This window comes from Aulonocara stuartgranti (genome assembly GCF_965226115.1).
Source record: "Aulonocara stuartgranti genome assembly, chromosome: 1".
NCBI classification, from domain to species: domain Eukaryota; kingdom Metazoa; phylum Chordata; class Actinopteri; order Cichliformes; family Cichlidae; genus Aulonocara; species Aulonocara stuartgranti.
The window spans coordinates 9,286,736-9,358,824 of NC_138939.1; the positions used below are offsets into that span (position 1 = coordinate 9,286,736).

Consider the following 72,089-nt stretch of genomic DNA (forward strand, 5'->3'; position numbering starts at 1 on the left):
TGACAGCTTGGGGCCCAAAAGAGAGCACCGCTGACAGTGGGAAAAGGGGAACGGGACAGGCCGAGTAATCTTCTCCTAAGCCTTGACTATTTATCAAGGAGGTAATGATAAGAATCAGATTTAAAGGTGAACCCTGAGATGGGTCAGAGCCTCACACAGGCAGTAACGCGATCTGCAGGAGAGCGCTGATAACCCAGGACAATACGGGGGGACGCCTGTCAGATAAATAAAACAAACGGTGCAGAGCTATAAAAGGGGGCCCACGTGGCATCTGCTTCACCAAGTAAATTCAATCTCGCTAAGAAAAGGAAGAGAGTGATGGCCAGGGGAGGGAAGGATAAGATACAGGAAGCAAAGGAGATGACTTATTTTAAAGGAGACCAAAGACATATTGCCAGAGGTGGGGGGAAAAGAAACAGTCAGTCAGGCATGATAGGGTGAGCATCATTGATGTGCAATGTCAACAGGAGTTTGGAATCCACTGTCTTCTTCTATAATCATTAAACAATAATCCCGAAAAAAAAAATAGTTACAAAGTTCACTGCCTTGGTGAACCAGCTGTGCAAATTACCACTAGACCTAGGATTGGGGATTCACTTGGTTATGAAACATTATGGATGTAACTGCTGATGGTATAAATTATGTGCCTACATGAATATTGTTGTTGAATTCCTTAGGTCGGTGATAACTTTGTGTCTCAAACTGACAAAAAAAAGAAGAGGAAAAGAAGAGGAAGAAAAATCGACAATAAAAAATGTAGTGCATGTAGCACAGCTGTGTTGTACTTGTCTAGACAACAAAAAGCCATGATGTGCGCTGGTTTTCATTACAATTAAAGACCAGTTTGATTTCACTGTGCAGCTTCAACATGAGACAAGGATCTAATCAGCGCAGAATAAAAACCTGCAGACCTCTTCGCTGCTCTGGATTGAATAATTCTGCTGCATCCAATTCCCAGCTTTAGCGTCAGCGATGGGCTGCTGGTGGGCGTCTTGAGCAGATTGCCCTCTGCTCGATCCATCGCCTGGTGAGGTCACTCAATGGCCTCGGGGACCCTGGCGTACTTCTCCTCTGAGGAACAACAGTGCTTTGACCTCTTGGAATCTTCCCTTTCTACAGCGCGTGTGAGGTCATGTTTTCCACACCCTGTGCGTGGTCTGGTGTTTTCTGTCCTCAGTGTGCACTGTATCAACACAGGTCTGCAGTTATGAAAATATAGTCAAGCAGACACAAGCATATCCTGTGCCATCTAGCGAACAATAGTGGAAAACATGTCACTGATACTGTACAGGTTAGTCACTTGTGAGATAAAATGTCTGCATGGGCAGACTCTTTGTCTCTCATGAAAACTCAATAGGATTTGGAGGTGGACAGCTGCCTCCTACACAGTAAATTAATGGGCAGAGCTGCTGAGCATACATGGCTGATGACTTTTATAGAGCACTCTGGAACCCTGTTGCCACTGTCACCTTGGTGTCTCTTGTGGGTCTGAGACACTGGATCATGTCATCCAACACCAAGGAACCACCTCTGCGTTACAAGAGATAAGGTAGATACCACAATGCTTCACACACTCCAGTTTTCTGATTACAAGCCTTATTTCAAACAAAGCACCTGTAAGCAATGCAAAATTTCCACTGTACTGCAGTATTTACCCTTATACATATACGGGAGAAAAAGTATCAAAGGATGAGGATTTGTGGAGCAAGTTATTCTGCAGCATGTGCCCCCCCCCCCCCCCCCCCCTCTTTTTTTCTGCTTCTTCCTTAATCTAAAGGGAATGAAGCTGTTGTGGAAACTTTTGTACAGGAAGTGCATGGTGAACTTACTATTTCCTGTTTTTAACAATGCCCCAAAACATATTCCTGAAGTGGGCAAAAAACCTCCATCTAGTCCATTGGGTAGCTTAAATAATTCCGTATTAGTCCACTTACAGTACGTGCAAAAGCCAGGAAGTCAAATCTAAACACAGTGTGTGACTGTGATGACTCACTAGATCACACAACTATGAGGCTATGCTGTTTATATCTCCCATGAGGTAATGTCTTACTCATATCATCTAAACACACAATTATGATGCCAGCCATGCACAATCAGGATGTTAAAAGTTGTGCATTCATATGATTTGTAAATGAATCACACACACCATTAAAACAGATGGATAAAAAGCAGATTTTTCAGTTGTTTCTATTCTTAGTCTAAATGATTTTATGTCAGTTTAATACTTTTTACTAAATAATGTTCTTTTTTCAAAGTCTATTTTACTGTTTGATAAAGCCTCAAAATGAATAAAGAAAAACATTACGTGCAAAAAATAGAATTAATGAGTTTTACATGTGAAATAGACACTCTTTAAACCTTGTTTTAATGGTTATTTTCACACATTTTTACACTAGATGATGAGCAGTAACTCACTGCATGCAGCAGGCTGACAACTTGCTGTTTAGTAACAACAACAGTAAACAGATTCACACCAGCCCCCACCTCACATTCCACAACTTTTGATTTCCATGTGTGCTGGAAACTCGGTTCGGTCTTTGCCATATAATTGCACGTGCAAACTTTTAAACATGTACACATATGCACCTACCACGCCATTGTTCTTCTTGTCTGTCAGTTGAAAGAAGTTACTTTTCTGATTCAGCAAGAGTTCCCTTTCTTATAACATCAGGGCTTCTCCCCTTTGCTCTCTGTCTCATTTCTGCTTTCTTCTCATTCCTCTTTCTTTGACTCTCTCAGACTCTTGTATGCTAGTGTCTGCAGCTGTATTTTTAATCAAGTGAAGGATCCATAGAGAAATGGGCATTTCTTTCAGAGCATTACATTCTTCCCCCTCCTGTCTGCGCTCATGGATCACTGGTTAGCTTAGAAATACAGCCAGCACAAAAGCAGCAGCTGACATGTGGAGCTTAATGGCAATAATGGCCATTTTTAAGCCCAATCAATCACATTTAGTGGACATCTCCATTTTTTGCCTGTGAAAAGGTATAAATAATAATAATAATAATAATAAAAAGGAAGAAAGAGGAGAGCAAAGTGTGGTTGGTGGGGGGAAAACACCTCGGTAAATATTTTAACTGCTTATTAGGATTTGGAGCACACCACAAAAGGAGCATCTGTGCTCCACAGAGCAGACTGAAAGGAGAGACCCAGATGGTTCTTAGAACTAAACAGTGAAAACTGATCCATGAACTGGGCAAAGTAAAGACCATTTATTTAACTATTTATTTATTGTATGTGTGTGTCTGGTTCTGTATGGGAGTTTAGTTTACTTGGTCATGTGCAGATGCAGTTGCTTTTGTATTTGGGTGCACTGCACGCGTGTCTTTGATTGTGCAAAGGGATATGCAATGCTGAAATCTTAACATTGCAACAAAAAGTCCTAAGAGGACAGAATTCTGTGGACAGCCCATAAAAAGTGCAATGAATACCTCAGTTTGTTTATCTTTGCAAGGTTCAGATATTTCAGTGTCTTTTCAGCTCTGCTTTTATGAGTCTCCATGACTTGTGGTGTGATTCTTAGACACGCAACACAGGGGGCAGAAGGAGGGGTTAGAGCCAGGTTGTCTTTGTACAACAATGTACTAATTTATAACCAAGTCACTGGCATTTTTTTTCCCGCAATGGAGAAAAGAAACGCAAAAAGTATCAGAATTAATACTAAGTGTGCTGGGAATGACTTGCTGAAAGTTCAAATTACTCCTACTTTGGCTCCGTCCTTCAGAATAATTAAGGTAAATGTAATAAGAGAGAGCAGAGAACATAGCTTTTCACAAGATAATATGGAAAATTTTACAGCTTTCATCCCTTCCTAATCCTCCCTGCTCTTTTATCTTGTTGGCTTTTTATTGGCTGAGCAGCTCCTGGGAACTTTACTCTAATAAAAAACAATCCTGAGGAATTTTCCAGAGAATTTATGCAGTATGCAAAAAGATGGGTATGTACTTTTTTTCACTGGACAGCACACATTACTGTTTTGGTTTTTAATCAGTGTAAATAAGTGTGTGGGGGGCCTGTAGCCTGGCTGGTTTCAGTGATAATTACAGAGAATCCACTTTGCAGCAGAATGTGATGAGGATCCTGGGTGTAGTAAGCATTACTGAGGTTTGAAGAACTAAGGCATAGTAAAGATTTGATCATTTTACTGAAATGTACTATTTTGGGTAAAATTCTCAAAAATGAGTTCCTAAAAACAACATAAAAAAATGCATGTATAGAGATGCAACGAGGGGTAAAATGATTAATGCCATTTCTACTTTGTTTTATTTAGTTCTTCAGAGGTCACACTTGAATCTTTGTCCAGGTATTACATTACATTTCATTTGCAATAGCTCTGTTCATTTTCAAAATCAAACTCATAAAAGCATCATATAAGCAATAACCGAGAAGAGCCCTCGTAGAAATTTACATATTAATCCAATGTTAAAAATCCCCTTCTATTAAAACTTTTACTGCCTAAAATAAAACAGAAAATGCTTCATGACAAAATGAATCTGTCCTCTGCCAAGATTGTTCTGAGCAAGCTGAATTTCTATATGCATAAATTCCCTTCCAGCACGGTGAGGTGTTACAGGCATTGCTGTAAAGAAACATCTCCCTGACTACATGTTCCACCAGCCACTCTGAATATTCGTGCTGCTCAGGGGGCAAAAAAACTCTCAAGCTCCAGATAGTCACTTGAACTTCCTCTACATGAGCTGTGAGTTACACATCAGCAGCAGGGTGACACCGAATTTCGCCTGGAAGATTATGAAATGGCACTCAGCAGTAAGACTGAGGAGGTATTTCTAAAGGGGCTGTTTAAACAAATCAAAGTCATTTTTTAGATATTTATGTGTATTTAAAAAGAAACTAAATAAAACTGAACATATAACTTCAATGCATAGTCAGAGTATAAACTACATTATCTGTCCTTTCCTAGTCTCTTCTCCATATTTCTTTCTAAAATAAAATGCATTTTATGTCGTCACCAAAATGCTCTTATAGTTTTACACAGGAAGTTATCTTTACCACTTTCATACTCTCTTCTAAAGCGTTTTAACTAACGAAATTTACCTTGTTGTGACGTCACAATTCCTACTCACAGATGTGCTTTAATCTCAAATTTTAAGTGTACAAAGCTCCTCTTCATTTTCAGTGGATGAATTTTAAAACAAAGTCTTCAAAGTTGAGAAACAATAGTTAGCAAAGTGAAACTCAAACATTCAAGAAATATAAAAATCATTGGAGTTGTTTTGGCTTTTTTAGTTACTATTACTTTAATTACTGTAAGAGTTCAATGTCCTCAAATTGAAGAACTTTATCTTTACGCTAAAACAGATATTTCTTATTGGACTTGATAAAAATGCTGACACAATGGCCTGTGCAGATGTGCAGACTTAATTAGTATTAACTGGGAGAACTAGTTAACACTGCTAACACTGCTAACACAAAAAAATGACTGTAGGCCAGAATCTAGCCGAAGAGCAGAAGTTCAGAAACCACCTGGGGTTAGGATGGCCAGACCTCATGTGCCTCTGCTGTGTAAATAATCCAATTATAGCTGCTCAGCACTAGACTGATGTGAAACTGATTCATTCATCATGTGAACTGACAAGCCCAGCTCTGCGGCTGCATCCTCCTCCTTCCTAGTTAGGCCTTTTTCCTTTTCTCTTCTTAAGCACACCCACAATGTTTCTGACAAGTCATGAGGAGAATCCACAGAACAGCTGCTACCCCTGTTTGATAATGATTCCCCCCCACAAACCATGTTTCGGGGAACATCAATATTAGCCAGCAAACAGCCAGTCACCACTTTAGTCATAATTTATTGTCTTATATGCAAATTAAACAATGATTAAATATTTTCTCCTCTCTTGTGCAAAACTGGTTTTCTTTAATAATCAGCTGAGTTTATTTTCCAGGGTTCAAATTCAAAAATGATAAAGGTGACAAAGGTCATATATCTCCTTTCATAAGGTGACAGATGTGAACTGAAGCAGACCAGTTGAGCGGCTAGACTCTTTTACTACAAAGCCATGCAACATATGCAGCATTTGGTTTGGCATTGTCTTGATGAAAAAAAAAAGCCTGACCTTAAAATATTTGCACAGCAGCAGTTAATGCTATAAAATGTGAAAACATTGTTCAGATATATGTCATCTTCACAGATGAGCCAGCACGTGTGTCATGGATAGTGGCTTTTATGGAATTATGTTTGTGTCAAATGTGGCGCGTCAGGTAAAACATAACACCTGTTTTTCACAAAGTGACCTATTCAAGTGAACTTTGAGAGCGGAGCTATCTGCGAGAGCGTGACTCTACTGCAGCGATCTCCAAGCAGACGCTCTCACACACATGATGGTTTCTTCTTCTGTGTGTTTGGCTGCTGAGTTCTGGTGTGCTGGATTTACATGCACAGAATTTGACTCCCCAAGTGGCTCTGAATATCTCTGCCTGCGAAATGAAATTAATTGAACATGATTATTTTTTATCTTTTTATCAATAATGCCATATCATAGCTTTGAATTGTGTCCCGATAATGAGCAGAATTGCCACTTTCCTCTTTAGCCTTGGGAACTTCTTTTGTACGGTGAGTAAGCTCAGGCTTAGGGATAATCTGAGGAGTATAACCACTGGCTCCTTTGTTTAAAAAGAAAGAATGTCACGGCAGGCCAGAGATGATGCCAAATGTAGCAAAAAAAAAAAGAAAGGTTGGTGAAGACTAGTAGCAAGACAATGAAAAGGATTAGGTAAAATGCTGCAAAACAGATTTTCAGTGAAATCAAATAATATTCCTTTTGTTCAACAAATCTATCCAATGCTTACAATGACAATAAACTGGATGCTGATGTTGATTTCAAATGGTGATGATTTTTTCATGACTCACAGCTCAGTTTTTACATAAATTACTTTATATCAGTATTAAAATGGGCACACCTGCACACATTTTTTATTTTGACTTAACTATTTTGGCGTCCCAAAAAACAAAACAAAATCCAGTTTGCAAATGACAGCCTTTCGATATTTTATTATAAAATCTCTGTGTGCCTCTGTGATCTAGCTGGCTTGTGTACAACAACTGCTAAAAAAAAACCTCAACGTCTCCATCCACCTCAGTTTTATTAGTTAGTAGCCAGTCTCTTTTTTTTCTCCCACAAGCAGACGCCTGTAGCCTCTCAAGCAGCTGTGTCTCCTATTGTGGTGTATCACACTAATCTGATTATAACACCCTGCAACAATCAACAACGACAAAACAGGCTCTGATATACGTAATTGTAATCAAATTTGACAACAATAACAAATGGAAGGGCCTGCATAAATCAGGATGGTATTGTGTACCCACTGGGGCTGCAACACTATCGAGGACCTTTACTGAACCCAACAGAGGAGGCGAAAAAGCAATGTTTGGTTAGTGACACTGGCTTCCTCAGAGGGACTTCTGCATTACATTTAAGTCCCTTACACACACATACAACAATATCTTCTCTGAGATTGAAGCGTGTAATGAGAGCCAAAATAAAGAGATGCTTAAAGTGTAGCCCGGCACCCACAAAGACTTCCTCAGTGTGGCATATAATAGGGCCTGACTGTGGGACCCTTCCACATCATTCCACCCCCACATCTGTGTTATTAATGTAACACTGCCATACTGGGGCTGTGACTCTTCCTCATACTGCTAAACGTGTATTTAAAATGACCCCCTTCTTCTTAACAGATAACCTGGCTACAAAATTATTACAGAAGAAGACCACAACCATCCATCTTCACTCTGTGATGAATGACAAGTTTCTTGTATTCAGACCCTTTAGTACAAGTGAACATTTTCATTTTGCACAAAAGAACACCGAGGACATTAAAATGCATCTCTGCCATGGTTAAAGTGGCATGCTATTGACCCGTGTCTGTTCGAGCTTTATTCTTGCCTGTTTTTACTGTTTGTAATTTTTCTGGCGCTGACACCAACCTCATGGTCGTATAAATCACATCTCTTAAAGTGCTGACGGAAACACAGCCTGGTGTCACAGCTTGATTGGTGTTCAAAAGGGAGGAGAAGGGAATATCGGCAATGAGACCTGTGGATTCACAGAGATATCTCTTCCCAGTGCCTTATGGACCATTAACTGCCTATCAAAGGCCCAACAGGCTCTCCTCTCTGATGTGCTATCAGTGTAATAGAGAGGCATTCAATCACAAACAATTCTCTGAGCAATGTGGCTAACTCTTCCAACCATGATATGATCTTTCAATATAATGTTTCACTTCTGGCCATGTGTAATTAGCTTAAGCAATAACTATGTAAGCAAACCTAAATTATACACACACACACACACACACACACATATATAAAATTTGTGTCTAATTCCAGGTGCGTCTGGTGTTTTCTGTTTGACTAATACTGTTTGTGGCCATTAGCTGGCGTGCATCATACAAAAAGTCCCATAAATCGTATTTGCCATTCTTAGAACCAGAACAAGAGCTCAGTAGTAGATCCTTACACAGTGTCCAGCATTTTCTATAATTACCATGTTTATTGGATTTTTATTTTCACAGTGACAAAAGGGCCATCTGCCTGCAGCAGCTCTGCAGTCAAGCTTTAAGATCAGCTGGGAAACTTACTTGGAAATGGATCAAAGCACTCCTACTCCACCCCTTGCTCCAGTTCAAGAATATTCAGAGCTAGTTATCCCCTTCTCAAGCACAGCTCATCAGTCAATGTATTTTAGAAGATGCAGTAACAATACATGTAGCCACACATTCTTATTCGTGCTTTCATTGTATTCTGTGATCTTTGGGATGCCCCAAAAAACCAACTATCCTTTGCATGACTGAATCGCATCACAGGGAAAAAAACACAACAAAACAAAAAACAACTTTACTAACATTATGGGTGTTTTTTTCACGACACTTGGCTTCCTACCTCAATAGCATTGTATAAAAAAACCACCTCAACAACTGTGAACACATGGTTAGCACAAATATAGCTTTGAGTGTGTAAGGAATGATGGCAGAATTTTTCTGATGCATTGTTTACCCAGTATGTGATTGGACACCTTATCAATTGTTCCATTACCTCACATGCAATGATCTGGATAACAGTATTTTAACACTCATCTCAGTTGGTGTCTGTCTGGGAGACACGTTAAGACAAGAAACACAAAATCAATGATAAGAACACTTCAAAGTTTGCTTGGGAGCTGTCAGGAAACCTAGGTCAAATTGAAGTTGTTCTAAGCATTTGTTTCATCCCACTCAGAGCCCCAGATGGGTGGAGTCTATCACATTTGAGAAATTGAGTAAGAGTTTTGTAAATGCTTTCTTGAGATTTGTTTTGAGTTTTTTGTATTTTCTCACATGGAAACATTATTATTTTGATAATTATGAAAATGAATGCCACCTCCCTGTCCCAACTGGCTCATCTGTGTCACTGAGGTGCCCCCTGAATCAGAGAGGTGAGAGGCCTGTTAAAAGAAGCTCCGCTGGGAACAAGGAAAGTGGAGAGACTACCTCCTTTCCTCTCTCTCACTGGGATCGTATTTCTGAGGGTTATCAAGCGGCTCATTTAAATGAGGGCTGGTCACAGCAGGAACCAGCTGAACAAAGTTACTATTACCAGCGCCTCTCCTGTGCTGCTCTCACTCTCCTCTAATTGAGTTTGACTGCATTTGTTTAAATCCACAGTGGAAGAAAGAGAAAGGAGGGTGGAAGGGTGCAGTGAAACTGAAGTGTGTCAGTTTGTCCAGACACAGTGGCACTTTAGAAAAAAGGGCCACCACTGGGCTTATTAGACAAAGGATTTTTAGGGAGGGTGGTGGGTGGTGGGGACAAGGCTTGGTGGGTCACAGAACAGGCCTAGTCAGTCAGTGATTGGAACAAGCCAATCCTGGTCTCTGCTTGCACATGCACAATCACCTCTGGTGGTCCCAGCTCATTTCCTCAGTCAGCAGGAGCACTAACGCGCCGTGTACGGCAGTGCATGGACACCCACATAGGCATGTAACACATGAACATGTACACGAACAGCCCTAATCCATTACCAGTCCCAAAGTTACCAAGACACTAAGTTGTTCAGTGCTGAGCGTCAAGGATTGTATGATTGCCCTGCACGTCCCTTGAGAAGAAACTGGCTTTGATGTGAAGTATAACAACATTTGACACCAGTATAAAGAAAGTTAGAGGGCATTAACAGCTCAATATGTTTGAATCAGCAGCTTTTTTCCTCCCAAGGACAACTCTGACCCTTTCACATTTACTAAAACTAAGGCCATACAATTCAACACAGTCACCCTCTCTGACATACTGCAAAGTCAGATAATTCTGACCATGAACTAACATCATTCTGAGGTAACCGGGGACAAAGCCGATCAAATGCTGTTTAAATGTCAGCCATCCGTACTTCCTGATTCACATAAACAAAGACAAATGATAACTTTAATGGCCAGCTACTTTTTCAAGCATGTTTCTTCCCCTCTTGACCACACTTTGCCTCGCATCACGCTAAAAAGGGATTCCTTGTAAATTTTATTGCAGCAGTGTCAAAAAGACTCCCATCGAAGAAGCAGTAAATATTCTAACAACGTCTAGATGCAAGGCCATTCCTGCTGGCTCCAGGCACTGAATTAGACCGGCCTGTTTCTAGTTAGACAGTCATTAAAGAGATCTTACAGCCACAGCAAATGGTTTCCTGTCCTGAGTGCTTAACTCCTGTAGTAGGAAATGTCCTAGGCCGTAAAGGGTGAACCAAACTTCCTGAACATTTTTTAAAGTTACCACAGAGGGCATGCGGCGTGTTCCGTCCATTCGATGTGGCCAATCAAACAGGACCCTGCTTGACCCTAACATGACATTGACCGTTTAAACAGGTGGTGTCCATTTATTGGACCAGCATTGTGTTTAATATGGGAATGACAGGCTTATTCACTCGCCGGGGAAATACTCAATCTGGTATGAAAAAAAAATAACACCTGGAAAAAGGAAAAATAAACAATGGAAGCTTCATTGCTGTACAAATATCATTCATCAAGGTAGAGATGGATACTTTTTAAGTGTTTCCTCTTTAGGTTCAAGCAACTTTGGGTTTGATTTCTAACTGGTGTTTGTGGTGTTCTACCAGATTAACATATTTCATAGGAGAAGTGCAAAATTGCTTAGAGTAACTCCCTTCCCATCTCTCTTCCCTTCTAGCAGCCAGTTTGTAGGCAGTACACTCGCTCCCTAGAGAATAAAGGTGTTGAGACCTGAGAGCCAGGGCACCTGCTGACTCTACTCCACAGGTGACTCTGTCTTTATTTGAAAAAACAAGGTTTCTTGTTCCCAGCACCTTCAACTAGAGTAGAATCCTCGCCTGCCAGACAGAATGCATCATCTATTAGTCATGTGGAAACACGTTCGGCTTAGCTGAATGTATAATGCAGCACCAAGGCGGGGTTTAATGTGCTATGGTTTGTCGGGCCATGCATATGTCTCCATGCCTGAGGCACAAAGTTGAGACAAAGAGCAAAAATATGATATTACAGCATCAGAGGGATGGGTGACTAATATCCTAGGAGATAAGCACTTGCATGACTTTTATGAATCAATGCACTCAAGAGTCAATAAAAGTATTGTAAATGTCAAGTTAATAGCTAGCTGCAAAAGGCATATACATTTTAAAAGGAGAAGATGAACAATGCCCGTGTTGTAAAAGATGTGGGGTTGTTGGCAGGTCAGATTCTTTAAGTCCATTAATGTTCCTTACCCCATGTTGAAACTCAAGAGATATGAACATACAAGTTACTTCAGAAAGAAGAAGCATAATGTGACTGTCATTTTCGCAACAAGGTCTTTAACAAATAGCTACTTTGCTCAAAAGTACTCTAAGAGGCTAAGTCAAACACAAATAATATGAGGATAGGAATGATGTACATGAGAAACATACTATCATGAAATATAATGCTGGCTGTTAAAAACAACCACCTGACATCTGCAAATAACTTACATGCATAGGCATATAAACACATATGTTATAGTGTTGCACTGATTGTGGCAGTGTCAACAACAGCAGATATGTAACTCCAGAGCACAGCACTAGTAATGATGCTGTCCAGTCATTAATCACTGGCTCTAGAGAAAACAGAGAGTTCACTCATGGCAGAATCAGCCTGGCCCTGGGATGGAGATTAGAGGCCTAATGAAAGCAAAACAAAGCTGGACATGTGAAATTTATTGGCACATTTAGAAAAGCAGCCCCAGAAGGACACTGCCACCAATAATCATTTCAGAATCCCAGTCAAGTGCCGTTTCCTTGGCCAGACGCAATCTAGAGAGGGGATATTTGTGGAGTGGCTGAACAAACACTGATTTGCTGGTATCTCCATCTTTCCCAGCAGCTGGGAAGGCGGAGGGAAGGCAGGTCGCTGGTGTGCTGGCTGACGCCCCGCCTCACTGCAGTCGACTTCTGGGAACCACACTCTCTGTCCTCCTGGCTCCTCCTATGACCCAGTATGCTGTAGTACACTGCAGCTCACTATCTGCCGCCTCCGACCTCTTTCCTCTTTGTGCCACGCATCCCACTGGCTGCCTAGAGTTACCCACAAAGAGGTGGGATTACAGATTCCCATTTCACATAGTTTACAGCATTGCAAACATACACATGATATTTTATTTTATTTACTTTTCATTTTGATAGTCATTCATAAGATTAAAGAGGTTAAAATGTTCGACATACAATGTTGTAAACATGTAATATAACCGGCCTAAATGTGACTTTTGTTGTGATTTGGCACTGTATACATAAAACTGAATAGAAAGTCTTTAAAAACTTTGTAAAATGTTTTAATTTAGAAATATAATACATGCAATATGATGCAAAATAATACACTGTTATTTAATTGCAAAGTTTTTGTAAATCTGTCCAAAATACGGGGGCATGAATCAAGATAAAAATGAAGATATTTGCCTCAATGGCATGTTGCCTAATGTGTACCACATGCAGCAGGCTGGGAGGAAGAGGAAATGGTTCTTGAAATGACCATTGTTCTAATTCAGAGCCAATCTGGAGATAATGACACCAACATCAATAGCAGACAGTCGATTCACGGATAACATCTTTTTCCCTTTCGTAGTGCTGTTATCAGCTCGGGGATTAACCATTTTGACGCAGGGGTTATGACCTTGTTGCTGTGATTGTTTATGATTTTAGTCCTTGAAGCTGTGGCTAAAAATCCATACGTCTAATTAATTCACGAGAACCGCATTCAAACACAGCCTGTGTGAAGAGGCTAGTTAAAGTTATGTGTGCCGAGCCACAAAGCTGCGTTTTATTCAATGAATAAACATGAGGACGTATAAAAATTAGTGCTGTCAAGAGATTAAAAAAAAAAAATAGAGATTAATTAATTATGATTTTTAATTAATTGATCTAATTAATCTCTTTTTTAATCTCACCTAAAAATAGCTGAGGAAAGCCCTCAACTTATTGTGGCAGACCAAAAGACTGATATAACAAAGAAAGTGACTTTATAAAGTCATTTATTGTTTAACAAACGTTAAACAGATGCAACCATTTACATACTGTTGTATTCTTTTGTAAAATAAGTGGAAAAATAAATACAAATAAAATCAAATAAATTAAGTGCTGCAAGTTAGCACATCAGAGTTGCTCTTTTCTGAGCAATACAGCACTGAAATTCCTCTGCTTCAGATAATGAAAAATAAAACTGACATTGCAGTGCTGCAAGTTAGCACATCAAAGTATTCTTCCATCACAAAAAAAAAGTGCTGAACATCAAGCAATCTATTCTAGTAGGCTACAAATGACACAGCAGCTATGCTGACCACATGTGTCTCATTTCTTCTTCCTCAGCCAGTCGCTAAGACACACCAGCCTGGTAACATTTTCTGGAAGCAAGGCTGCCCTTTTCTTTTGCACTATGTGGCCTGCAAGGCTAAAGAGTCTCTCACAGGGTACAGAGGTAGCTGGGGAGGCCAGGTACTTTTGTGCTAGGACTGACAGCTTTTCATAGACTCCTGAGTGAGCATACCACCACTGCAGGGGACAGTCATCAATACTGATGCTGGGTTCTGCTCTGTAGCGCTGCAGCTCTCCAGACTCAATTCCATCTTCTGAGTCAGAGTCAGACCCCAGAAGGAGTTCGCTCCTCCTCTTCTTCTGAGCTGGTCCATCATCCTCTGTGGAGGGCTGGAGACTATCTGCTCTTCTGGGCTCTGCTGCCTGGAGCATATTCTCCAGAATGGTCCACACATGAATGAATGAATGAATGAATGAATGAATGAATGTGATTAAAACTAAGTGCTTTTTTTTTTTTTTTTTTAATCTTGTAAAGAACTTTGTGTTCCATATAATAAATAAAAGTTTGATTTGATAATGAATTGGACTCATTAGTCCAGCTTAACCTTATTGTCCTACCTGTTCCCTCTTTTCTCTTGGAAGACATTTCAAATCCTTAAACCGTGGATCCAATGCTGTGGCCACCTCGAACCATATCTCGTTGCCATTAGCTCGTCGTGCTGCCAGATCCTTCTGGAAGGCATTCTTGAACTTCACCACGTAGGCAGGATCATCATCAGTAATGTCCATGACACGGTACAGATGGCGAAAAGCAGGCAGCACTACAGAGCAAGAGACGTAGGCCTCACCACCCAGCAGCTCTGTCACATACCTGCAGAGGTGGAGAGGTTTGCTAAATAAACCTAGCTGGATTCATTTAAATCAAAGTGTAACTGATTTCCAATTTAATTGTCCTTAAAAGTTCCTTGTTATGTTCATTAATTTTGATTTTACACATGTAACAGTAGTTTATATAATTAAAATGGGAAGGTGTTTATTTGAACTTACTTGCATGGTTCAAGCAGGAGCTCCAGCCTCTGCAGTTTCGCCCACTCAGCTTCGGTTGGCAAGACCAACCTGTGGTTCTGTTGGTCCAACGTAGCCTGGACAGCCTCTCGGTTACATAGGAGGCGTGAGACCATTGCGAGAGTCGAGTTCCACCTGGTGGGTACATCCTGTATAAGTTGATCGCTCTTCTTTCCGAGTGCTACTTGTTGTTGGTTAAGTTCTGTGGTACTCGCAGGGCTTTGTTTAAAATGACCAACAATCTTGCGGCACTTTGCCAGTACACCGACAAAACCACTGCTATCGAGACATACCGTGATGGTCCTCTGGAGAATGTGAGCATTGCAGGCGATGTGCTCATATGGAAGTGCTCTCATAGCAGCCAGCATGTTTGCTGCGCTGTCTGTGCCAATGGTGGATATCTTGTTTTCAATACCCCAGTCATTTGCTACCTTGAGGAACTGTTCGGCGCATTTATCAGCAAAGTGCCTGGTTTCTGTTCTCATGACGGTCAGTGCAAATGAGTTGAGGTTCCACTCACTATCAATAAAGTGTCCAGTCACCCCAAAATAGCTGTGGTTGCCAGCTGAGGTCCAGTGATCTCCGGTTATAGCAACACAGTTGGGAGAATCCTCCGCCAAAATCTCAAGTTTGTTTTTCTTTTCGCCGTCGTACATTTTGCTGATTTTGGTCGTTACTGTAGTCCTGCACGGCGGCTTGTATGACGGGTCATTGGACGCAATTTGCAACACCTCTGTCAATCCTTCGTCCTCTACTATATTTATCGGCCTACAGTTCATCGCTATCCACTTGGCAATAACATTAGTCAGCCTGTCGGTCGCAGACTTGCTCATACGAGGGGTATTCTCTAGTTTTGTTTGGCGAAAAGCTTTGCTCTGGCTTGCTATATTGCTAACGTCTTCACTGCTAGCTGTTGCTGCACTCGCGGCTGGGTGCTTTGCGTTGAGGTGATAGGCCAAACTTGAGCTGCTTCGGTGGTAAGCAAACTCCTTCTTACACTCTAGGCAGACCACTTTACCTTTGTCAATGGTGCCGTCGGGGCGTTTATGAAATACAAATTTCCCGTTCATTGGGCCAACAACTCTCAGATGCGCCTCCATATCCACACTGTAAGCTAATCACCACTTCTCACCTTGACCTCACGACGTGACTCCACCCCCAACAAGTCAAGCACAAGGAGCCCAGCACATAAAAACGGATTTTATAACATAGCAACTCTCATACAAAATCAATGACGTCAAGAGATTAAAAATTAGATTAACGAGATTAAAAAACATAACGCGCTAAATAGCATTGTAATTAATTAATCGCAATTAACGCGATAATTTGACACCCCTAATAAAAATGGTATTATGCCTGACTAATATGGACAAATAATGCTGGCACACAAAGGAATCCAGTTACAATTTTGACAACATTTGGATGCAAGTTGAGTCTGTCAGGGTGAAACCAGTGAATGACTGGAATAGTATCCAGGTTTTTCAATCTGTTACATGTGCAGTAATTACAAGTCACATTTTGTAAAATCACTTCATTAGTTCCTTATTCACTGGTGTGATGTATGTGATCTATGTGTTGTCTTGACGGTCAGTTGCTAGCCTGTATTTGTTTCTCTGTGTACACTAAACTGGACTCCATGGTAACCACTAATTAAGGATGATTCCTACTTGTGCCCTTTGCCCTTGGTAATTTGACTTTTTCATCCTTATTCTCTCTGTGTGGTGTAATGCTACACTACCCCACTGAACACAGTTTAAATTATTCACCTATTCAAAATGGGCCTCTGGGTGCATGAGGCCTGACTGACCTCTAACCTTTGTGACAGGAATAGGTGTATTCCTCAATGAGGAGTGTTTGCTGGAGGTTGCTGTCTGTAGCTGTGTGAAAATGGTTGCAAAACCTCCTCGTCTTTGCTTTAGTTACAAGCAGATTGCTGTGGTTGCCCTAAATCTGCACGAAAGACAACATATTGTTTGCAAACACACCAAGCACTTTGCAAGCAGCTGTAAATCTTGAAAAGATGTTAAGATATTAAGAAGATTTGCCTCTAAAGGAAAGGTTTTGCCTTACCATCATAAACATAAAATGCACAGCTTTACTTCTCAGTTTGTGTTGTACATTTCAGTTTCACAACTGCTCAGTGTTTGCAGATAAAAGTGTAACCCAGTGAGTTTACACGACTCAGTAATGCACTACAACATGTTATTGTTAATTGGGATTTATCATTACTCTGTTAATCACTGAGTTGATCAAAAATAAATCAATAATAAAAGATAAATACTATAAATATAAGAATAAAACCCAAAGAGTATATTTAACACCCCTACTGGTTAGGAAGGAACAAGCCCCGCCTTCCCCTGCTCTGTACCGTCACGTGCTCAGACACAGAGAGAGACGGAGGTGCATGAGACCATCACTGATTTTCACCGCCAAGCTTTTCGCTGGAAAATGACTATTAACTTGATAAATTGAGCAAATATCCATACCGGAGATCTGCATGGACCTTGGAGAAACGGACCTGATTTATTGTGAACATTTCGGACCTTGAAACCATCGCGATCTGCGCGGGAGCGGATGAAGTGGACAAGATCCTCTCTGAGAGTTGAACAAGATCCTCTCTGAGAGTTGAACATTAGAAGTGTGCTGGTGAGTTAAACTGGGACTGGGCGAATCAGGCTAATTGAAAAGCTAACTAGCCTAATGCTCATAGCTGTAGCTGACCACGTTTTCACTGTGGGAGAACACACGGGGTTTCTCACTGAGTTCAGCCATTTTGAGCACTCAGCTTGTGTGCTGATGATGTTCTAGTATTACTTGTTGAATATTAAATGCACTAAAATTAGATGATGGAATAAGTTAATGTTGATCTTAAAGGTCATGAATCTACTTTATTTTGTTACATTTGATGCTCGAGCGGCACTGGATAGATGTCCGTGTGTATTCTTACTGTGCTGATACGTTACCACATACTGTAAAACTACAGCCTGTGGGTTTTTGTATATTCTTTTGGTAATTTTATTCTGTACATTGAGTGTAAATAATATATTGCTTCATTGCTATGCAGTGTAAAGCAATGCTCCTGTAATTCAGTTAAAGGGCAATACTGTAAAAAAATAATCTACCATAGTTTATGGTTTATTTCTGATTTCTGATAGAAATGTGCACCTTGACGATAGAATAAGCTGATTGTGATTTAAAGATTGCATTCATGATTAAGATGCACTGTATAGACTATAGTTAGAAATTAGAATTAATGTTTTGTGCTTGTTTTGTTATAGCACTTACATTATTTACATATGGCCATGTATATCATTAGAGTGTGAACTGAATTAGTAATAGTCCTGTTGTTTACAGGCTAGGTTTTTTTTATGGGATCGTGAGACCTGGATCTCTTCCTGACGAGGAAGATGGCGAGCCTTTCCCTTTGAACCGAACCGAACCACAGCCATTCTGAGTTGGCCCAGAAGGGCAGGTTGCTCTTCTCTCACGAACAATTGCAACAGTGCGGTAGGACGAAATCGCACCAATCACAAACTTTTGACCTGTTGGATTTGACTTGACTGAACACTGACTATTAAGCCGGCAAGACTGACATATCTGAGCTCAGATAGGATTCTGACTGTTATTATTATTGCTGTCACTGTATTTTATTTTATGTTTTCATTCCTGTTCATAAAATGCTGTTAAATTGTTGCTAAATAGTTTAATACAATTCATAGCAACTTTACCTGTGGCTCCAGTCATTCTTCTCCACGCAACTCCCTTTATCCCTCCTGCGAATCTAGCTATTGGCCCATTCTCTCCATCTTACTTTAATTTCCCCTACCCTATCCTGTACTTGGCTACAGAAAGTGGCGAGCCAGCCAGGAGGGTTTGCAGAGTTGTTAGTCCACCCAAAATTTAATAAAACGATTAAGAGTGCCTGGAGCTTCACAGTGACTTGTATTTTTTTCTACTGGTACTTTTACGTGTCCTAACCATGGAAGTTGTGAAAACAGAGAATGTTAAAGTTCAAAATGCTGTCTTGGTCAGTGGTTTAACTAACACAGACATTGATAAAGAAATAATTGAGTTCTTAGAAGCTTTCGGTCCTGTCAGTAGGCAGATTAAGCTACCAACTGGTGGTCAGATTATTGTGGAATTTCAACATGAGGCTACTGCTAAAGAACTAGAGAAAAGATATTTGCCTTATGACAGACCTTGCACTGTGAAACCTGAAGTTGTCTATCACGTTCGAGACCTAGCCAGTGCGTATAGCATTGAAACCAGCGCATCAGCTACTGTAACTTACCTGTCACAGCTTAAAGATGTGGCAGCACGAAGCAACCGATCGTTTAAAGACCTTTTGATGGATGAACTAGCTAAAATTGGGGAGTCATTGGGAGGGGATGTCCACACAGTTGAGCCTTCCACTGAACAAGAGCCAGTGCCCCACAGTGATGAGGCCCTACCTTCTTCTCCTTTAACACCCAATAGCAACCATGTAAGTGCCTTGAATACTCACCCACCGGCAGAGGCTGAGAAACAAACCCCTCAGATTCCCACCAACCTTTTAAGCACACCTGAAGTGCAGCGGGTTATTGTAGAGCACATTGTTAAAAGCAGTGAAGTCATTCCCCCACCAAACTCGCAATACAGACTGAAACCTTTTTCAGGGAGAGTTCCACATCCTCCTTTCGAAACTGACTATGACACTTGGCGCAGCAGCGTAGAGTTTTGCTTGACTGATCCCTCGCTCACCGAAACTCAAGTTGTGCGAAAGATTGTTGAAAGTCTTTCACCCCCTGCAGCGGACCTGGTGAAAGCTTTTGGTCCAAAAGCAAACCCCAAAACTTACCTTGAACATCTTGATTCTGCCTATGCAACTGTAGAGGACGGTGACGAACTCTTTGCTCGCTTCTTAAACACCAATCAGAATGGAGGCGAAAAACCCTCACATTACCTGCAAAGATTGCACACAGTGCTAAACCTAGTCATAAAAAGAGACGGAATTGCTTCTAGTGACATCAATAAACAGCTCCTGAGACAGTTTTGTAGAGGGTGTTGGGACAGCTCATTGATTGCAAACCTTCAACTTGAACAAAAGAAAGACGACCCACCTCATTTTGCAGAGCTACTCCTCCACCTACGCACCGAGGAGGACAAACAGGCAAGTAAAGCAACCCGCATGAAACAACATTTGGGGATCCAAAAGACTCGTGTTTATTCTAACGTGCAAACCACACGCTCTCAAGGTAGGAACAATTATGAGCATGAAATGGACAGCAATTCGTCTGACCTCCAGAAGCAAATTGCTGACCTCAGGTCTCAAATCGCACAGCTCAGAGCTGATAAAACAGAGAAAAGATCGCAGAAACTTCAAAAGGAAGCAAAAAGGAACCCAAGTACCAAAACTCAGAACAAGCCGGGACAGATACCACAAATTGCTGCAGTGTCAGCCAAACCCAAACCTGGATACTGTTTCAAGTGTGGAGAAGATGGTCATATCGCTTCCAGCTGTAGTAATGATCCCAACCCAGCATTAGTAGCAGCTAAAAGGAATGCCCTCAGACAGAAGCAGCGAGAATGGGAAATATCCAGACCAGTTGATGAGTCATTTAATTTAAACTAGAAGGAGCCCCTGTCGCGGGACAGATGGGTGCTAAATCTGAACCAAGTCCCACTGAGAAAAAGACAACAAAAGCCCAATGTGAAACGGCTAATGTTCACTCAGTGCCTAAACTTCCCAAAAGACTTGTGGGTAGAAAATGCACAGCCAGAGTTGTTATCAATGGTGTTGAATGTAGTTGCTTGCTCGACTCAGGCTCTCAAGTAACCACTATTGCCAAATCCTTCTATCAAGAACACTTACCTGATCATCCTATAAAACCCATCAGTGATCTCCTAGAGGTCGAAGGTGCGAATGGTCAGACAGTCCCTTACTTGGGATACATTGAGACGAGTATCATGTTCCCCAAAGATCTCGATCAGTCAGAGCTTGAACTATCTACTCTTGCCTTAGTTGTCCCTGACATTCGCTCAAACTCAGACACACCTCTACTAATTGGCACAAATACACTTGACCCCTTATATGAGCATCTTTGTGAGAACACCTTACCTGACTTTAAGGTACTCCCTTATGGATACCAACAAGTGCTAAAGACATTAGCATCCAGAAAAAGACAAAGTGACAGTGGCAAGATCGGCTTGGTAAAACTTCAAAGTAGAACCCAAGAAGTCCTTCCTGCAAATCAAAAGCTACTAGTGGAAGGTTTTATGCATGCTAGCCACGCTAAGCCTGAACAGTGTGCACTTATTGAACAGCCCACTACCGGCTCCCTACCTGGTGGTGTGTTTGTAGATTGTTGCCTTATATCTCTGCCAAAGCACGGACCTTATAAAGTTCCTGTGTTGCTGAGAAACGAGACTAACCATGACATTACATTGCCCACTAACTGTGTAATTGCTGAGCTAGCTGCCCCTGACTGTGTCATGCCATGTCCTGAGCCTGAGAAAGGCGACCAAAAGGTGTCTGCAACGTGTAACTCTCAGCAGCAGACTTCAACCTCAAGACCCCCTCTCAGTTTCGACTTTGGTGAATCACCACTATCTGAAGAGTGGAAAGAGAAGATAGCTGAAAAGCTAAACACCTTCTCTGATGTTTTCTCACACAATGATCTTGATTTTGGGCATGCCACACATGTAAAACATCACATCAACTTAAAAGATGAAACCCCCTTCAAACAGAGATCTCGCCCGATTCATCCCCATGATTACGAGGCAGTTAAAAAGCACTTACAAGCCCTCTTAGATGCAGGCATAATCAGAGAATCTGAATCTCCATTCTCATCACCGATAGTGGTGGTCCGCAAAAAGAATGGTGATGTGCGGTTATGCATTGATTTTAGGAAGCTTAACTTGCAGACCATCCGCGATGCCTATGCCTTGCCAAACTTAGAGGAGTCATTTTCTGCTCTTGCAGGATCTCAGTGGTTCTCTGTGATGGACCTTAAGTCAGGGTACTATCAAATCGAGATGTGTGAAGAAGATAAGCCAAAGACAGCCTTCGTGTGCCCCTTCGGCTTCTACGAATTTAATCGTATGCCCCAGGGAATAACAAATGCCCCAAGCACTTTCCAAAGGCTTATGGAAAAGTGTATGAAAGACATCAATCTCAGAGAAGTGTTAGTCTTTTTGGATGATTTGATAGTCTTTTCCAGTTCCCTTGAAGATCATGAGACCCGACTCATTCATGTTCTTGAGCGACTCAGAGAGTACGGGCTGAAACTCTCGCCCGACAAATGTCGTTTCTTCCAAACATCAGTCCGTTATCTAGGCCACATTGTATCTAGAGACGGCGTAAAGACTGATCCCGAAAAAACTGAAGCACTCAAGACTTGGCCGAGACCCCAAACCTTAAAAGAACTCCAATCGTTTCTTGGTTTTACCGGTTATTACCGGAGATTTGTCAAAGATTACTCAAAAATTGTCAAGCCCCTCACCTCCCTCACAGCTGGCTATCCTCCGAGACGAAAGCATAGTAAAAACCCACCCAGTGATCCAAAGTATCTGAACCCCAAAGAGCCCTTTGGTGATCGTTGGGGACCAGAGTGCCAGAAATCGTTTCAAACTATTATTGAAAAACTCACCACCTCACCAGTGCTTGGGTATGCTGATGCAAAGCTACCTTACCTGGTACACACAGATGCCAGTACAACCGGACTTGGGGCAGCTCTTTATCAAGTGCAGAATGGAACCACACAGGTTATAGCCTATGCAAGTCGTGGTCTATCCCGTAGTGAAGCTAGATACCCCGCCCACAAGTTAGAATTTCTAGCTTTAAAGTGGGCCATAACTGACAAGTTTCATGACTATTTATATGGAAACACATTCACAGTCATCACCGACAACAACCCATTGACTTACCTTCTGACCACAGCAAAGCTTGATGCCACGAGTTATCGTTGGTTGGCTGCATTGTCCACCTATAACTTTGACATTAAGTACAGAGCTGGGAGACAAAATCTTGATGCAGATGGACTATCTAGGAAACCACATGACAAACCTGAAGACGATCCAGTTTTTACCCAGGAATGTCAGCGCATTGATAAGTTCAGATCCCATCTCTTGTCCTCAGTCAAAGATGTCGAGCTCCAACTTCAATCCGATACCGTGATGGCAGCCTGTCAAAGATATATGGCTATGGATCAGACTGAACCCTCTTGTGCTCTAGTCCAGTCACTTGCCATGTCTGCAGGTGCCATTCCAGACATGTTTCAAGAAGAAGGCAATGATAACAATCTCCTAGCCTTACCCAGATACACCCATACTGATCTTGTCAACCTGCAGAGAAAAGATCCAGCCATTAGTAAAGTCATCAAGCTGCTGGCAGCTGACTCACGTCCACCAGCCGATACTAAGTCTGAGTCTCACGATGTTCTCTTATTTTTAAGGGAGTGGAAACGTCTTGACCTCCAAAATGACTTACTGTACCGGAAACGCCAGTTGGGGCCAGAGACCTTGTTGCAGTTAGTCCTTCCTGATTCCTTACGCCCTACAGTTATGCTTAATCTTCATGACAACATGGGGCATTTAGGGGTCGAACGCACACTGGAACTCATTCGGTCACGTTTCTACTGGCCAAAAATGGCAGTTGATGTCGAAGAGAAAGTGAAAGCTTGCGAGAGATGTGTCCGTAGAAAAGCCCTGCCAGACAAGGCTGCTCCTCTGGTAAATATTAAAACTTCCAGGCCCATGGAGCTAGTCTGCATGGACTTCCTCTCAATAGAACCAGACAGTAAAAACACTAAAGATGTCCTAGTGATCACGGATCATTTTACAAAGTATGCTGTGTCCATTCCAACCAAAGACCAGAAAGCCACCACCGTTGCAAAGAACTTATGGGAGAACTTCTTAGTTCATTATGGCTTTCCAGAGCGACTTCATAGCGACCAAGGGAGAGACTTTGAATCGCGTACAATCAAAGAACTGTGCTCTCTGCTCGGTATCCGCAAAGTCCGAACAAGTCCTTATCATCCTCGTGGCAACCCTGTTGAGCGATACAATCGCACATTACTCAGTATGCTTGGTACCTTGAAAGACACCGAGAAACATCACTGGCGTGACTTCGTAAAACCACTTACTCACGCTTATAACTGTACAAAAAATGATGTAACAGGCTATTCTCCTTATGAGTTAATGTTTGGTAGACAGCCTCGCTTGCCCATTGATATTGCCTTTGGCCTGCCACAGCCAAACAAGCCACAGTTGACTCACTCTCAATACGTCAAGCAGTTGAAAAGCTACCTCGAACAGAGCTACGAAATAGCCATCAAAAACTCCCAGAAAGTAGCAGACAAAAACAAGAAACGGTTTGACAAAATCATCCGTGAATCCACACTACATGTGGGAGACAGAGTCTTGGTTCGAAATCTCCGCCTGAGAGAGAAGCACAAATTAGCGGACAAATGGGAGCAAACAGTGTATATTGTTACCAAACAAATGGAAAACTTACCAGTATACACTGTAAAACCAGAAAACGGAGATGGACCCAACAGAACGCTCCACAGAGATCTGTTACTTCCCTGTGGATTTCTCTCACCAACAGAGCATGAACCCGAGCGAGTCACAAAAACTAACAGACCACGCACAAGACAAAGTTCAGCTTTGGAAGTTGACTCCGACCAAACACTTGAGGAAGAGGAAGATGAGTTTTATTACCCTGAACCTCCACAAGTGAAAGACAGACATTTCTACCAAGTATGCGCCATGCCGCCAACACAAGGATTCAAACAAAACAAAGATCCTGTAAATGATAACGAACAACCTAACACATTACCGGACATGACAGACTTACCTGAAAAGGAAACTGAGAACGAAACTGAAACATACTTACCTGAAGGCGAAATTGGAAGTTCAACTGACACCAACTTACCTCAAATGGACCGTGAAACAGACCTACCTCAGACAGAATGTGAAAGTGAAACAAACGTATCACCAAGTGAAAGTGACACAAGCCTACAAAATAACACACCAAGTGAGTCTGAAACAGACACTCGAAAAGACAAAAATGTTTTGTCGACCAGTTTGTCAGATTCACCGTTGTCAGAGAACTCAACTCATCAACTTTCACCTGAAAGACAAGTTGAAAACGATGATGAACCTGAAACCTTGCAAACAGAAACACAGATCAGAAGATCTGAAAGAATTCGCCAACCATCCCAAAGACTCACTTATCCTCAGCTAGGTAACCCACTAGTAACAGTGGTTAAATCACTCTTTCAAGGATTGAACAAAGCTTTCATCGACTCCCTTGCTCATGATGTTACCTATTCCCCCAGAGCCATGCACGGGGACGTGCATGAGATTTAAGAGGGGAGGATGTAACCCAGTGAGTTTACACGACTCAGTAATGCACTACAACATGTTATTGTTAATTGGGATTTATCATTACTCTGTTAATCACTGAGTTGATCAAAAATAAATCAATAATAAAAGATAAATACTATAAATATAAGAATAAAACCCAAAGAGTATATTTAACACCCCTACTGGTTAGGAAGGAACAAGCCCCGCCTTCCCCTGCTCTGTACCGTCACGTGCTCAGACACAGAGAGAGACGGAGGTGCATGAGACCATCACTGATTTTCACCGCCAAGCTTTTCGCTGGAAAATGACTATTAACTTGATAAATTGAGCAAATATCCATACCGGAGATCTGCATGGACCTTGGAGAAACGGACCTGATTTATTGTGAACATTTCGGACCTTGAAACCATCGCGATCTGCGCGGGAGCGGATGAAGTGGACAAGATCCTCTCTGAGAGTTGAACAAGATCCTCTCTGAGAGTTGAACATTAGAAGTGTGCTGGTGAGTTAAACTGGGACTGGGCGAATCAGGCTAATTGAAAAGCTAACTAGCCTAATGCTCATAGCTGTAGCTGACCACGTTTTCACTGTGGGAGAACACACGGGGTTTCTCACTGAGTTCAGCCATTTTGAGCACTCAGCTTGTGTGCTGATGATGTTCTAGTATTACTTGTTGAATATTAAATGCACTAAAATTAGATGATGGAATAAGTTAATGTTGATCTTAAAGGTCATGAATCTACTTTATTTTGTTACATTTGATGCTCGAGCGGCACTGGATAGATGTCCGTGTGTATTCTTACTGTGCTGATACGTTACCACATACTGTAAAACTACAGCCTGTGGGTTTTTGTATATTCTTTTGGTAATTTTATTCTGTACATTGAGTGTAAATAATATATTGCTTCATTGCTATGCAGTGTAAAGCAATGCTCCTGTAATTCAGTTAAAGGGCAATACTGTAAAAAAATAATCTACCATAGTTTATGGTTTATTTCTGATTTCTGATAGAAATGTGCACCTTGACGATAGAATAAGCTGATTGTGATTTAAAGATTGCATTCATGATTAAGATGCACTGTATAGACTATAGTTAGAAATTAGAATTAATGTTTTGTGCTTGTTTTGTTATAGCACTTACATTATTTACATATGGCCATGTATATCATTAGAGTGTGAACTGAATTAGTAATAGTCCTGTTGTTTACAGGCTAGGTTTTTTTTATGGGATCGTGAGACCTGGATCTCTTCCTGACGAGGAAGATGGCGAGCCTTTCCCTTTGAACCGAACCGAACCACAGCCATTCTGAGTTGGCCCAGAAGGGCAGGTTGCTCTTCTCTCACGAACAATTGCAACAGTGCGGTAGGACGAAATCGCACCAATCACAAACTTTTGACCTGTTGGATTTGACTTGACTGAACACTGACTATTAAGCCGGCAAGACTGACATATCTGAGCTCAGATAGGATTCTGACTGTTATTATTATTGCTGTCACTGTATTTTATTTTATGTTTTCATTCCTGTTCATAAAATGCTGTTAAATTGTTGCTAAATAGTTTAATACAATTCATAGCAACTTTACCTGTGGCTCCAGTCATTCTTCTCCACGCAACTCCCTTTATCCCTCCTGCGAATCTAGCTATTGGCCCATTCTCTCCATCTTACTTTAATTTCCCCTACCCTATCCTGTACTTGGCTACAAAAGCAAAAGACTAAAGCAAATGCAAAGATGTTATCAGTGCAGCACAGTATATTTCTTTGCGGCAAATTTTACTTAGAAACTGTCAGCAACTTCCAACGACCAGGGGAATTGGGGACCAACAACCAGTGGCTACCAGCAGTCACTGATAGGCCCCTAAGCCTGTGTTGTTTAGGTCTAAGTTTAGCAGGTTAATCCTAAAATAAACTATTCCAAAGAGGTCATGGTGAAATGATGAAACACAGATTTAAAAAAAGACAGTAAACTGGAAAAAAATTATTTTAGCCAAAAGTTTGGTTAATACAGCTATACAAAAAAGTGGCTCAAAAATTCACAAACCTGTGAAAGTGCATCAATTTTCAGTAAGACAAAGTGTTTATAAACAGAGAAAATTCAGGAGTGCAAACTACTCTTGCTCATTTAAAAAAGTCAAAAGTAAGAACTGTTTTTTGCAAACCATGCATGTTGTTTGGAGGCCAAATGGCACTGCACATGTACCCCAAAGCTTCATCCTAACTGTGAGGCATGAGCATCATGGTTAGGGACTGCAGAATGGCTGAGAAAAGCATGTTTTTGAAACAAATCCTAGTCTAGAATTTAACACAGCTGAGATTCTGGAGATGCCGGGGCAAGGCCTAAAAAGGGCTGCTCAATCAAGGCATTGTGCTACTCTTATAAGCAGCTATAGAAAACATCTTATTAAGGCATTTCTGCCAAAAGGATATTTTAATGAGTCATTACATTCCAGAGTTCATAATAAGTGGATACTCCCTGTGTTTAATAAAGACATGAAGAGTATAACTACTTGTTTGTTAAATTTTGACTGTCAATAATTATGACAATGATCAATAAGGAAGTGATGCAAAAATGTTTTCCAAAGGGTAAAAAAAAGAATTCTTTGGGATATAGAGTGGGGAGTAAAAGAAAAAAGGCCTTTATTTTTTTCTTTTTAAGCTGCTCTTTTTCTTGACCAAATTAAAAACATGGCCCAATTCCATGTCTGCTCATGATCATATGTCTGTGTGTATTTAATTGCTGCTTTGTCAAACAATTACAGCTGGACAACTACTGGTGTTGCACTGACCCAAAGGTCATTTTATTCAACACTGCAAAACAGTAAAATACTAAAAAAATGAACGTGACAGAATAGCCATTGAGGACAGTTAAAATTCTCCTGAAACAAAACGAGGGGGACTAACAGCCACTGGTGTATAAATGAATGTCGGTGTCTAAGCTCATATGTTTGTTTCTTGGCAGTGCACAGACTTGAAATACAGCAGGGTGCCACCGCTGACACACAGACACTTTGACCTGCAGGCTCTAATCCCTTTTGAAAAAGACCAAGCACCAACATCGGACCATATGTTTGGGGGAGCACAAGAACTCTCCTATGCTATTTTAAGTGGGCAAGAGAGATGAAAACATTTTGCCAGCCTCTCGTCCCCTGCAATCGGATCAGTCATCAAGTCATCCTGCGAGCAGAGATGAGAAATCTCCGAAGAAGAACAAGAACACACACACACGCATGCTGACACGTGCACACGCGCACTCACACACACACACACACACTTGCACTCATAGCACAATCAGGGACAGAAAAGTAAATTACATAAAGAAGACATATGTCATTCTGATTCCTCTCAAATTGTGGATTACTGCCCCTGATTAATCACTCTTTAATCTGAGTGCTGAATTTATGTCCCCCATCACAGAGAAATAAGCTTATTCCTCTCTAGTAAAGGACCATGATTATTTCTTTCTTCTCCCTGAGCTATTTTTAATTGCCCGAGGATTGCAACTCAATTATCTGTGTGTCAGATGATTATCTCCCGGTTTAATTTAATCTTCATTACGCCCAAGTCATATTTCAATTAAACAGGCTATCATAGCGTTAGCACGTACTGTACTTAAACCTGTTATTTCTTCAGTTAATATTGTGCTAAGAGCTACCGTGAAGGGTAACAGATGTCATGATTATGCACTTCCTCAACATATTTCACACTTGTCTGTGCTGGTGGTATGTCAAGACCTTAGTATGCAGTGATATTAATCTGATTGCAATATCCTTCAGATGCCATGTGTAACAGTGCCACAATCTGCACAGGCCTCCAGTTAACGGCAAAACACAGAAAAGCACGAGTGAGCTAGGAGGAGGTTCAAGCACTGCTCGGCACACTTATAGCACCTCACCACTGTGACCTATTCTACTGTAAGAATCCAGCGTCATTTCTCTAAAATGCAAGGCAATTTCAAATAAATATAATGTTATATATATAATTTTTTAAGCAGAAGTGCACAAGCTGCCGTGCAGTGAGCATGATGCCTTTTTTTCATGTTTTGTTTTTTCTTTTTTTTTTCCTGTCACCTTGTTATTTACAGTGATTGATTGTGATGTTTAGTACAAAGGATTACTGGGCTTTGCGCTGGATTAACTCAAATGTTTAGACAAGGTCAAATGCTATTGTAACAAAGTACAGTTGTGTTTTGAGATATTTTAGGGGCTTTACTAAAAGCTCAGTCACACCTGTTGCCGAAGACATTAAGCACCACTATTTGACTTTCATGCAATCAGTCAAGAAAAAAAGTTTAAATTCTGACTTCATCCACCACAGCACTGCCAACTGGAACCATGAACCACAAGTGCATTTAATTTGAGCTGTAGACATGCGCCCTATTACTGTTACAATCTCATATTTCTAAAATTCACATTTTATAAAGCAATTCCTGTATTCTGGCTTCAAATAAAACATTAAAAATTTGTAAAATAAAGCTAAGGTCCAAGAGCTTGTTTTAGAGCATGTGGCTGTGTGTGTGATTTTTGTATTCCTTTCTATTTCAGTAAGTGTCTTTTTAAAGAAATAGCAAGGACATAGTATTAACTCATAAACATTTATCATCTTTAAAAGATACGATGCTGGAATGTAATTGATTGAATGTTTCATTTTTATTTATGTCAGAATTATTACATTATTGGTCCTTGAACTCTTTCCACATTTTGGTTTTTGTCCCTCTTTGCAAGGTCTTCTTATCTTAGGAAAACAGCTTTCATCAAAGATCCTCTGTATCATTATTTATAATAAACAATGTTATCACAGCAGTTGGATCTGTAGTGACTCTTATCTGTCTTTACAGTATAAATTCTAGTTTTTCATTGAAAAGAATGAGAGCAAGAATATAAATGTTAGACAAACATAATTAGTGTTGTTGACTTGGAGATCTGTTATTCAGAGATGGATTATGGACAGAATCTGCTTTTTGTACAGCCTGATCTCCTCACAGATAATCCATGTATTTTTCTTCCAAGGATAAGAAATCCTAATCTCACAATAACACTGCTGCTGCAAAAAAAATATTATATGCAGCACAGTCGTGCTGTATACTATATCACTTTATATGAGAAAACAACTGAACATACGATGTTTTTTCTGGGTTTTTTTTATTTTGCCTTTGTTCCTCCGAATGTTTTACTTTTGTGTGTGTGTGCAAACTTCACATTTTATGGAAATGTACCACTCCAAACTACTCAGAAAAGTTGAGCTATCTGGTCTTTAAACGCAATCAAGGAAAGCCAGCCAAGTATGTCTCCACATCTAACCCAGCATGATAATGCACTAACCCTGTTGCCAGTTCAATGAATCCAGACACTGGCTGCCTGAGTTTCCTCCTGCTAAGAAGGGAGAATAGATTACCAATAGCTCAGGCAGGGAGGCAAACAAACATACAAATAAGCTGCACTCAGTCGGAGAACGCCTAGCAATTAAAGCAAAATGCCTGTGATGCCCACCCGATAGGAAATGTGTGGGACACGCACCAAATGTGCAGAGCAGACCTGCCAACCGGCCCACATTGAACGGAAGAGCTCCGGGGCAGACTGTCAGACATGTAGGAAACATGCAACCTAAAATCTTGAATTAGTTATATCAGAAACCAAGGATGTGGTAAAGAGCTTAATGAAATTATTTAAAAAATCATATTATCAGATAAATCTATCGATAATAGCTGGACAGAGTACTGGCCATGTTTTGAGGAACTATCTGAATCAAAAGAAAACTAAGAGACTCATGCTTGTCTTTGGCTAGTATAAAACAGCACCTGACCGATGCCCCGAAACAAAATTTACCAGCTAATGGATGCTGTGTGGTGTTCTAACTGAATCTGGGAAGTATTTGAAGTTGAGCTTGATAATCTCTGCAATCTCAAAGGGATATCCTGGCGACTAATTATTTTAGAATCAACAGTAATATGAATAATATGCGTGAGAGGCCTAGGGCACATTGGCTACACTGAACACTGTGTGCAGCACAGCAGTGGGCGGAACACCCACACAGACACCTACACAAACACAGCACGTGCACACACACACACACACACACACACACACACACACACACACACACAAACACACACACACACACACACACTTTTCCACAAACACACATGCAGTGTGTGGTTAAAAAAAAAGAGTTATTTGCTTAGTCTGCTGATATTTACCAGAGCTGGGGGTGAGTAGATGACAGCTGAGAGTTAGCAGTGGAGGACAGGAAACACAATGAACTAATCTCATTTGCAGACAATAACGCTTGAATCCCAGAGTTCTGAAATCAGTGTTTACGTGTACATACGTGCTTCTTTGCATGAGTGGTGAAGCAGCGTGTCTGTTTGGTGTTTGTTGGTGTGGACAGACAGGACTGTATGTCTTCTCCCAAAGGAATGGACAAAGAGGTGAACGGGGGTGGGGGATTGGGGCTGGGCTGGGGGTTGCTGCTGGTGAGTGGGCAGGGAGCAAAGGCAATCAGGGATTATTGCCACTGACAGGGCTGCACCTTGATGGGCTAGGTGCTGCATTGTTTGTCACCTAACCAACCTCAATCAATCAATCATCTCCCTCAGTCCGCATCACCAATCAATCAGCTTGGCGTTGCACCCACAGATGGTCCTTCTTTGCTTCACTGCCTGACTTGGGTTACAAGTGTCACAGCACCAAGTAAGACCCAAATCAGAGCATTTCAGACACTACTCAATATTAAGTTAGTAAGTGATGAATTTTAATGTGGTCCTGCTGGAATCTAATTGTAGGAAATGCTTTTTTTATTCATGTAATTTTTCTTTCATGACAAATGAATAGTGCAAAACCAGGTGCACCACAGCAGGTAATTACCCCTAGTGATAAACAATAATGGGAACTGCACTTTTCTAACAACACTTGGGTTAAATGTAATGTTTTATGTTTGCATGCTGTTTGCAGAGTGTCTTGGGCTTCCTCTGTTTCATCTTACATGTATTTTTGGTGAATATTTGCTTGTTAACTCCTAACACATGTACTGTAGCTCAGAGGCATTATTCAAACAAAGTCTGTGGAAAATCTTAGGAAATGGCTACAAGTCAAAGATACGTGTGATGGTAAGTTTCACCTCAAATGTTATCAGTGAGGGACTGAAAAAAAACAAATCCTTCCCACACCTTGCAAGAAAATTACTATCAATGTTACACATTTAATGAATAACACTTCTCTGAGGTAATTTTTACACAATGGTTGGCTTAGCAAACGAACTGTTGTATATTTAATTTGTTTGAAACAGACTGAGTCAGGATCTAAAAGCTGTACTATCTACTGCAGGCTGCAACTATCAAGTAACAGAACGTGCAAAGAAGTGTGATCGCTCAGAATAAAATTACGCTGCATTCACTCATCTAACTTTATATGTAACTGTGGAATTAACAACTATATTTCTTCTTCTGACTTTGTCCAGAATGGGTGCAAACATATTGAATGACCACCTCCACATTCTTTTTTGCTATTGATCATCTGCATGTAAGGTGTGTTTCATCTGATGATGGCTGCCTCTCTCCCAGAGCCCCAACTAGGGCTGATGTTTCTTTTTTCAGCACATTAGGTTGCAGCCTTAGGGATGCTGTGACCAGTGGATCAATGGCTCTCGCGCTCTTGTCACCATTCATTTGGAGTGAGCGAGCGCTGGCTCCAGTCCTCGTCTGCCGCTGGCCCTCCTTTCACCTGGCCTCCTCTCTCTCCCTGAGCTCCCCTGACAGCTGGCTGCCACAACCAGCAGCAGCCAGACAACAAGTCCTTGGGCTCCACGAACGCATACACGCCCTCCGCAAACACACACGACTTCACCGAGTGGCTGTGGTGCATCTGGATGCTGACGCCACACACACCCACTTTTTCTCTTGCTCACACTCCCCCTTCCCGACTGTTTCTCTACCCCCTTCTACTCGTCTGTCTCTGTTGCTCTCACTCTCTGTCTGGATTTTTCAGCCTCTTCCTCTGGTCTCTGGAGTCAGGAAGGAGCAGATCATCTAGTTGGAGGGGAACCAGCTGTGGGCCAGAGTGGCTCCGACATCAGCTTACACCCGTGATCCAACATGCAACCACTTCTCCTGCTGCTCCTCCTCTAGGTAGTTCTGACTCTATTCACATGACGAGATACAACCCAGTCCTCAAGTTAGAGCATTGAATAAGACAAAAAAAATTCAATGGGGAGTTTATTATCATTTATAAATCTTTCAAATGATCAAATATGATGTAGAAGAACAAAGTGCATTTAGAATACAAAATTAAGTTTTCAACTTCTGGTATGTGAAACCAAAGCAGATCAAGCTGCTTTTACTGCAACATTAAAACTGTTTACTATTCAGGAACAACAAGCACTCCTAAATATCCCCAGTAGTTATTGTGCCCTTGTGCTACAGAACATATTGCACTGTATGTAAAAATGAACAAACATCGGCTGGGCGTCAGCCATCGACGAGGAGGCTTGTTTTATCGCCTGTACTTTATTACAGTTTGCCATCTGCACAGAGGTATGTTAATAGCTAGCTGCGACTATTTACACATATGAAAAAGTACATCCATCTGCCATGTTCCGCCATTCTCACATGAATCAGTCCTGCCTTTCCTGACGAACAACTGCTGTTTATTCACAAGGTGACAGGCAGCACCAAAGCCTGGCGACACCTGCACCTTACATCCTGCCGTCTGACATATGTGAACCTCTCACACACACGTGCACGCACACACACACACACGCAGACGCTCACACACTGAAACATCTCACCTTGTCATGTCACACCCCCACTCCCGTAAGCAACCCACTCCATCACAATGATTTTCAAGGTTGCAATGCACAATATATTTTGGCCCCATCTACATTTGTGTTTGCCACTTTGTTTTGAGAGGATTCATATGCTGAGGTGCTCGTGTCAATGGAATCCATTAGTTCTAATCACTCAAAAAGAGATTATGAGGTTAATTTCTTATACAGTCATCTAGGTTAATGTCCTTTGCGAGGACCTGGCTTAACAATCTACCTGGTGACAAAGGCTGGCTGGGGACACCAGGTCATCTAAGGTAATTGCAAGATCCATAGAAATTACTGTCTTACAAAAATACAGTATACAGATTTGTTAAAATGTGACAGAGAAATGCCTTGAGGAGAAACTAAGATGCTTTTAACAGCAGCAATAATCAAATAATATATGGTTATGCATTACTAGCTGTACTCTGCATCAAATTACAGCTTCCTTTTTGCTGTGCATATGATCAGATTATATTGGATAAATAATAACAATCCATATAAACTAAATATCAGCATGGAAGCCAAAAAGTAAATCTTGATTATGCACACAGAAACATTCCTGGCTGCAGTGTGTGCAACATTATGCCATAAGTGTGGGCTAAATCACCCACTGTCAGAATGTATGGCCCTGCATCAGTCAACAACAGCAATAATCGCACTAATCGGTGGTTTCTGCAACACTAGCCACACAAGAAGAAAAATGATCTCAGACAGGCTGTTAAAAAAGAAAAAGACGAGAAAGGAAGGTTTTCTTGGCCCAAAAGATTTAATAAAAACATTATTAACGTATAATAGCAAGTGTAATAACAAGTATAGCAAAGATCAGATACTTTTGGGCTTTAAAAAAAAACAAAGCTATCTGATATCAACAAAACTCCTCATTTTTCTCTCACTACTACCTAGACCAAGAAATACATCATGTACTGCAGTAACCAAAGCCAGGTAGAGTACAGTGTGCTATGTCGGAGGTGAGGGAACATTAAGCATTAATCCCCACCTGACACTAATACTTGATGTATGATTGACCCTGAAGCAGGACACTGCACATTACAATCTGGGCCATATGGCAAGACATTAGCCCTTCAACCCTCCAGCAGGATAATCTCTCCATTCTGGCAATGCTTTTTCTTCACAGATTTCTTTGCACAATAATTGCATGACAGTATTAACGTACTGGGACAGATTTAGAATGCTCTGCGTCACTGGACAGAGGAGGGGCTTTTGCCAGAGGAAGTAAGAAAACATAATCTGTGATCAAGGAAGCTACACACACACCCTCAACAGGATTTACGCGTTAATGTTTTTATTTTTACATATAAGTAATGAATTGGATTTGGTCATACAACAATTAAATACATTTTGTATTGCTTCTACAGCACAAATCATATTTCTGGAGTCCATTTCAATTCAGCTTTTCATTTCTTTTATCCTTTTCATGACATTTTTGTGCACCTACAATACATATCTGTGGAAATGGCAAAAATGTGACAGGCCGCAGTGGTCCAGGAATTCCAAATAAAACCACATGACTTTTTTCTAAGAGCTTTCAACCTTCTTAACGCTCCCAAACCATTCACCAAAAACAATACATGCATATCATGTATCGTGGCTATCATTCAAACACAACAAAAATGCAGGAATACACTCACCATCACCATCAAACTCCCCCCTAACCCTCCAACCATGAAACACTAGTCCTTCTCTACTGGAAAGAGGGTGAAACCTCAGCCCTCTTCTCTCCAAGCCCAGCTAGTAATGAACAAATTCACTGCACATTACTCTGGACTTGATCTCTAGCAAAATAGTGCTGGAACAAACAATTTGGTTTGTCAACACCTTTCTCTGGACTCCTCCATCAATGTCAGGGGTCCAAATTTAAACGGCAAAGTGCATTTGACTGCAGGACCCTGAGCTGATTAGACTTCCCAGCTCAGCGAATTGCTCCAGACAGCACGGCAGCTCTGATTGCTAACCCGGCTTGAAAATAGTCTCCGCTGCCCCGGATTAGCATGAATATTTTGATATAGATCGATAAGCAATCTCCACTCCATAAGAAATGCCAGCAGCCTTCATTTGGCTGATCAAAAGCACATCAGCCAGCGGGCGACAGCTGGCTATTGTTTTTCAGCCTCGGCAGTGTGGAGGGAGTGAATCCATGGGCGGGATCCACCAGCACGGCTCCACCACTCTGCCCACCTAATCGTGGAAACAATCACTGCTTCACAGGATCCCATCTCCCAGGGATGGACCCTTTAAATGAGGGAGGCAGAGGGTCCGACCGCAGGGGGACAGACTTCATTATGGTGGTGCTCTCAAACTGCTTGGCCACCAGGTGCTGCTGACCCGGAAGTAAAAGGCAAGGTCAGCAATCTATCTGTTTACCTTTTCTCCACCTAAAAACACATTTCATTGTATTAAACACTAGACTGGTATCAAGTTTGAGTGATCAACCTCGACTCTTTGCCAGCAGCAACAGAAAGGTTGCTGTTTCGTTTATTTATGTGTGTGTAAAAAAGAGTGGTGTATTTCCATAAAGTTGGTTTTAATTTTGTCAATGCAACACAGTCACAGCTGTACAAGACATGGAAACTTCATAGCTGTGCAGTTGGAATGAAAATGAAGGTTGAGCTCAATGATGGGTGTACTCCAACCAATGAGTGGTCTCTAATGGACACCAGAAGTTCTCTGGTTTCCCATTTTACACCAATTTCCAATGTATCCGTAATCTCTCATACATATTATGTTTGCTTGGTGCATTTTGTATATACCCCCAGAACATATGAACAGTCCTACTGGTGTGAGCCCATTATATGTTAGGAGCCACTTTCAGCTGCTCCCTGATTCACAAGAGGTCACACCGTGGGCAGCTCTACATGATTTATTTGGCAGACTTTTACACCAGTTTTCCGATCCTGGGATCAAACACGGAATCTTGCACTTGTTAGGCGAATGTGCAAATCACTACACTGTGGAGATGTTATGATATCAGAAGTGATCAGGAGATTTGGTGGAAAATAAAGCTTTAGATGAGTACAAGGTAAAAATACTTCTATCCTAATAACCATGTGCAAATAAAACAGCCACTCTTGAATATTAAGGTCTGTGTCTTGCATGTATTTTACAGCAGGGGCGGCTGGACTGATCATTCCCTTCACAACAGTAACCCCACTGATTTGCCAGACCCCATAAAAGGGTGCAGGTGTGACCCAAGCATTTAGCAGTTAACTAGTGTGGAGTGAGACCACACGCCACTGACAGACTGGAGGCTCCCACACGGGACCAATACGGGAGGCTGAAAAAACCAACGGAGGGAATAGTGCACCAATTGTAAATTGCAGATTTAATTCATTAGGAAGTGTCACTTTATTCTGGGGCAGCCTGAGCAGGCCGATTAAAAAGTGGTAATCAGGATTAATTAGGAGAATATATATGTGAGGATTAGCAGGCCTATCCCCAGCAGCTCTCTCTTCTGCCATGCATCTCTCTCTGCTCTTTATTCTTCTAACGCCCTCTCTCTCGCTCCCTCTCGCTCTGCCTGGTGAGAATTCAGCTGTACTTTCCTCTTTCTCACAGTCTTCTCTAACTGGCTCAACTATTCATCATTCATCAGTCTCTTGAACTACCTTTTTCTTTCTCTCTCATGACACGCATGGCTTCTGTTTCAACCTACCAAACACAACTGTTAGGGAAAATTAGGGGGTGACACTTAAACTCATAGGCTATCCACAGTTTCAGATTACTTGTGCTTTTAAATTATTCTGTCAAAAGAATATAAAATTTTAAAAAGCTCACAAAGTCAGTAAATGAAAAAATAAATGATTATCTTATATTTTGTCAGCGACTGCAAAAGTAAATCTGCGATTTCAGAATGCACAGCAAAGGCTGAAATTACATTATTTCATGATGCTTTGATATTGTTTTGAGTTAATTAAAAAAATTCCACTTTTTTCATGTTATTTATTTATTTATTATTAATTTTTATAACAATACTTGAGTTTTGGAAAATTGAAGACCTTTAAGTCTGGCTTACAATTTATAACTATTTAATAACCTATTTGCTGTATTAATGACCTATTTATTTATTTATTTATTTGCAACACTCAGTAAAAATAAAACCTTTAATGCTGCTGCAGGATGAACGCTGAATAGATGCAGAACAGATGCATAATGGGAGACTTTTACACTAACAACCACTTGATGTCATCACAAATTTCAGTAAGGCCCCCTCTGGCCAGATTTATTACTGAAATCTTCCAACTGCTGGTTTATCACAGTGTTTATATTATTACTTCAACATGTTTCAGTTAACATAACCTTGAATCACTGCAGTTCAAGTGCGAGGATGGGCTGTTTTGCTTGCGGTGCAGCCCCATCATTGATGTTAGCAGATGACGCATGCCCTGTTCCTTGGCACAGGCTCAGACCAAATCTTTCACCATGCATGCCTCTCAAGTGCAGTCGGGGTGGCCCTTAACTTTTGAACATGAATTTAAATTCAACAAGCAGTCTTTATTTTTTATTTTAGTTCAATGAGAAAAGAATATGGCTGGCACCACATCTCACTGTTATAGCTATAATTTGGTAACACCAATTTGATTTTGATGCCTATAATATGCATCACATGCTGTCCTATGGACTGGTTCACATTCAAGTCCAGTAAGTACAATGGAAAAAAAATTAAGTGATCAGACCACACAAGATGACCAAACAAAGCACTTACAAAAACAGTAAAAGTTTAAATGCATGAAAAAAAGTTGCCCATGTGATGTATAAGATTTGTAAATTCAATAAAAGTAATTTAAGATGTAAACAGTTGCTAATTTTAGCTGAAGACAGCAGAGCAAAAAGACTTAGACAGGCATTAAACAAGTCAGGAAGTGTCTAGTGGATGCAATCAACAGGGATACATTATAAGCAGTTTAGATATTTCCTCCTCATCCAATACTTACAAACACAGTTTACTTCACTGTGCAATTTAATGATTTCTGTAGATCTGAAAACAGGTTTGGGTGAAGCTGAGGACTTAAATAATAGCAGGAGAGGTATTGAACCTCTTCGAAGAAGATCAAATGCAGCTTTCATTAGTTTAGTACAGCGCCGGGGTGCATTGATGACTTGTCAGACAGTCTCCCCTTCAATACGCAGCGAGAGGCTCTAAAAATCATCCTTTTACTGAGCCCTCTCGGCTGTAAATTCAGCCCAGCTCAATAGTACCCTCCACCCCCCTCTAAACCTCCCTTATTTCTTACCATGGATTAACCCTATGCTGCTGATCAAACGGATGCTTCTCCGTGTATCTGCTCAGACCCAGACCTGTCCATCCATTAGCCACTCATAATGAAATCTTCAACTTATTATTATGGAAAAATCCATTGTTTGTCCACAGGTACCATATTTAGTGGGAGAGCATGATCTTCCGGAGGATTAAGGAAATGCTTCAGGGGGTTGTGCTGCTCTTCAGAGGGAAGGAGGAGGTGGGAGGGGGATATGGGGGTGGGAAAGGGGAGGGATGAGATTGCCTCACAAAATCAGGGGTCTTATGCACCTTTTGTGGGGTGAGACTGTTTCCAATTAAGACAGCATGAGCCACACAATATCACATTGTCACGCAGTAAACAGAGCTCCGCTTCCCACAGAAATAGGATTGCATCCCCCTTTAGGGGCTAATGACTGTGTCACTGTCCTATTTTCCTGCACTGTTTGAACAGTTTAATACAGACATAACCTGAACAAGCATCAAAGTGTGCTGAACTAGCATGCGATAGTGATCATATTTAGGCGCCGCGTTCAAGCGTTGACCTGTGCATGACTACAATCTTTACTCATTCTCATTGCATTAGCCTGCCTTTTTGTTTGAAGTGTACTTACAGTAAATATGATACATACACCAGGGCTAAAAGCTTTACATAAAACTGTCTTCAAAGAGCATATTAACCCATCTTTGTTTACAAGAGACGAGTCTGAGAAAAAAGACAATTTGGCACAATGGTCGTAAAATTCAGTTCTCTCCGTCTCACTGGCATGCACACGTACACACACTAGCACACACTCTGCAGACACAATGCAGACACGAGGCTAAATCACTTTGGATGGGAGTATTTAAGATGGAGTGTCACATTTCTGTGTAATAAATAGCAGAGATTGATTTGACCTCCCAGCCAGGTCCTGCAGTTTACTTATACACAAGTTGAGAAAAATGGAAGCTTTCACCCTCTGGGGATCTCTTAGAAGGATATCAGATAGCCTGTTGTGGGTTTAAGGCCACAACGATCTGGCCGTGTCAATATGGCTCTGCTATCAAGCGGCCTACCTCTCTACCTTCTCCTACAGCAACATGAGAGAAGAAAGCAGGCCTCAACCATCTCCAGCTGTTAACTTGGTTGTGGGTCCAGGATGAAGGAGGTGAGAAAGGTCAAAAGGTTTCTCTTACTGTTTCTTTTCAGACAACAGACCTTTTTGCATTACTTAGAGTTTCCCATCATTCTTTTGCCATAGAGGGCAAGAGAGCATACATTCATATAAGCAAGCAGGCCAAGTCAAAGCAACTATAATGAAAGGTACATAGAGTGAGCTCTTTGGTGAATTTTCCAAAGAATAATCTTAAACAAATCTCAGGAGCTGCCCTAAGGCTGGGAAATGAGAGAAGATACCAGCAGGTGTAAAGTAAGATCCTAATATGGAGCACATCACCAGAAGGCAAATCGCTTCTCCCCCTTCTACTGCACATATCTGCAACCTTAAACAGGGGGCGGTGTCTCTGTGAGTATTTACAGTGACATAAGGGGAGGAAATTGTCTGAGACACAGGGCAAAAATGAATGTACGTCTGGAACCCAGGTGTAGGACACAGCTCGTGAAAGACACTGTCGAACTATACTATACACTATACTATATATACCTACAGTCTTTAATCAGTTATACACATATGAAGGCCTTGCCCCAAAATATTGTTGGTATTTGATTTGACCTAACAGAAAGCAAGACAGAGAAAGCGTTCCACCTCAACATAATCAAAACTACACAGAAGCTGTTCCCAGACAGCAACATGTGGTGCCCATAAACCCCACATCCTATTCGCAGTAATTATATTGCAAGAGCCACATGAATTATCATTGACGCAACATGTAATGACAACATCTTCAAAATGTCTTCCGCACGAAGGAGGAGCTACCGACTCAGATGACTTGCGTTTCCTTTACAGTATTATTGTTTCATGAATGCTATAGACATGGGATTACACCTATGATGTCTCTGTTCACACTCAACCTCCACAATCCCACTCCCAACAGAATACATACCTGGATATGCACTTCAGCAGGATATATACAACAGAAAAATGCAGTCACACAAAATGCCAAAAGTATTAACTTTCTGCTCTGCAACTCAAGATGATTACAGCATCATTATCAGGGAACTAAGCAAGTGTCTTTCATTTTGAGTGTAGTTTACACACCGTTAGCACTGTCGGAAATGCTGGAATGCTGTGAATACGTTACTCGCTATTGACTTCCCAACTTGCTCTCCTCCCAGCCCTGCAGAAGGGAAACCAGCCAGTGATGAACGATGGCAGCACAGTCAATGAAAAATCAACTGGAAAGCACAAAGCTCTTAATGCCCAGCCATATTGGCTGCTGACGGGACCAAATAACATCAGCATAGCACTTACAGAGACCAATCATACATTTCCACCAGCAACGACACAGGATCTGGACCGCAATAAATTCTTTCCCCTGATTAAACAGTAAATTCTGCATGCCTATCAGGGTCCCATTAAGTGGGGGGGCCGCTTTCAAAAACATCATTAATCAAGCGCGAGATATGGCGCGAAATATCAGTCATCGATTGTAACTGCTTATGACAGTTTACACAGCTTTATATCTGCAGGCAGTGCTCGCTGATCTATCAATTACCGGCAGCCCTTACCGCATGCTAATTGTGCATTTTCCCCTCTAATGCATTTGCACTGTTATCTTATAGGCTAATGAAACCAAACAAATCAATAAATATAAATTATACATGCAAAGATGTACTGCTGTGAACATAAAGCCTCTAATTAATTGCAGTTGATTAATTTATATACTTTAATTATCTCTCCTGCCTGCAGATGGCATAAATATCTGGACAATCTGCTTATTGCTATGTCAGTCATAAAACGGCAGACGCAGTGAAACTGTTAGGCGAGGCTAGCTTTGTCACTGAAAAACACACAGTTGCTGACATAAAAAAGCCCTGCCTCTGAATAATTTAAAAAGAGCAAATTGCCAGACAATGCACAGCTCGAGACTTATAATTTCTTTGCTGGTTTGTTATGGTAAGTAGTATGTCCATTTTGTATGAGCACAGGAAAACTTACCACTATATTTTCAGTTACTGTTCTTTATGTCCAACCCCCAAATGGTTTGCAATTTAAGCAATTTCTCTGTACAAATTTCAGCAAAGCCTTTTTGGGCAAAGCGAAACCCTGTTGGTACTGATATTTACGGTGCACTGCTCTACAGAACTTCAAGCAATTAAGTTTTAATTAAGTCACATTATTGAAAACAGCTCTGACGTGCTTGTGTGTAAGCTTTGGAAGCATTCTTCATTTAAACCAATTGCTACACAGCCACAACAACCTTGTGAGAAAATCAGGCTGTCCATGCCTTTTAGACCAGTTTAATGAACACCATAGGACAGTATTACTTGCAGCTAGTGAAGAAACACGATTCATGGCCATGGTGCAGTTTCAATACAACATATGCAGTGCAACCAGGGTGAAAAGCAGCGATATGATCCTGCTATGTACTGCAACAAGCAGAAAGTTAAGAATGAAGTGGAGTTGGACCAATAACTTGCCTTCCAAGGGTGCACAAGGGGAAAGATAGTGAGGCTTCTGGGGGTTTACATCTTGATGCTGCTAATGAGGGTGTTTTTAGTATAATTACCCCAACAGGGTGCTTGGCAGCATAATTACCAGAAAGACATTACAGAGGAACATTAGTGTGTCCAGGTACAGTAAATATGTCACGATAGAAGGTGACAAGGTCTGCTTTTTATCTTAAGGAGGATTTTTCCAAAAAAGCTGTTATTTTCACACATGTGCCAAACAAAAATCCGAGTTTCATTATACTTACGACAATAACAGGTTCCCTGTAAATGTATCAAATGTAAAGATTACAAAATGTAAAAGTGCAGAATGCGTGTGAACATTTCAATTCTCAGTGTGGTCTCTCCTGTTGCTGAATGTGTGGGGCCCTTTTTTCTACAAAATGCCAGAGTCAAGTGGGAGTCCAAACAGTCAAGTTTATATGGCTGAGACCCAAACTCCAGCAAATCAGCTGCCCACAGTTGAATGTTCTTTATGAAGTAAGTGAATACCTGGCAGGGATGTCTAGCACTTTTGTGTAGGCGACTCCAGACATATAGTTTAGATCACATAAATGCCACAATGCCTGTAAAAACACCTGGACTTTTTGGCCCCGACTTCAAACATTGCCTTTGCACTCTTTTTACCTTCGCAGATCTTTTATGTGGTCAGGTTGCAGAAAAAAATAATATCATCCCATTAAAGCTAAATGTGTGACATCTGAAATGAGAAGAAGGTTGTTACATGAACACTTCTTGCAGATGTGGGTCAGTCCTTTCTTATGGTCCAGTCAAGTCTGTACTGTATTATTATCATTGTTATACGGAGTGATCGAGGTACTAAACTGCAGCTGGTGTGGATTGTCTGACTTAATATAAATAGTCATGTCATAATAAATAATTCCCACTGACATTTATCAAGGCCCTCTATTATGACAGTTTGAGCTACAAATGTTTAAATATCAGTAGTGTAGTGTCCTGAAATCCCACAAAAACAATATCTGTCAAATTTCCTTCCTCTACTTTTTAAATCCTTTGACTTTATTTCAGTTGCATGCTCCTTTCTGACAATACAACCAGAACTTTAGCAGAAATAACCACAACTATATAAACAGAATTCGGGGATGAAAGCGCAATTTCTCAGACATTGTGCCTTTACTTTATCTCCCCTCCCCTCTGAGCAGAGACTTTTAATCATCCCGATATGATTTAGTCACTTTTAAACAATAATGATCATGGAAGCAGCGTCATTTGGGACGAGGTGATCAATCAGGGGCTCATTCAGCTTTAATTCATGTAGATGCACACCTAATACTCATTACAAAGATGCAATTTCCACCCAGTCAACATAGATTAATGGGGGACCATCTCTCCTAGTGTTTCTTTGTGCAGTGCCATGCCTCCAGCAGGATAGATGACTTTCATACAGACAGAACTGGTCCACGCGCTCATTCATTTAACAGACACATTTATGACAATTCGGTTGGTTGACAGAATATTCAGGAAACAGCAATCAAAATGACACAGAGCAGAGTTCTGCTTTGGTATTTTTTATTGGTTTTGCTTAAAACGAGAACAGGATTTGAGTCACAAATGTCTTCCATCGAAAAGGTCTTTACACATTCAGCAAAACATCAGAAATACCACCAAAGAAATATATTCTGTAAATACTTTGAAAGTTGTGATCATTGTGATCAGGTATTCATTTTGAAGCAAAAATAAATGCAGGAAGTTTTATAAAACGACATGTTGTAAAACATTTAACAAAGTTGCATCAATTCCTTTACAAACCACTTTTCATTCAGCTTCAGGTAGTAGGTTCCTTAAACTTATTATTCAAAAATATGTTGTATGGTTAACATAGTCATGAAAATTGTTTTTTTTTATCTTTAATTTATTGTTTTTACTTAAATTACAAAAAAATCCTTCATATATTTACATGAATATCAATGTAGTTGCTTCCATCAGTGTTGAATAAACCACATATCTCAGAAAAGTTACTGGAAATCTGGTCACATTGTTCTTAATGTATTTTGATAGATAATATCTATGAATGTTACTGTATATCTACATCTTCCTATCACATATGTTTCTGTATAAAATCTCAGTAATTCAGCATAAACTTATACGGGTAACTGAATGAGCCTCTTGGGTCCTAATAAGCAGACATGTACTGGTATTTCCTCAAATGCAAACTAAAGCCTATATTCCCCTGGTTTATTATACACACTTTCAGTATTAATATTAATGTGACTTCCGTTTGTGGAAAAAAAAATACTATGAAGTTTGAGAACTCTGTCGGCACAGAAAATCTTTGAGTTTTGCAACTGAATAGACACTTGTAGACTGAAATTGCCATTTTCCTGGTGCATCTCTAATTTCCCTCGTATCAGCAGGCGCTGGTGGCAATGCTGAGGGCAGATTACAGCATGGGGAGAGCCTGTCCTGAAGCGCTCCAGGTGGCTGGAGTTAACTGTGCTGCCCTGGGCTATGTCACTGTGAGCTGGACCAGCATCCCTGCCCATGGCCCTCCCCTTCTCTATATCCTCCATCTCCCTCGGCATGCCCATCCATCCATCCTGCACTAATTGGGTTTGGTACTGGAATCCCCCTCTCACAGCATACGCTCACGTCCAACCGCTAGCCGTAAAGACAAGCATGTTTAGCGCAACAATTATGATAATTGCTGCAGAGCACTCAGCTAAGGGAATAAGCAAATCTGATTAAGGGCCCTTCTGCATGATCAAATATTAATCTGATGTGTCTTCACTCTGACCTGGCTTGGAACATAAGAAGCTCTTATGGTCTTATGCATTAACAGATTTGCGCAGGCTGAACTCATAGCAACTAATAATATTGGACATGCAAGTCAGAGCGCTGAGAAAACCTTGTGGGAGTAGAATCCACTTACATGTACAATAAAACTAAATAACAATATCATGGACTATAATCAGACTAAGCGTTATAAGAACTCGATTACTTCAAAAGGCTGCTGACAGTAAGCACCTATTATTTGAAATTCTCAGAACCACCTGTTGGACTGAAGTCAACAAGCTACGTTATATAAGTAATAAGCTTTATATTCACATTATGTTTAATGCCACAAAAACAAAACACACATGAAAGTTCCACCTGTTAACCTTCATGCTTTAAAAATGTTTTACATTATGTAAGTAAAATCTTAATAATAATTTATATATTTTTTTATATTATCCAGATAAATTAAAATAATGTAAATGTCAAATTTTAGAAAGTATTTTTCCCATACATATTTATATTTTTAATTTAATTAAGCTTTTCTAAGGAATTCTAATTATTAAATACAGTGTTGTGACGGGGAAATGAAAATGAAGTCGCTGCTCTTTTAAAAACATTAAGGTTTGAAAGAAACAAGAGGAAATTTTTCAGGCTGGAGAAATTACTGTCACTAAATATAAATAGAAGGTGTTCACACAAGACTTTCTGAAAGAAACAAAACTAAATATTATTTAAAAATGTTTTTATTTTTGAAAATGGTCAAAATCCTCATCAGCAAACACATCGGTTATTCAGCACCATCCCCGAAGTCCACTGGCCTCATCCGATTTGACCTTCCAGCCTACAGTCAAGTCTAGAGAGCAAGCAATAAACAAGATGGCGATGAACCAGACAGCAACTGGCAGTTTAAAGAAGATTAGAATGATATTAAATCAACACAAATACCCAGTATTTAACAACACAAAACAGCTTGTAAGAATCATTGGATTATGAATCTGGATTACATCTCTAGGCCCTCATTGCTGAGACACTCTGTCTATGGGGAAGAGGGAGGGGGACTCCAGATGAACTAATCTACTTACAAAGCATATTGAACTTACTATGATTTATACATAAGATAAGGCTTATTCTAAGGTCAATTCTTACAGTAATTCAAAACATACTGTTTATTCTGTTGGACATTAATGCAACAGATGTCCCTGCTACCCGCTGCTCCTCCTCAAATAAATACATGTCTGCATGAAAGTAAAACAGTGGAACTACAAGATGCACCGTATGTGATCGGGGGAGGAATGTCTAGCTGAATAATACGAACCACAGGACCACCAAATAACATCAGCACTCTATATATAGAAAGTAAATATCAGGAGACAAGACGAGCCATGGTAAACTTTTAGAGCACAAAGTGAGGGTTGTAAAATCTAAATGTTAAGTTCAATAGCATAAACCCTCCAGTGAAAATTTGAAATTAAAAATTAAATAACACACAAACTGTATGACGATAAATTGTAAAAGCTGCCATAGTCATCAATCAAATGTTCTGCATGCAATCGTACAAGCTGTGAAATCTAGGAATTCAACGCGCTTTGCAGTGCTTTTTTCAAGTATGTTAATATTTTTTCAAAAAGAAAGAAAACAAAACAGCAATTAATTTTTAGCTTCTTCTTATTACTGGATTTCTAAAGCGATACACACTAATCCACTGACGCCGTGCATTTAATTTAGAGCATAGTTCTGTGAAACAAGTCTAAGACTGTTTGTGAGAATGATCCTTCTTGACTAATATGAGATTAACCCAGATGCTTTGCACAGGAATAAAAACATGCTCACTGCTAGCTTTATGGTAAATGCATATAAATACAATATATTACTAAAATAGCGAGGCTATGCATAACCAAAAGAAAACAAGGTATATATTTTTAAAAATCGCAAACACGTTGAAAACCACTGTAAGAGTATTCTAAAACCAACATCATATGAATGTCTGGCTGTGGAGGACAGTGATCTAAGGAAAGTCACGCATACACAAGGAGCTCTAACACACAAATCTGGTAGAACACTATTTACTGATGAGTCAGTGTGCTGGAAGAGTTGTAACAATCCCGGGACACAGAAAAGCTTTAAAGTTAGCAAAGACGCTTAAAAATATATTGAAATTATAAAGAAAAAATACACACAGCCTCTTTTTTTAAACAAAAAACACCGCATCATTCTGAGGTAGCACCTTGATGCTAAAGGGAAGGAAGCTGAAATGAAAAATAAATAATCACAACCATGTTTTTCTTCTAGCTCTTACACGCGGAAGGTATATTTACTGAAGCTGATGAATTGTGCTCTTCCTGTTCTGTGCTGCAGCTGTTGGAAATACTGACAGACATAACTTAATGTACTCATATTAAAACACTGACCAAGAAGCTGACCAAACAATTTCCAAAACACACTGAGAAGGTTACTATCAAGAGCTGCATTAACTGATTAAGTTATTACTGTTTTTATATATTGTTATAACATTTCAATTATGGCGATTGTTGAAAAAGGACTTTAGTTACTTTCAGTTAAAAATACAGTAGAAAACAGTTCAGTCATTGGGCCACATCATCTGTGGTCATTAGATTTTAGCCTGTTATTTGCCTACAAGTAACCATAGTAACAAAACTGATGCTTTACAGTACGTTAATGGTTAAGCTCACTTACAATTTACATAGCTTAGCCAGTGATCGCATTAACTAAAACAAGTGAAAACGCATGACAATATTCTGCTGTTCTTCACTGTTCATTTGCAACGGTTTGTGTGTGATAAGTGTAGTTTGAAATAGAAAACAGTTGTTCTAGGGAGAGCTCTTTCACTTCACATCCGTCTTTGCCCCAAATGTTTAAAGAAAATTTTTATAATGTTTTCTCTTTTTTTGGCAGATGGGATATTTTTAAACTTATCAAATGATTCACGTTTGGTTGGAGAAAAAAAAGAGAAAGAAATAAAATTATTATCCTCCTCCCCGAGTCCTACTCCTGTCAGCCTGCAGTCATTTCACAGCCCAATCTAAACACTGAAGTGGGAGACAAGATTGAGTATTTTCATAGCATGCTGCATTGCACCCTGACGCTGTAGACTGACTGCTGTTGGAGTGACCAGAGCTCATCTCTCTGCATAGGGAATGGTCAGTAATCCTTCCTGGACGCTCTAGGAAAAGTAGCAGCTCTGAGGCAGACTACACTTTCTGTACCACTTCTAAACAGAAGACTGCTTCTGCGCTGTATAAGTATGCGTCTTGCTCTGTCCTCATACACAATTGGATTATAGCAGTATTCCTCTAATTCTGAACAGGTCTCAAAGATTTAATATTCCTCTGAAATTTGATATATGCCCTAATTTAGAACCTCATGACATGCAACTTGTGACATTCCTGTTGAAAAACTCATTAACCCCTTGAAACTATATTAATGCTTTTGGATGAGGATTTGGTTGATTTTGTGAGGTTTGACTTTTTCGGCTCATAATTTCAATCTAATATTTTTTTTTAAACAATCTGTGGGCCCATATACTAAAATATATGAAAAATATATTCAAAAGCGTGTAACTATAACTAAACCGAAAACTTCAGTTTGCACATTCTGAAGTAAAAATTAACCTAACAAACTACTAGACTAGACGTCTTCATATTGCTTCATAATTATTGTTTTTATGTACTCAATGTTGTATCAATACAGATAGTCCGAAACTGTGGAAACATCAGAAGAACACGGTGACATAAATAAACCATGTTTCCACTGTGAAATAGATCGTTGATGATGATGTCAAAAGTATTTCAGACATTTTTTGTCTTATTATCAATATGTACAACTAATTTGATGAGTACATTTTTTTTGTTTGTTAATAATTTTAGTACAGTTCATTTCAAATGCAATAGATATTTTAATTAATTAGAAAAAAGGACTTTATGAAACACTTTATGATAATTTTGGCTTATTGTGAAATGTATTTTTAGTTCATCACATGCTGTCTATAATATTATTCCTATTATTATTCACAACGGCATGAATAGTAATTCATGTAACTAACTATACGGAATAAATAATAAAAATCACAGCCTTAAACTGAAATCATATCTGATTTGCATGAATTGTTTATATAAATTATATTATTCTCAGTATAACTTTTATTATTATCTAATTCTGTAAACAGTGGAGGTGTGCTGCTACAAGTGGCTGAGCTTTATTTCCACTTTGGTGCACATGGAGCCCAGGCAGGTGCACAGAGCCCACCGTGGGGTATCAGGTATCCCCTTGGCCTAGGCCTCTCCCATTTGTCATGGTGAATGAGTGGTTTGCCTGACTGCACTTTCTCATTCCATTTCCTCCCAGGCTGCACTGAGGCCCTACCACCCACTGTACGCTGTCATTTCTTTAACCCCTTTTCCATTCACATGAAGTGCGGGCAATAATGCTCTCTCACATTCCTCCTTTCAATAGCTTACACTTTACAGTCCCCCACCTCTGCCCCCCAAACTCACTGCACACACACGCATGCACACACACGCACACACACACTCGCGTATACACACCTCTCTTCTCCTGGTCAGTCTACACCTCTCCTAATGGTGTGAAAAGCAAATGTTGTCCGTGTGACAAGTCACAGGTGTTCTACAAAAAATAGTGGTTGAATAATAATCATAGAAATAACTAAAACAAGCACAGGTTTAAAAAAAATGGAAGAATAAATTAAATACTTTAAATATACTCAGCTATGATATTGACATAACGAATTCTTCAATGAAAAAAAAACAAAAAAACCCCAACAACATCACGGGCCTGGCAGATGCTCAGAAGGTTAATTATTAACCTATTTAGAAGAAATCTCTCACCACCCTCTCAGTCCACGTATAAAGGCAAATGTTAGTGCTGCTCTTACTTACGTCCATAATGCCTTCCACCATCCATTCTAGCTGTGATATTTGGCTCACCAGTAAAAGCCACAACACTGCGCCCATCGGCACCCACTCTGCAACTGTAAGAAGAAACTGGAATGGAAAACATTGTCTGCTCCTACTCAACAAGGGGAAAAAAGCGCTCAAGCACAAGTAAGGGTAATTGCAAAACACCCTGAGCTCATCCTATAAAGAAACTTTGTTTCTTTCCTTTTTTTTCCTCCAAAAAGAAAACCAGGAAATCTCCACTTATTTCAACAAACATTTGCCTAAACTCAGGAACTAGGCTGGACTCCCCCCATACACCACCCCCTTGCCTTTTTAAAAGTGTGGTGCGGGTCTGTGGAAGATCGGGAGAGCGTCAGTGTGTGTAGATGCAGTGCGAAGAGATTGCAGCACCATCTGCTGGTAAAAAAAAGAGCCAAGAAAATAAGAGAAGGAATAAGGATAAAGTTATGGCAGAAGCCGACAGAAAGATGAGTCCTCTGTGAGGGATATTTTCCCCCAATTTAAATTTAGAGTCCATATGTATTACTGCTAGTGGTTTGTACTTTGAATGAAAAAAAAATATGACGGGAAAACGCAAGACCCTAATAGAGGGAAGAAACGCCATGACTGAGAGACATAATTCAACTTCCCATCACTAACTAGAAGAGGTAAAAGTTCATGGAGGCCTCTTCCTCACATCACATCCATAGCTCTGACTACGAGACATATAAACAACCTATTTCATTCTTGCCCTCATTTCCTTCAGTGGATCCTTTGGACAACTAATAATGAGTTAATCAGCCTGATTGCACATTCATCACTGTGATATGTTTCTCTCTCTCTTTTTTTCACCTGACAAGGGCAAGCATGTTTTACTTGGGAAATGAAATATTTAGTGACCTGCTCCTTTTGCCCTTACACTGGAGACAGAGGCCCTACAGCTGAGTAAACAGCTGGGCTGCACAGTGGACAGGTAACATCTAGCGCCCACTCTGCTCAGCACTGACTAATAAAAGCCACGTTACCCTGGACACTGGACTCAGAGCACTATTCTTCCCTCAAATAAAACTGACAAACAACAAGTGCAATTTAGCCTTTTTTTTTTTTTTACTTTATTATTAAAATATGCATTTATGTGTTATCCATGTTAAATGTTAAAAAACAAAAGCAAAACAAAAAAACTGGCAGAAAATGGACAAGAGTGACAACTTTCACTGCTAAAGGGCCTCACCAATGGAATATATGCGGTACTGCACAATATATATTTCTATCCATCCATTAGACGAATCAAAGTTAAAATGTATAAAAGTGGTCTTGCCTGCCTTAAAAGTGGCCTTCCGCACTGAAACATTCTATTGTAGTCCTCCTCGGTAAACCAACTCACACAACACAGCCAAAGAACAAGGAAAATTATAGCCTTTCCTCTGAGTCTATTCTGCCAACTTCAGAGATTGATATGTAAACCAACAAGACAGATGGACTGGAGAGATGTTAGGAAAATGAAGAGGATGAATATTATTGAGAAGAAAAAGGAAAATTATATAAATGTATTAATCAAATGCATTTTTCTCCTGGTGCAGTGTCCAGCAAGTCACAAAATGAAATCAGTGCTGAGATTTGGGTTGACCTGTTGTTCAAGCAACGTTTGTGTAAGTGACACACTGAGAGAGAGAATTTATGAGACAATAAATAGACAAAAGCTGTCAGAGGCATTGACGCAGGAGGTGGCTGGATCTTAATATACAGTGGTTCAACGTAATACTCCCACACAAGCAGGAAAGCAAAACAGAGTATTTTAGGTAACAAAGCTTCAGTCTTGCAATCCAATATTTATCACAAACTGTACAGGTAAGACCTTACAGAGTCATTAAACATGGAAGCACAAATCTTAGAACCGCTGTTTACCGCATATGGAATGAGACTGCAAATTTCTTCAACCATATGTTCTCAGTTTCTGTTTTAGCATACATAACCTAACCCAGTCATTTATGAACAAATTCATTTTCAGCAAACACCTGAGCACAAACGACATCATTTATAACAAGGTGTTAAACATGGTGAGCTTAATATTTAATATTAATAATCAGGGCACCTGATTATAAGTACTCTTCCTGTGTGTGTTTCATTGTTGTTGTTGTTGCTGTTGTTATGGTTTTTACAAATTAACCTAGCAATAAAATAAAATCAAAATCTCTGAAAATACAATTCTTTATGATTGCTATCTTAAGCATCTGTGTACAATTAGAAACTGAGGACTGATGAGGATAGATTGGTTGTGCCTGATCAAGGCCTATTGAATTTCTACCTCTCAGCCATTCTCAAATCACTAGTCAGCACTAATGCACCCATATTGTGTCTATAAGTGTGAATTGATTTATATTGCTGCAAAGCATCCCTAAGACATTGAAAGAGCACCATTGGAACCCAATACCTATTATATATGTTTGTTTCTGAGGAAACGGCCACTCAGTACATTGGATCAATGTGGATATCAAAGGTCAAGGCAATACATTCCTGCTGAAAAGTTAGTGTGCCATCAAGCAGCCCATTTGCCAACCACCAACAGCCTAAAGACTGGAAATGAGGTGCAATAAAGATGAAGGAAGGTATTTACAAACTTGATGTTTTATATCCGGTTGTTCAGTGATGATGCGACGAATCCTACTTCCGGGTCTAAAGTAGTCTGCGTTTAATATGGCTTTTGTGTTGTTAACATGTTTAATGTTATGTATTTTCTTCTATTTGATCTCAAAAAGCTCCTAAAACAGTCAGCGACCACTGTTGACCTCCCTCGGCTTTTATTACCGCTAATCATTTATTTAAGCTCAGTTTTTAAAACCTTATGATGTAACTACAGCCCAGCCCATGCAGCAGTATATGAATGACTAACCTCGTATTGTGGATGGATTATCTCAGTTGTTCTCCTGGCTGAAGTTTGGTCCTTTTACAGCATCCTGCCATGCGATTACATTTGTTTCTGACCACCGAGAACACTCACATTAACTTTTATCGAGTGGAAAAAAAGTTAGCTTGTTTATATTATGCTAACATAGCTGTGTCGCTAGCGGTCACGTAGCACATCATTATATACCAGCTAGCCCAACTTCAGTAACCCTACAAACGTCACTGCTGTTTAGTTTTCTGTCTTCATTTATGCTGGAAGTGATAACAGAGATGTACGTTTTAATTTGTTTCCAAAACCCCGCAGTCAGGACATGCTATATTGTATTTAGATAGAAGCTAGCGAGCTAACTCCCTGCTAACTTCTAACTCCGTTAAATGTCATAAATTCCGTTTTCATGGATGCCTGGATGTTAAACTCAATTGTTACACCTGGTAGAGCAGAACGCTGATCATTTTATTAAAGATGAAAGACTTTAGACAGTTTTTCAACTCTCAGTAATCCCATAGTGATCGTTTGATATATGGACCTGCAGCGGAGTTTAGACCCAGGCACGGCTAGTGACGTCAGACTGAACAACCGGATAGTTTCTGTATTTTCTTTTCATTTACAGTCATGTGAATTCATTCCTTCTAACCTGACCCCATCTTTATAAGGAGAATTTGTACATGAAATTGGTAACTGGATCAACCATTTAGTTATTGTGATACCTAAAACATGCCCATCGCTACAAATAATTATAATTGGTCATTACAAAATGCTGATTGATCCAAACCAACTTTACTACTAACTAGAAGATCAGTTACTGGCAGGTATCTTTAAGCCTGTCAAGATGGATTCCCTGTTGAGAGACTTGGTTCCATACTCCCGAAACATTCAACCACACAAACCACTGGTGCTGGTATGTACAAATAATACTGTAAGAAATGGAAGTATTGCAGACCATATCTGAGACTTCCTTCAATAGGTCTTTGATATTAAGACTATAATCATGGGTCTCAGTAGTCTTACCCACAGAGCTCTAAACTGACCCTTCTTGTGCGATCAGGGACTATTGATGTTGATATGCAAATTAAAGATCATATTAATTACTTAGGCCTGAATGCCTCAGTTGAAACTAACACCTGGCAAGCGTGCAGAGAGGATATCCTTGTGCAAGCATGGCTATAAGCATCCCTTATAGATTGTTGCTTTTTTCCCTTTTACTGCTTACGTCTCTGAGGACCTTTTGAATCCATATTAATTTCCTCTCTGGCAGTTATGCGGGCAGGGTATGAACTGTGCTATTTCACTTTTAATCTGTCAGTAATTTAGTAATGTGTAAACTAATTATGCAGCAATATTAATGTAATTGGTTCTGGGAGCTGTTCAAAAAAAATCAATGTGTTTGCAGAGAATGCAGTAAATTGCATTGGGTTATTATAATCATGTGTCAAGAGCTGATTATGTTATGAAACTAAAAGGTAGATGTCAGCCACAGGTCAATACAACCTAGCTCCATAAAATCTATGCCGGCTCATTCATTGATGTGAAAGGATTCAGCGAGAACAACCTCCGCTTCCTCCCCTACTCTGACTTGAATGACTCATCTTCACATACAAATAGAATACATTAAAATAGTTTCTTTACATCAGACAAAACATTCAGGCTGATTTGCAGAATATTCCTACTGTGTAAATGTCTACAAGTAGATGATCATTGTGTGATATTTAAAAGTAACATGACAAATTAAAGTCTGTTTACATACATATGGAAGTATTTACAGTGCTTCACTTGTTCCACATTTTCATGTTTCATGTTAAATTAATATTTAATCCATTAATACTCATAATTCTATGCACAATATCACTTATTCTTGCAAATTTATTACAAGTAAAAAAAAAAAAAATATATATATATATAACATGCACATAAGTATTTTTCAGATCTATCCAGAGATGTTCAATCAAGTTTAAGTCTGGGCTCAGGCTGGGCCACTCAAGGACATTCACGGAGTTGTCCAAAAGCTCCTTTGTTATCCTGCGCTTGTCCTGTTGTAAGATGAACCTTCGCCTTATTCCAAGGTGTAGAGTGCTCTGGAGCAGCTTATCATGAAGGATGTCTCTGTACATTGCTACATTCATCTCTACCTCAATCTTGACTAGTCTCCTAGTTCCTCCTTCCAAAAATCATCCTCACATCATGACGTGGCCACTACCATGAGTCACTGTAGGAATGGTATTGGATGGGTGATGATTGGGGCCTGGTTTCCTCCAGAAATGATGCCTGGCATTCAGGTCAAAGAGTTCAACTTTTGTTTCATCAGACCAGCTCTAGGAAGATGGTTCCAGCAGTCTTCCATTTATGGATGATGGAGTCCACTGTGCTCACTGCCTTCACTGTTGAAGAAATTTTTCCGTACACTTCCTCAGACCCTCAATGCAAGTCTCAGAGGTTTACAGACAATTCCTTGGATTTCATGGCTTGGTTTGTGCTTTGATATGCACTGTCACCTATGGGACCTTATATACAAAGGTGTGTCTTTAGAAATCATGCTCATTCAACTGAATTTGCCACAGGTGTACTCCAAGCAAGTTGTGGAAACATCTGACAGATGACCAGTGGAAACAGGATGCAACTGAACTCAGTTCTGAGTGTCAGTGTGAATACTTGTGTAGGCATCATATTTTTTTTATTTTTATTTTTTATTTAAAATACATTTGCAAAAATTTCAAACAATAGTTTTTCATGTTATGGGGTACTGTGTGTACAATTTTGAGGCAAAAAATTAATTTAATCCATTTTGGAATTGAGGCTGTAAAGCGAAGCACTGTGAATACCTTCCGGACGCACTATATATCTTTGTACTGCCAAATCATACAGTCGTGACTTATAAGTTGTCCATGATAGAAGAAAGGGTAGGTAACTGGAAAACCAACAGAACAGAACAGACCCCCTCCCCCAATATGATTAAAAATGGCTAACACTTTTACTACACAATAAACACTTGATTAGAGTTGCAGAGAACACTGTGAGACTCAGTGATATCTTAATGCAGTACTGAGAGTAAGCTAACCCCCTCTGGTAGCAATTAAGGCTGTCACAGGTTATGATTTATAGCCTTTGTTTACAGTGTTTAAAAGGAGAGACAGATTTCAAAACATCATTTTAGGGTATAAATAAATAATTGGGTTTAACCTTAATGCTAATTCAGAGTAAAGACTTTTGCAGTTGTCTGAAAAGGTTCAATAATCGAACAGCAAAAACATTTCTCATCTTTACCATGAAATTATGTCCGTTTTATATACCCACTCATACATCTTCACTTGACAGATTTAAGCCAACTGTGACAATTACTGGATACAAATACAGAAGTGGTTTGGAATTTCCTCTTCTGAAAATGATGGAAATACAACATCTCGAGTGTACGCATTTTTAACTGCACGCAATACATAATCGTAGGAAAGCATAATTTCCAAACTATCAAAGATTTCAAATAGGGAGACAGAAGGAGAATTTAAGTTACTATAAAAACAGAATCTGTGGAAATCTACTTTGCTTCAGATTCATTTTTATATGCCAGATGTTACTTTGAGAAAAGTCTGCAGGCAACATTTTTTCTTGGCTTTTCCCTGTATGAAAACAAACCAACTGTTTGTAAAATGTCCGCCTCCCTGTCTGATACTTCTCAGACATGTTTGGCTGACACTGGAGTCAATGAGTCGATTGAAGCTTGTATTCCACAGTGAAGGCATTTAGATGAGACTCAGACTCATACTATACTGTGAACAAGGAGTACATCCATCTCTAGTAATGGACTTGTGCTGTTCTACAGCTGTAAAGGGGACTTCAAGATAACCCCATTTGTCCCATTTGTGAGCCACTGAGATTAAAAAAACTGTTTGATTATTTTAAAATTCTACAATCAATGGAATCTGTTATTGCTTTTCTAGGTATACACGACATCAAGACCTAAAACTTTTCTTCATCAGGACACAGACAAATATAGCAAACACAGTTTGTCTTTTGTAACATTCATAAAAGCTTTGATTAACAGATAATGCACCTTTTCTTTCTTGGGAAAAAGCACCACCTGTTTTTTCTGATCCAAGCAGCATTAGAGACTTTTTTACAGGATCCCCAGTGCTTCTTACATGTCCGGAGTGGCTTGGCTGTGGGTTAGCCAGGACTACTGAAACATCCTTTCACTCCCAAATCACACTAAACCTCTCCCCCTGTTTAACAAATTGCTTGAAGCACAGAATCTCTTGTCTTGGGAAGGCTTGATCAAGCTTTGAAGTCTGCAGGTCAGTGTAAGGCCAGCATTTGAAGTCACTGACGAGGTTGGACTGAGCTTATTTTCTCTGGAGAAGGCACAAAAATACAACGTGAGCAAAGACATGCACGCTTCTATTTCCAGTAGGTTATTCCCTTAAATTGTTAAACCATATTCACCAAAATCTTTCATGTTTAATCAAAGTAAATGATCTGACACAAGCAAAGGTCAAAGATAAAGAGGATGTTAAATCCATGCCATCAGCGTGAGTGACAATAAAGGCCATTAGGAAACAGTTATCTGGTACACAGTTGAACATACTGGGTAAGTATATGAATAGTTATTCATATTTAATTTTTTTTCCTTTTTTCCTTCCTTCCTCGTGATTTTTCTTTGGCAACATTATTAGTCTCAAATGCTAAAAACATGCAAGAAAGTGAAGAGAAGAATGACATAGCTCTAAATCTTATCCAGACAAGTCATCTAAAACATCTTTTATTTACATCTTAAGTAGGGATCGGTACCGGTATCCGGTGCCAATATGGCTAGGTGAACTAGCAAACACCGTCGTAGTTACATGCGGCTGTCTTCTTGTTTGATGGCAGATACTCCCTTCACCCTGGCCAAAAAGGCTAAAATGACCAAAGAAGAAGTGGAAAACAGGTTTTTGGACCAATTTTGTGTTCTTCATTCTTTAAGCACCGGTTCGAGCACCGTTTAAGTACCGGCACCGTTTCAAAAGTATCGGTTTAGTACTGGTATCAGATAAAACCTAAACGATACCCATCCCTAATCTTAAGCACATCTGCCCTATGCTATGTGGCTGATATTTTTTCAGGTTAGTTATTTAAAAATCCAGAGACTCAAATACTTTAGTGATAATAAGATACTTTGATGACCCCCAAGCACTCTGCTGGTTCTCTCCGTACTACCTTTTTCTGGTTTTGTTTGAGACTTTTGTAGGTCTTAAGAGGAGAGCCCACCTGTTGTTACTTGGCTATTTTTTTTTTAAGGCTTGTCGCTAACATTCTCTCTCTCTCGCTCCTCCCCAGTTAGTTAGGGTTTTGTTCACTTTCTTTCAGATACTTCCATCCAGCCATTCATTCATCCATCCATCCATCATCTAACATTCAACCAAGTTACAGTGGGCCGGGAGCCTATCCTCACTGAGTTGAATTTAATTAAATACAGTACGTTTTGGTTATTTAAACCCCATCATCTGTGTGGTCTCCCTGTTTAGCATGATAGCACATGCATATAAATATTACATAACTACACAATTACAGATGAATTACAGATGTAGCCAAAGTGCTGATAAATGTGGTGTAGCCACCAAAATAACTGTCACAAGTCAAAGGTTGTCGAAGCCACTTATGGTCTCTCACTGGTTGCTGGGCACGGAGTGCCTGGGTGAATGATTCTCTTATGGCAGCGAGCAGGGAATGATTCGTGAGAGCTAAGGTCACAGGCACATGATGAGGCTAATTAGTCTTGCTTTGCACTCTACTCGCTAATTATTTGCTTCCGTAATTATGCTCTTAATACCACCCCACCCTTCTGAACTGATGTTGCCCATCCTGGTATCCTGCCTGTAGCTACAAAAACACTCCATAAATTTGTAGTTAAGGTGGTGAAAAAAATGGAATCACATAGTTTGATCTGTGACAGCTGTTTCAGAGCTGTTGAAGTGTTGCTTCGCACCACCCTGACCCTGCACCATCCTGCTTTCACTGGCTATGAGTTTTTAAGAACTTAAAATCTTCTTCGCAACACATCCCTTACTGCAGGAAATCACACAGAAAAGTGGAAGGAGGTGGAGACAGGAGGGAGTGGAATCATTAAGTGACTCGTTAATTCTACATAATCAGTCTTTCAGACACTTTTCTGACACTTCCTCTGAGTATGTTTCATACTGTTAACAAGCCAGCTTGCTAGAGCTTGGCAGAAACTGCAGCACTGGCAATGTTTAGCAGCAGCCTCAGATTTTGTGATGGTTGGGTACCCAACATGAGGGGAGTGAGACAGAGATAGACCCAGAAGGGGAAAAAATGCTGTAGTAGCAGGAGAAGGCAGGCTGAAGACCCCTGGGCTCAAATAGAGCTAGATTTACCCTCATGTGCTAGTCTGTAGGAGCCACGGTCATTGATTGAGGCTGGAGAGCCATGGAAGCCGCCATTTAGGCTGGAGCAATACAACTGTGATGGTATTGATTGATGAGGCTGGCCCTGTTAATATTATTTATGGTGGGGGGTACATAGCTCTCTGGAAGAGTAAGCCTCTCTATAATAAGTAGTAATTGATGGCATGGGAGGCCAAGGCTCGCTCACCCGGCCTTCCCCCTACTCACTGACCCCAGTCCCGTGAAAGTCAGATGGATTGCCTCTAACACAGTTATGATTGATATTATCAGATTACATAACGCACTACAGAAGCCTTGTGGGCCTACTCAAGTGGGCACATTGATTTTTGATTAGGATGCCACTCAACACATCTTGGAAGAAGCTGGGAAAATATATCGTGCAGATCAGGCAGCTTTTCGAGATTCCTTGAGGGATTTTGCTCATTGTATAGAGGGTATAATCTCCCATGGGTATAACAATTATGCTGTTACTCTGATTACAATGCAGAAAACAGAAAAAGCTGTTTCAAAAAGCAGGAGGCTGGCAATACAGGGAATTATGATAGAAATCATATTTAATTATGTGCTTGTACTTGTTGTTACTGGTGTGAAATTTACAGTTGAGTTAACCTTGTAATGGGAGACTACAAAGTGGACAACAGAAGTTGTAAAAGTCCCTACAATTTCATTTGTAATTTTCATTAGATGTACACTAAAATGAAAGCACAAGGTCTTCTTCCATGTGGCTCGTTTGTCAAAATGGATTTGAAACAGTAAAATCACAAAAATTAAAAAGAAGTTTTTATCTTTCATTAATAAATGATAAATAATGAAAGTCAAGAATCCTTCAAAAATACACTTCTGAATTTAAAACAGAGGTGGCTTTCTAAAAGTACCTGCAGAGTAAATGGCTCCACTGTTGCGTGACCACATTTGGAGTTATCCCCCTCCCTCTCAAAAAAGTTGCTCAATTATTGCAGACAGATGGACAACATCCAGCAGATCTCAAAAGGTTTCAATGAGTGAGACGCAATTTTCTTTTGCAGCTCGAAGTAAGATAAAATCAAAATTTGTATGAAAAAACATAGTGTTTCCCTTGTGGCCCATCACAGCTTGTACTTGCACATGGTGTTAAGGTGCTGGTTAAGAGAGAAACATATGTGTACCTGAGAAAGTGTGATGAAGACTGTGATTAATGTCTCCTCATGACTTTTTTGACACCTTTGGCATAATGACTCCTTATTTTAGAAATGGATAATTATCACTTAATTGCACTTCAGAATTTTGTCACTGGCATTTTTTTCTTACTGACAGGGTCATATTCAGCTTGCATGACAGCTGTGTCGTATGTGGAATCTTTAATTTTCAGTCTGATGGCACCTAAATACAGGCAGCAAAGAAATATCAGTGAGGCAGCTGTGTGACCCCTGGCTGACCAGAAGGACCAGGAACAAGGCAGGAGTTATGTAGCTAGGAAATACATCTTAACGTAGAGGCCATGGTACAACAGTACTGCTTATTCAAAACCACAATATTTCCAGATTCTACCGGGGCTGACGTGAAAGGAAAACAACACAAAGCTAAAGAAAACCTGGGGTGGTATTTTTGTTAAATTCTTGAACTTGGTTATGAACACACTTTTACTTTTACCTTTATGAAATACTATAAATTTCTGTTGGATTTTTAAAACTTAAAATGTAAAAAAACCCAAAAACCCTTACTTTTCTTGAGTTAAAATTCAAAAAAACAATATTAAATATCTTTGTTTTACATTTTTCTTCCTTTGTTTCCCTTCTACCTCTATTTCATCAACAGACAGGCATGATAAGAACCTCTTCCTTTTTCAACTTGGTCAGTAAATTAAAAGATGAATTAGAAACAGACTTGTAAATATGATAATAACAAATTGTTCCCCCCTGTGCTCTTCTGTCTTTTTTATTGCATGTGTGGGCAATCTTCCAGATAGAACTGAATTGATTTGTTTAATGATCTTCAATCCCTCCAACGCTTTTCCCTCATTCTCAAACAGCCTGCCTCTAACCCCTCAGCATCTAACACCCTAACCCCCTGCCTCTTTATCCCACCCTCACTCTCATCAGAACAGAGTAAAGCTGTGAATATGAACATTATGAGCTTTGGGTTCAAAACTTAATGGTTCACAAATCAGCCGCTATGGATTTTATGCTACTCCAATCAATAGTTGGTGGAAGGGGGGTTCATGATTTCTAGCTTTCAAATATACTCCTGCTTCTAATTCATATCAACGAGTTTAAACTGGCACTGGTGATCCGGAATAATTGGATGTAATAGGAAATAAAACCTATTATTCAAGTGGGAGTGCAACATTGTGAGGTTCTTACTTCTATGCTCTCTGATTCTAATGCACTATCAGATCCAGCAAAGCACTTAACACATATGCAACTTTAAACTTGATGTATTTTTTTTACATTGCGCTTTTACAGCAATTAAACAGATTGCTGTAAAAGCTTTCTACACATAAATAAATTGAGAGAAATTATTAGCCATCTCTGCATTTTTGCACTGCTTTATGGGGAAAATCACTATATTATAGTCACTATATAGTATATTTGACTTGCAAATGAACTCATCAAAGCTTATTTTCAACAAAACACCCCTCGAAACTTTTTTGCAAGCAAAATATAAAGGAACCATCCTGTAACACACACACCCCTGCATCCACGTTTTCCCCTATAAATTTAAGGAATACTTGTTTATTGTATTTGTCTTAAAGTTACCAATGATTTCTTCATAATGCATTCTTATGCTTTTTATGTCAGGTATTGTAACAAAAATATTTTATCCCTTCAGATACTGTGTCAACAGCTAATATTTCATTTGCTTTTTAGGTATAATGAAGCAGCTAATAAAAAACAAATTAAAAAAACAAAACACAAGTGCGAGAAACAAAAAATCCTGCACAACCGAACATGTACAGTTTAAAATTATAACAATTTTCTGAGATTAAGATGACCCTGACCAGTATTATTAATACAAGTGTTCCATCTTGTGAAACTCTAACAGTTATGTTAAAGTCTGTGCACAGCAGCTCCTGTCAAAAGTGTGAGTATGACCAAACTGTTCCCAGTTTGACTTCCTCATCTATGCAGGAGACTTCTTGATGATGGCCAAACGGCAAAAAGAAACACAGGGCTGTTCACTACAGGACGGCCTCACATGATTAATGACCTCCAATTAGGGCCTGGATGGCAGATTTCGTGGGTTCCTACTGCCCACGCCGCCCCCGACCAATGATGATCTTTCTGAGGCATGCATCAACAGCTTAACTCTCTTACATCAACAACATCCCAAACTTGAACAAGACAGCGTGCTGTCCGCGCAGGAAAGGTTTACTAAGAACAAGTTTAATCTCCACTCCTTAGCATCTGTAGAATGATATAATTTTTCTTCAATGGGTAACAAAGCTAAGCCTAGTCACACTAAGGATGTTGCAGAATTGTTAGATCTTTCAGGGGAAGGCTGATTTCTTCCTTTCATTCAATTTGTTCATGTAGGAATAACTATTCTAGTGCTTTAAAAATAGATGTGCACTTAAAAACAAGGTTTCTAAGTAAATACCATTCTGCATAGCCTTTCTAGGTTCGGTGAAAGTCACATAAAACCTAAAATGTAATTTAAAATAAACGTGCAAATATTTAAGTTAGATCCTCAAGAGCTGTGACTGGTCAACTTGAGCTGTTTGTATTTCACCTATCATCAGCTGCCAGTAAAATTATTTCCACTGCAAACCTTCCATCTACATGTAGTACCAGATGGTAAAAACATCAAGATTTTTCAGTGTATATAAGTAGTTCCAGTTTATAGCTGGAGGAAGTTGCAACAGAGTGTCTAGAATAACATAACAGGCAAAAAATAGATCCTATTACAAATTAATTTATTGAAAAGTTAAGTATTATTAGTTAAGATGAACCAAGATTAAAATTCTTATATGTGCTCTTTATAAATTTAAATGTGCATCTACACATCTGCAATTATTTGTAGTACTGTTATTGTTATGCTACAAGCCCATATAATATGTACCTACCTACAGTATATCATAAGTAGTATTATTACACCACTACTATTATATTTCTTTTTCTGCTGTTAGGTTTTAACACTTGCTTTTATTTGTTAATGTAACTGATGATTATTTATGTGTATTATAATGATCTAATAAATACGTGAATGTCTGAATGTACTATATAAGCCATCTGAAAAATAGCATCTGAATATCTTATTAAGGTTTTAGTCTTGATTTTAGCGTACCAATCAGTTAATAACTATTCTCTTTCACAAGGTACTTCCATTTGGGCCATACTCTGCCTGCTGGAATTTGTTCAAGGCTGGCAGACCCACTTTTGTTCATGGAGATTTGACTTTGACTCAGCCCGCCAAAACCACTCAGTTATTAAGACCTGGAAAAGGCTTCAATGGGTGGGGGGAAAGGAAAAAAAATCTGAAAACAATTAAACACAAACCGCGTTTGTACTTGGAAAGGGGTGGTTGTTGTATCCAATCCCGGAGAATTTATGGGATGCCATGGAAGTGTCATTAAAAAGAGAAAGGATGCGAGAACAGCTGTTTTCTGTGATGGCTCACACTGTTTACCATGATTTTTTTTTTCTACAAGACTGTGTCAGACTTACCACAACCCTCCCCAGCAGCCGGATAAGCTTTCCTCACATGGTGCACATATGAAAGAGTTAAATTACAGTACTATATATAATAGTGTGCAAAAGTTTTAGATACTTTAAATATTTGGATTCTTATCCAAGCAGAGCGACTAAGGATGTATCTGATTGATCTGAAATTTATTTACAGAATTACACAACTGACCTACACCTGCTAAGTATCATGTATAACTGAAGTGCATGTAGAGAAATTGGTTTGTTTTTTGGGGATAGAACTGATAGAAAGCATTCACGACATCATTTGTAAAAACATTCCAAATTTAGTGTCTAATAGCTTTTGCAAAATATTGTAACTGTATAAGACAGATATAAGCCACAATGTCTTCTCCTACATTGATTCATTTGTGTGTATGCTACTGTACAAATGTTTGCCACAAAACGGACAGTAAGGTTGCAGAAAATGGACAACTGTATGTACAGAATTGTATGCTTTAAAGAAGCTACCTGGCGTTCAGGCAAAGTGGAATAAGATGATATGAGTGGCCAAGCACGAGATAAAAAAGGCAGAAAGACAGAGGCAGAGAGAGACAGTGTGCCAGAGGAACGTGATTAAGTCTGTTTATGGAGTCCTATCACTGCCACACAAGAGCAGGACCACCTGCAGTCTGGAAGTCATTACGCCAGGGTCACGGGATATCCTACATGTAAACTCTGAGTCACTTCACCTCAAATTGGGTGTAAAGATCCCATTTCCTCCCATCGACAAACTGAACCACCTGCAGGGTGATAGGATATGATGCTGCTGGGGTCTATGGCCTTTACCATTGTTCTGTCCTACTGCTACATTTAACAGAAGCTGTTGATTGGTCAATTAGTCAACTCCTAGTGTAAAATTCCTGAGCACCATGCAACACCCAAATATGAAAAGACTCAAAATTATCTCTAATTTTGATCTGTATGCTTGTATGTAGAGGTAATCAATGTAAGTTACTTATTACAATATTTGTCTTTGACATTGTAGTCAACTCAAATTCATTTTTGTCTAATCTGTGTCTAATTAAAGAATGTTTGTTATTGGAATGTCAGTAGAAGTGAATTAAATATGGCATATCTGCAGGTTCCAGATGTATTTTTCTCTAACAAGTTTTTCTAACAATACATTTACAATTTATTTTCTGATATTCAAAATTCTCCCTATATAGCTTTTTGGCTATATAGGGAGTGGTAGTCATAATTCCTGTTTTAGAAGCAGATACAATGTCTAAATTATATTGCAATTTTATAAAGAATTAATCTCTAGGGGATGAACATCAGCCACTGTTATTCCTCTAAATAAAAATGAGTAAAATATCATACCCAACCAGAGCTCTGACAATAAACAAAGGAGTGCTAATGCGAAACAGTCTCATATTTGCTGTGTACACTTCTCACCTATCCTGTGACTTGAAGGCAGATGAGTTAACGGTGTGTTGAGTTAGATTGATGCATCCCCTCTCACTGACAGTTCTGAATCATGGCTCTAAGCACACACACCAGCAGCAGCTCTGGAATGTCTGATAAAATGATATTAATTCCACACATTAATGAGATTAATGAATCAGAGCAACTCAAAGCAGAGAAACCAGCTTTTTCTTTTTGTCTGGCCCTGAAATAATAACACAAAGGTAATTATAGTGCATCCATCAATCTGCTGCCGGACAGTCTAATTATCTGAGCATTTCTGAAGTGCTCTCACTTCTTTGCACCCATTTGTAATGTGTGATATGTTATTTTTTCATTAATGGAGAGCTCATCTGCAGCTCTTCCTGCATGTTACAGTGGCTACCTGTCAGAAGCTGAGAGGGCTATGATTGAGAGCTGAGGGCCTGAAGATTGAGAGATCCAAAATTTCCATGATGGATGAAGATGTCATACTGCTAAGAGGTACACATCATCGACTCATCGTGCATCTTGACAAAGCACTCTTATCCTCCGAAGGGAATAATGAGCATGCTGACAGCACATCCCCTATAATCAATGGCTTTCAAATGAGGAATCAACTCAACTAATTAAACAAATAATTTCTTCAAACTACCATAGAGTTGTGAGTTTGTCTTTTACTGTCTTTTGCCTCCAAATATAGAGGTAATAACATATCATTCAGGACTCCACACTAAACAACACTATGTTTTTTGGGGGGTTGAAACATTTTCCATAATCTAAATAAAGATTTGCCCTGCAGATTTAGCTCAATTCAAAATCACCTAATTAGCTATGCTTATGGTTTTCTTGATATTTCAATGATACAAGGTTGAAAACCCCAATTTACACTTTGTCTGTTTTCAAATAGTCTTCCAACAAATCTGACCTTTCCTTAGTATAAGATGCGTGGATGGGAAAACATTGTTTTTAAGTATTTTAATTAAGAATTGAATCACTGTTAACATGATAACCCTGGGACATTCTGTGTTATTGTGATTTCCTAATACATAGGACCTCTGTCTATCATTCAGCCGCCTCTCCAGTGTGTCACTCATCCTACAGCTGAACAACAACTCCACTTTTCTGGACTGCTGCTGGTCATTGTTTTACTATCTGAAAGATCAACTGTGAGCTTGAAGGCCACTTACCTGAAGTAGGCTGTGAAATGATTCATAGGCAACCAATGCAAACTTTCCAGGGCTACAAAGCAAAATAACGAATACCTTCTCCAGCCATAGGCCATCTGTGAGACAAAAGAGTCAGTTGTGTGGTGACCTGGCTAGCATACACAAGGTGGGACAGGCTGGCAGAGGTGTGGACTCGAGTCACATGACTTGGACTCGAGTCAGACTCGAGTCATTAATTTTATGACTTTAGACTTGACTTGAAAAAATGTTCTAAGACTTGTGACTTGACTTGGACTTTTACACCAATGACTTGGGACTTGAATTGGACTTGAACCGGTTTACTTGAAAAGACTTGATATTTTACCCCAAATACAAAATTTAACATGCATATTATATAGAGATTGAAAATGTGACGTCATTCACGGGTAGAACCGCAAAGGATTCTGGGAACTCGTGGCAAGCTGTACTAGCGCACGCAGGCTTTCAATTAAAATCAGTTATACAGCGATAAAAAGAAACACAAAAATGTCAAGAAGCTGTTGTATTATTAACTGCAATAGCCGGTCACATGACAGCCACGGGAAGCCGACGGGTAAAGAGATCGGTTGTTATCGGATTACGTCGTTGAAGAGAAATTGTTCGAGCCATGTTTCCGAAGTAACAAAGACGCGACTGGATTGCAGCCATTCAAAGATCAAATATAACGTCCCAGAACACTCCAGCTCACAGGTTAGTCTGCTCCAAGCATTTACACGAAGGTCAGTCTGCTGTTGTAGTTAATGCGTCATTTTCATAACATAATTAGTGATATAGGTTACAAGCAAGTCTGGCGCTGAACAGAAATTGTCGCGCTATGCTCCTTTATTTATTGTGCATAAATAGTGAATTGTCCTGACACAATATTGCGTTTCGCTTCTGTTATTATGGTACATTGACAAAAACATATACTTTTATTCACAGGATAAAACAGTTGTTTTGTATCACTAATTGCCCAGTACCATTACAGCATACAATATTATTGTCACTGCTACATTTCTGTGATGGGTACCAGAAATTATTTCCACTACTAATTAATTACCGTTGAGCTCAAAGGTCCTATTAATAAACTGTTAAGGAATGTGTATTTATGACGACAATTTGTGAGACTGGTAAACTTATGATACGTACGATGGTCTTTCGTTCTACACGGTGCATTTCAAGGTCCTGCACCCATCCGTCGGTAAACTGTACCTGGGCTTGTTGCAGTGACCTGAAGTTACTAAACTTCATGAGTGTATGCACTCACTCCAAGAACCGTGTAATTATAAATATGCATATAAATATGCTAGGATGAGATAGCTGACTTCATCTAACTAGCAAATGTTGTCCAGGCTACGTTGGTGATACAGTTTTTTTTAATGTGTATGATATTTTTGTCATGCGATTTTAAAGCTGGTCCTACAATCGCATCCAAGAATAACATGCAGCTTATCTCAGAACTGTTGGTGAAAATTATTCTTGGAGCTAGGTTTAATTGAGCTGCATTTTAAAGAGGTGCAATTTCACAATTTGTGTATATTTTCTAAGTTCACTATTTTTTCATGTGTTGAGAAAAACACAGATTTTAAAATTACATGGTCTAATATTTACATTTAGCATAACTGCAACATTATTTTTTCGTTTGTTTTTTTTTAAAGACTCGAAAGGACTTGAAATTCAAAGTTTCAGACTTGTGACTTGACTCGGACTTTTACACCAGTGACTTGAGACTCGACTCTGACTTGCCTGACATTACTTGAGACTTGACTTGAGACTTGAGGATAAAGACTTGAGACTTACTTGAGACTTGCAAAACAATGACTTGGTCCCACCTCTGCAGGCTGGTGCTAGACGATTAGGACTAACTGAACTTAACTAACTGAAATATTCATATACATAACCTTTTTTAACATGGAATCCTCAAGATTAGTCAAAACAGCAGATCAAATGCAAAATTAAGACCATTCGAGGTGCAAGGCTGTCAGATCACTTGGACATATTTTGACAAGATCATATTCAATATAGTTCATAAGTGCAAATCTCAGCTAGGTAAAAAACAACAACAACAACAACACACATGTGCACATGCTGATATGATGGCCATTTGTGAACTTCCATGAGATTCCCAAAACACATGAACTGATTGAACTACCCAGGTGTGTTAACTAGTGAAATATCTTTTTTCTCTTATTTTGAAAGTTCATCCACAGATGGGTCCAAGTCACTCTGCCCAGAGGTTTTGTATGTAATTTGGCTGCCTCTCCAGAGGTCTTTCCTCAGAGTAAAAACAGACTCTGTCGCAGGCTGGAGGACCACTCTAACCACAACCTGCATCAGGTGGAGAACTGCTTCATGCACCAATACACAAAGCCCACTGAGGCCGCAGAGCACAATCAGGGCTACCATCACGGCCCAAGACGGTGAAGCTAGAGTCTTATAAGGACAGAATCATAGAATAGCAGTCACTATTACACTAATAATTATTTCCACATAGTATATACTGTATATATTGGTTTATTGTGTCACGCGCCCCTTAGTACCAGCACAATGCAGTACCCCATCAGTCAAAAACAGCATATATCATTTAAACTTGCTGCTCAAGTTTAAAGGTATGAAAAGTATATGACCAATCCAGTGACCAATTTGTTTGTTGACAGCAGCTTACAAACAGAAACATTTCAATGAATTATTCATCTTTGTTGAAATATAACTACGAAATGTTTGAATTCAAAGAATAAAAGTAATACAACCTACAACACCAAACACCTGAATTTCTCTAAGACCAATTGCTTAAACCACAACCAGAACTCCACCTCTCTCAAACAAATTCTTCAACTCCATCATCTGGACTTTAATGGAGTTCCAAAACAATAATAATTACATGAGATGACTGAGGCATAACAAGGTTTGGCTCAGCCTGCCCTCCGTCCTAACTAATTGTGCAGTGTACAGAGAGCCACTTCCTGGAGCTTCCTCACTAATGGCTCCACACGATTGATATTTCAGAGAAAAAAAATGTCCCCAGCTGTCCAAATAACCGAGTTTAAATCCTTTCCCCCTTTTATTTTAAATTTCTACACTGAGACGGCCAGAAACTCATCCTACCTTATGTGTCACACAGAGACTCCATAGTTAACCTACATTTCCATCTGTTTCTCTGAGTAACTATGTTCCTTTACACCTGAACAAACTATTTCACAAACTACATCTGTTACATTTCTTTGACCCATTGTTTAAGGAGGATGGAGCTGTCTGAGTTTCCATTAGCTCAAAAAATGAATAGAGAAATGCCTTTAAAAGCTCTTATACACGGAGCACACCACAAATCATTTGACAGACAATGTTATGATGTGTCTCCTGTCTCACTGCAGGGCCTTGCTTGAGGGCAGAGTCCCCCATCTGATAAACACTCCTTTAGTTCTCTATAGCTGCCTAGCTGTAGCCTAGGGGGGAGTAAAGAGGAAAATGTACTGTGATCTTAGAGCTGTAGAATAAGCCATAGACAGGTTAATGGTAATATCATGGAGTGGTCTCCACTTTAATTTCAATAAACTCATTAAAATTTGAGACAAGTCGCTCTGTTTGATTCAAACATCTTGTAAAAAGCTCATAAATGTCCTTTTCTTTTTATAAACAGTGGGGTCAGTTACTTATCGGGCAGAGGGATGCTATTGAAAAGTGGTTCTCATCTTTGTTTTTACATAGAGGCAGAACAGCTGACAATAAAGTCAACAAATTAAGTTGAATATAAATCAAGACCTAGAAATTTTCCTCTCAGTGCCACACAGGGTCTTACTTGTACATGCACACACACAACATAATGGCATTTAGACACATCATGTTTATTTATGTTTCTGGTATTTATATGTGCAAGAAATCTGAAAGATAAAGGCCTTTTTGCACAACTTCTTGGTATGACAGTCAAAGGAATAAAATTGAGAGCCTACCATCTCTTGTTAATCAGTTGTAGGCCACTAGAGAGTGGAAAAACTTCCTACATTAAGATTACACTCAAATATAGCAGTTTGTTTATTTGACAAACAAAATATCACCAGTTTGCAAAATCCTTAATAAGTCTAAATGTACAAAAATCTGATTTTCTTCTTTGTACGCACAAATATTTTTATGCTATATGAAGGAGCATTTTGCCATAGGATGCCAATATACATGCATATGCCAATGTCTCTTTTAGACTTTCCAACAAACACAAAACCATTTAACTCTGAATTTACCACTAAAGGTGATATTTGGGCTTAATCTATTATCTATAATCAATCTGCCATAAAACAACATCCACACTGATGACACAGGTAATCATCTTTTCTGTCTATCTGATTTGAAACCATGGATAAAAAGATTTCTTTTTCTAATATTAATGAACTGATGAATGTGAATAAATGAATTAATAGTATTTTTAATTATTATTTATAAAATATTTTATTTCAATGTATTTAGTCATTATTTCTTTATTTATGTGCCATCTTAATATTTTATACCAATTCTTCACTAATCCACTTATGGCCATGTTCCCAAATAACATTTATTTGCTTTTTATATGATCAAAAACAAAGTCTTTGAATAATATAGACATTGTGACACACTATAACAGTAGTTACATTTATGTAGATGCCATATGGATATGAGACACAACAACAAAACACAACTTGTTGTATCTCACAAAGTGAATGTGACAGATCCAAATATCCCATGGGAACACCTAATACTGTGGTAAGGGACCCGCTTTCTTTACTATACTATGAACAATTCACCTCATCCAAGACTATAGCATCTCTAAGTTGGGTTATTCTTTCCCGTGTCTGATAGATCACCTCCCTAGCTTGAATTGTGTGGTTTGAGGCAATTTCATTTTCCAGCCTCGCTCAGAAGTTATCTAAATGGATTGTACAATAATCCGTTATGCCCTGAAACCACACAGAAAATAATTATTCTGTGTTCAAATGTTTGACAGGAAAAATTAGTAACAATCACCAAGAGAGCAGGTGTTTTTCTTTTTCCTTCTCTTTTCCCCCCTCCCTGAGTGCCCGCAGCAGAAAAGGTTGTGTACAA

At 39.6% G+C, this 72,089-nt stretch overlaps 1 protein-coding gene across 6 annotated transcripts; it reads right to left on the minus strand.

Annotated features, from left to right (window-relative positions):
* Window positions 1-10,797: 10,797 nt before the first annotated feature.
* LOC309711698 (E3 SUMO-protein ligase ZBED1-like) lies at window positions 10,798-51,131 on the minus strand. Of its 6 annotated transcripts, XM_082542142.1 has the most exons (4): window positions 14,816-16,271; window positions 14,387-14,639; window positions 14,001-14,203; window positions 10,798-12,538 (listed from the first exon to the last, which is right to left on the minus strand). In XM_082542142.1, exons 1-4 carry the CDS (start codon window positions 15,931-15,933, stop codon window positions 12,400-12,402), a joined length of 1,713 nt encoding a protein of 570 aa, XP_082398268.1. In that variant the 5' UTR covers window positions 15,934-16,271; the 3' UTR covers window positions 10,798-12,399. The 6 variants fall into 6 exon arrangements, 3 of the variants coding, with proteins under 3 accessions (XP_082398268.1, XP_082398269.1, XP_082398267.1); XM_082542143.1 differs by lacking the exon at window positions 14,001-14,203 and having other exon boundaries at window positions 12,411-12,538; window positions 14,816-16,260; XM_082542141.1 differs by lacking the exon at window positions 10,798-12,538 and having other exon boundaries at window positions 12,878-14,203; window positions 14,816-16,261.
* Window positions 51,132-72,089: the final 20,958 nt, after the last annotated feature.

Coding starts and splice junctions, on each gene's coding strand:
- LOC309711698 (XM_082542141.1), bottom strand. CDS start 15,933: ATGGAGGCGCATCTGAGAGTTGTTGGCCCAATGAACGGGAAATTTGTA. Junction 14,640..14,815: donor CTCCTGCTTGAACCATGCAA/GTAAGTTCAAAT, acceptor CCACCTCTGCAG/GTATGTGACAGAGCTGCTGG. Junction 14,204..14,386: donor CAAGAGAAAAGAGGGAACAG/GTAGGACAATAA, acceptor ACCATTCTGGAG/AATATGCTCCAGGCAGCAGA.